Below are 72,089 nucleotides of genomic sequence, written 5' to 3' on the forward strand. Positions count from 1 at the left end.
ATATCACCAGCTCTGCATCTCCACTGGTTGCTTCTCTCACCCTCCCTAATTTCCTATCACCTACTTGTGAACACTGTTCTGGATTAACAGTTTCAATCTCTAACGCTCGAACTTCCCATTTTTTTTAGCTGAAACACCTGTTCTTGTCCTATATTTACTAAACTGTCACCCTTCAAAGGTGCTCTGGAAAGCATATCTGCTATCACCTGCTTGGCCCCTGGGCAATAGGTCACCTTGACATCATATCGCTGCAACATCAATCTCATCCTCTGTAGTCTCTTAGGTGTCTGTAGCAATGACTTTCGCATTATGGACTCTAAAGGTTGGTGATCTGAGTTAACTGTCACATCTGGGTGGCCATAAATGTATTGGTCAAACCGATGGCAACCATAGACCATGGCTAAGCACTCTAATTCAAGGGGTGCGTAGTTCTTTTCACATTTGGTCAATGAGCGAGAAGCATAAGCGATGGGTTTTTCGTCCTGTAATAGTACTGTCCTAAGCCCAACAGTGCTGACATCACACTGCAAAACAATAGGTTTGGTATGATCAAAATAACCAAGGGTTTCACCACTCAGCACCAACTGTTTCACTTCTTGGAATGCTTTCTCCTGTCTTTGCTCCCACTTGAAGTCGGCCCCTTTGCCTAACAGTGCTCTCAGCGGATCTGTAACCATGGCTAGATTAGGCATAAACCTGCTAAGATAATTTGCAAAGCCTAAAAACCTCCGAAGCTCCTCTACTGTTTTTGGAGTTTGCATATCAACTATATCCCTTTGTTTGTTGGGATTTGCTTTCACTCCGCTTTCACATAAGATATGTCTTATGTATGGTATTTCTCTCAATCTTAATCTCAGTTTTTCTTTATTCAGCTTTAGCCCTGTCTCACGGGCCCTCTGAAGTAAAGCTACAAAGGTTTTATTGTGATCTCTCATTGCCTCATCAGTGATGCGGAGAACCGGATGTCCGGTTCGCGACGAGAAAGGGGGATAGCGGCACCTTAACTGCGAGCACGAGAGAGGTAGGACGCAAAAACCAGGTACGTTAGATGGTGTCAAGAGTAGCGATTACAAGGAAAATCAGTAAGTCAACGATAATAGTAGCGATAATAATCAAGTTATTAGGCAATAGCGAATAATTGATGATTAGAGAGAGAATTTGCAAGGATAATAGTTGAAAAAAAAATTATAAGTTATACAATAGTGAAGGATTGAGGATAATAACTTGGAAAATGAGTGACAGACTCAATAATAGTATTTTCGGGAAGGGGGTTAAGACACCCGAGCTGAGACTAGAAACAGGAGCTGAATTGGAAGGATGGAGGAGATTTATTAAGAGATTTGAGATAGCGATTGTGTCGGCAGGATTAAAAAGAAAGGAACACACCAGGGTGACAAGAAAAGTAGAATCAGAAGAATACGATTTAGAACAAAAGAAGGCAGTGTTTCTGTTGGACTGTATGGGAGAGAAGGGGTATGATATTTTTGAAACATGGGAGATAGAGGTCGACGCCATGCAATATGACGACATTAAAGAAAAATTTGACGATTATTTTTCTGAGAAGGAAAATATAGTAGCAACGAGACACAGATTATTTACTATGAAACAGGATAATTGTGAAGATTTATGCAGGTTTATAGAAAGAATAGAAAGGGCAGCAAAACAATGCAGGCTGGAGGAGTTAGAAAAAGATCTAATACTGCAGGTTTTGATAACGGGTATGAATGATGATAAAACGAGAAAAGAGTTGTTACTTAAGAAGAATATCACCCTAGAGAAGGCAAGAGTTAGGTGCAGTCAGTACGAGTCGGCCACAATAGCAGCGGGGATAATAACAACAAGGGAAAAAGAAACGATAGATCAAGTAACAGGAGAAGAAGAGGACGATGAGTTAATACAAAGGATAGGAGGTAGAGCTGACGGAGGAGCAAGAAACAAAGGTAATATCGGTACAGGGAGATCCGGAGTACAATGCTATACATGCGATAGATTCGGACATATCTCAAAAGATTGCTTCAGGAATAAAGTAACTGGGTATAATAGAGGATACAGAGGACGAAACTTAACCAGGGGGGCAGGCAGCCTAAGAAAAAACGATGAAAGGTCACCTATCACATGCTATGCTTGCTCGGAACAGGACATATGGCAAGAAGCTGTCCTAACCGGCTAACAGATAAGAAAATAAGCATGGTTGAAAATAATGCATCGGAATATTCAGAAGATTCATTATGACTAAAAGAAAAATTAAAAAGATTTAAAGCGGCCAATGACTTCCTAATCAGCTTGAAAACTAAAAACAAATACATAAACTTCGAGATAGACACAGGAGCTGATGTAACAGTTATGAGTGAAGCAACAGCAAGGAGGATAAACTGCAAGATTGAACCAACTAAACGAGTACTGAAAGGGGCAGATGGCAAGAGGTTAGAGACAATAGGCGAGTCAAAAATTGAGTTGTTCTCAAAGAGAGGACAAAGAATAATAGCGAGGATCAGTGTTATGAAGGGAAACAATAGTAATCTGTTAGGGAAACCGGAAATAATAAAGTTAGGGCTAGTTAAGACAATTCAAAGAGTGACTAGGATAGAGGACGAGATGGCAAAGAAGTACCCAAATTTGTTCAAAGAGCTTGGAACACTACCAGACGTGTTCCGGATAAATTTAAGGGAAGATTCGACACCGGTGTGTCTCCAAGTGCCAAGGAGGTTGCCTATAGGTCTGAAGGAAGCAACGAAACAGGAAATAGCAAGGATGGAAAAATTAGGAGTAATAAAGAAAATAGAGAAACCAACAAAGTGGTGTTCAGGAATGGTAGTAGCGCCAAAGAGTAAGGGAAAAGTCCGAATTTGTGTTGATCTGACGCAACTAAACAAGAGTGTGCTCAGAGAAAATTTCCCACTGCCTACATTGGAAGAAACAATAGCCGAGCTAGAGGACAGCGTCATTTTTAGCAAAATGGATGCTAATTCAGGATTTTGGCAGACAGAATTAGCGGAAGAGTCACAAGAGCTTATTACATTCATTACACCATTTGGTAGGTATATGTTTCAGCGAATGCCGTTCGGTATTTCGGCAGCTCCAGAATTTTTCCAACGCCAAGTGAGTAAGATAATAGGGCAACAACAAGGAGTTGTTTGTATGATGGATGACATTCTGTTATTAGGAAAGAACAAAGAAGAACACGACATAAGGCTTCACGAAGTGCTAGACAAGCTTAATAGAGCAGGGTTGACACTTAATAGAGATAAATGTCAGTTTGGAGTTGATGAAGTCAAGTTTTTAGGTCATATCCTAAACAAAGAAGGAATTCGGATAGATCCAGAGAAAGAAAAAGCAATCAAAGAGATGCCAGCACCTATAGACAGGAAGAGTTTGAGAAGGTTCTTGGCGATGGTGAACTATTTAGGAAGGTTTAGCCCCTTGTTAGCAGAAGTGGAAAGACCATTGAGACTATTAGACAAAAACAATGCAGCATGGTGTTGGAATGAGGAACAGCAGAAGGGCTTCGAAAAGATTAAGGAGATCATCTCTACGGCACCAGTCTTGACTTTATTTGATAATAGTAGTAAACACCGGATAACAGCAGATGCCAGTAAACATACATTGGGAGCGGCTTTGCTGCAGATGAATAGAGAAGGGAGATGGCAACCAGTAGCCTATGCCTCAAGAAAAATGAGTGAAGCAGAGCAAAAGTATGGACAAATAGAGAAGGAGGCACTGGCCGTAGCATGGGCATGTGACAAATTCGATTTCTATTTGGTGGGGAGAGACTTTGAAGTTGAGACTGATCATAAGCCACTGGTTCCGTTGCTGGGAAATAAAGATCTGTCAGACTTGCCATTAAGGATTCAAAGATTTAAGATAAGGATGATGAGACACAGATATAATATTTTTCACACACCAGGAGACAAGATGTTTCTGGCTGACCTGTTATCAAGACCAGCATCAAAAAGAGACGAAATAAAATTACAAAGAGTGGAAGACCATGCTAGTAGGATAGTAGCAGCAATAGAGGATGTGCTAATAGAGAAAATTAAAGGGTACGCGGAAACGGATGAAACGTATCAGACAGTGATGAAAGGAATAGAAACAGGATGGGAATATGCAATATGCAGCGAGGCAAAAAAGTTGAAGGAAAAGAAGGATGAGCTCAGCGTGGTAAATGGAATGATTATGTGGAACGCCAGGGTTTACATACCTATTAATTTGAGAAATGAAATAATGGAAAAACTCCATAGTGGACATCAGGGCCAGGTCAAGACGTACCGAAGGTGTCAAGATTCAGTTTGGTGGCCAGGGATTAGAAAGGAGATAATAGAGATGGTGGAACGCTGTGAGGTATGTATAAAAAATAGAAGGATATCACATGAGCCGATGTGTAACACTCCATTACCAGAGAAACCTTGGCAAGAGATTGGAACAGATTTGTTCGAGTTCGAAGGAAGGCGCTACGTTATTTTCATGGACTACTACTCGAAATGGATAGAGGTAGTTCAGATGAATAACCAAACAGGAAGAGAATTGGCGTTGAAATTCGCAGGAATAATAGCAAGGTTGGGAGCCCCATTAAAAGTACGTAGCGATAACGGACCATGTTACAACTCACCCGAATGGAGGGAAATTTTGATAAGGTACAACATAATAGGAGAAACTAGTAGTCCTAGATATCCTGAAAGTAATGGCTTAGCGGAGAGAGCGGTAGGGATAATAAAAAGTTTGTGGAGGAAAGAGAAGGACAAGAACCTGGCCTTGCTAGCCTATAGAACTACCCCACTGGAAAGTGGAAATAGGCCAGATGAGTTAATGTATAATAGAAGAATTCGAAATGAGTTACCAGGACAGCACTTAGTCATACCTAATCTCGGACAGTTCAAAGAAAGAGATAGACACCTCAAAGAGAGACAGAAAAGCAATTTTGATAGGGTAAAGAGGCCAAAGAGATTGTCCGTATTAAAAGAAGGGGATAGAGTATGGGTGAAAATAAACCACGAAGATGAAGGGAGAGAGGCAACAGTTATTAAGGAGGCTTTAGAACCAAATAGCTTTTGGGTGGCTATGAACGGAAGAAGAGTAAGAAGGAATAGGAAACACCTGAGATTATTATTTGAAAAAGCTTCGCGCCACATGATAGAGTCTCAAGATAAGGAAGTAGTTAGTAATAGTAGGGAAGGGAATAGAAAGAAAACATGGGTAGGAGATAATAGTAATAGTAACCCAATAAGAAAGAGTACTAGAGATAGAATAAATAAACGTGACAATGATTTTGTTTACTCCAAATAACTTCTGTTGTAGACACTTAGAATACTACAACCAAAGTTGGATTCAATAGAAAGGGCTTAAAGTAAAAGAAAGGCTTGACAATAGAAAGTGAGGAGGTTAACAGCACGGATAATAGAAGGGGTTTAATAGAAAGAGAAAGAGCAATAATAATAGAGAAAGTAATAATAGAGATGGAGGACTACACAATAGTCGGGAACAGCGTAGCTCACTACATCACGCCACCAGTGGGGGTGAAAAAAATTGCCCTAGGAGGAGCCACCCTGGAGGAGCTGTTGTACAGGTGCAGAATCCCCGGGATAAAGATTATTATTTCCGGAGTTCCCGACATCATGAGCCGAAAAGATAACGCCGTGGATGGGGACAAGGTTTCCAAGTACGAGCAGACCCTGAGAAGGGCATCAAATAGACCGGAAGTGATCCTTTGCTCCTTTTACCCCTCTACCAGGGTGCCAGCTGCACAGTACGGCATTATAGGTCGCCTAAATAGGCTCATTTGTACCCTCAACTCCAACAAGAAGGAGGGCACGCCGAACTTGTGCACCCGCCTCTTCGGAAGAGGTCAGGATGGCCTGTTTTTCTTCAACAAAGAACATTTGAAGGACGAAGTCCACCCTAACGACCACTGGGCGAGGGTGTTATCTGAGACTATGTGTAGATACATAGCGACCAGGAGAAGGGGTGCGAGGGACTTGAGGGAACGTCTGTATCGGCCTCTAAGGAGAGAGAGACACTAGGGCAGAGACAGAAAGGGGAAACGAGAGAAAGGAGATTAATAGGGAGAGGTTAAATAGAGATGGAAGTTCAGAGGAAAGGAACGTCGAAGCTGCGAGGGAAACCCAAGAGAGAGAAGGTAGTCAACAGGAGGAAGAGAGCATATGGAGGAGAAGAGAAAGAGAGGTGATAGAAAGAGCAAGACAAGATAGAGAACAAAAGAAAGCGGAAATAAGAATAAGGTTCAAAAGCGAAATGGCAGCAGTGGAAAGAGAATACGAAAGAGATGTGGTAAGAGCTAGAGAAGATAGGCAAATAGCTGAAAGAGCTATTGAAAGAGAAAGAGCCAGGGGGCAAGATGCAGAAAGGGTTAACAGGGAGGAAAAGAAACAACAAGAAATCAGAAGGATAGATAGAGAGACAAGGGAGAGAAAGTCACCAGTCAGGCAGCGGAGAGTTCGTTTTGCTGAACAACCGGAGATTAGAAACAGAGACATCCGGCTAGATGTCCCTACTCTTCGGGAGTATGTGAGGTAGAAGGAATGAATAGGAACAATAGTCAGGGCTTAAGGAAAAGGTAATAGTTTCAGAGAACAATAGAGCGGATAATAGACAGGGCTAAAAACAAGAGATAAAGGGAAGGGAGAGAGAGGGAGATGTGATGCGGAGAACCGGATGTCCGGTTCGCGACGAGAAAGGGGGATAGCGGCACCTTAACTGCGAGCACGAGCGAGGTAGGACGCAAAAACCAGGTACGTTAGATCATCTATATTCTGTACTCGGCCCACTATCAACACATCATCTGCCACAACTGCTAATCCCTCAATGCCTTCTAGTGCTACATTTAAACATCTCTGAAACTCTTCTGGACTGCTACTCAAGCCTAAGGGCATTCTTTTCCATCGATATCTGCCTTTAGGTGTCCAAAATGTAGTAAGGAAACTACTCCTTTCACTCAGCTCAATCTGCAGGAAACCATCCTTAGCGTTCACTAACAAAAACACCTTGGCATTCTTCAATGTTGGTAACACATCTTCCAAAGTTGGTAATGGTTAATGATTTTTTTGTATTGCCTTGTTGAGATCAGTTGGATCTAAACAAACTCGAATAGACCCTGACGGTTTCCTCATGGCCAGAAGGTTTGAAATCCACGGAGTGGGTTTGTCCACTTTAGCTATAATCTCCTGTTTTTCTAAAGCATCCAACTTTTTGGCTAGATCTGCCCTAAGCGCAAAAGGTATTCTTCTTGGCCTATTCTGAACAGGTCTGACAGATTCATCAGCTTCAATATCGTACTCCCCTGCTAATTTACCCAGGCCGGTGAAAATATCTTTGTATTGTTCTAAAGCCCATGCTATAGTGTCCGATTCCTTTCCTGCTACCAAGTCAACACATTCATTCACTGTTAGCAACTGCAACAATAGACATGAGTCCAAGGATAACAATGTAAGATTGTTGCAATCTATCATCTCAAACCTCAAAATCACTGGCTTTTCACTGTTCATAACAGTTAAAGCACATCTACCCAATGATAGTTCAACTGTGCCATTGTACATGTTAAGCTTCGTCAAACTCTTTTGCAATGGCGGTTTGCCTAACTGCTCATAGGCTTGAAAGCTCAAAATATTACATGTAGCTGCTATGTCCAGCTGAGTCTTTAGCCATTTTGGAGCCCTAATTCCCTCAGCTTTGACTTGTAGGTTAGTTACCAGTTTACGGCCTTCGCGCTGAACCCTGATTAGCCATGCATCCTCTGACCCCAAAAACATGTCTCCTTCCTTCATCACCATGTTCACCTGATCTTCTCTTAGTTCATCGACTAGTTTCACACTTGCTTCATTTTTCTTTCGACAGACTTTTGAGAAATGATTCATTGTGCCACAAGCATTGCATGCTTTTCCAAATGCTGGACACTGCCAAGGAGGGTGTGATGTGCCACAGTACTTGCAATTACCTCTCGCTTTTGGTTCCTTCTTTATGACTACTGTGCTATCAACCGGTCGTGATGGACGCTTATACACCGCATGTGCTTCCTCGTTCAGCTTAAGCCCTGCCATTTCTTTTTGTATACCCTCTACTGTTCTGTAGATCTTTATAGCCTTTTCCAGATCAAGGTCTTCTTTTTCAAAGAGCCTTTTTCTCGTCCCCTCCTCCAATAAACCCAAAGTGAGCGCATGCAAGATCCAATCCTCGGCTGCTTCTTTAAAGTCACAATACTCTCTTGCTTGCTTACGCAATGCTGTCAAGAATTGATCAACAGTCTGCTCACCTTGCTTCATTGTCAGAAATTTGTGTCTCGCTGCAAACAAATTCACTCTAGGCTTGCAGTAATCATCAAATGCTTTAACAACTGTTGCATAATTTTTGCGCTCTTCATCTGTCAGATTGAAATTGTCGTATATGTCAATACCTCTTGGCCCCACTGTGCGCAAGAGTATAGCCAGCTTCATTTCATCTTTAGCTTTTGCCTTATCGTTAGCTGCTATAACCCAATCAAACTGTCTCTTGAATCTGGTCCACTGTGTCGCTAAAGTAGATGCCTCAGTTGTTTCTGACAACGTTTCAGGAAGCAATGATTCCATAATAATGAGCACTATGAATCACCGTAAATAGATGAAAGCAAACAACCACTATACTAAATAACCTACACAAAAAAATTCAGGTCAAGGACTAAAAAACTATATATATCTATCTATATAATCTTCTTAATTATAAGAATGATACATGCAGTAGATGCTGTTGCTTATAAAAACGACACACTCTACTATTTGTGCCTCGAGTAATACTGTGAGCGTCTGCGTGGGTATATCTAATAAGCTAGTAGTGATGTAGTCAATCAATAGCAACAATAACGAGTGCACGAACGAATGCTATGGGATGTATGTCTTTATGTATATATATCACCATAATCACTCTTCTACCCCTAATAGCGCTACTGTAATTGTATGTTGTTATAGTTCGTTGACTTCGTTATGCTCATAAGTAGGTTTGTTGACGAGATGATGAGTCGTGGTTGTTGCAGTAGCAGCAGATTAGTAGTCCATTCATTAGCTCCTTCAGCTCGTTGAACCCACACTATTATTTATCGTTATGTACTGTCTATTGGTTGTGAGTGTTAGTGAGACTGGTAATTATTGTTGCTAATCCTCTCCTGACACCATGTTTAGATGCGGCTAAATTGCAAGTATATTGTAAGTATATCGTAGGTATATAATAAGTATATTGTATCAGCCCGACCATGCCGCGTACAACAGGAAGTGCCCTATGTCCTTGACCCGACAGCCTACTAACAAGTGGTATTGTAACAAGCTACATGCAACAACATTGATTGATCTGAAAACTTAAATTCAAACAATGACGATTATTCTTGATGATGTTTCCTCATTTATGAAAAGTTCCACCTGCTTTTGATTCCTAGATATCAAAGCCAGCACAACTTGATCAATACTTATCATCTCTATTCTTTATGACATCAGCAATATTTTACATTGTCTCCTTTGATATGTCATATTCTTCTTTCTACGTTTGAAACATAGCAGACCTTTATCTATGGTAACATCAACTCAGAGGAAATTTGATAGTTTTAGATTGCATGATTCGGAGGCGAGTGATGCTGAGAAAACCTTTCGGTCACAGCTCTCTGATTCGCTATTATCACCATCCACCCCACTAGTGACCTCTACACGACATGGAACCACCCGCTCACGAGCTTCCCCCAGTGATGATGAACAGGGTGCATTTGAATGCAATTGATAATTGTTGTTGGTACAGAATGATTGTCAATCTTAGTGTGACAATAGGAATAGATATTGTCTGAATGTACTGATTTTAACCAATGCAAGTCACTGCACAAATAACTTTAATCGTACATCAATCACCTGATATCTGATGGTAAAAACATCATTGTATTACTGGCGAATATTCATGATGATGTTATTTTTTGTAGATGCAACTTGTATCGAGCCGGTTATTGCTTCAAATCCTGTTAGAAATTAAAACTCCCAAATTGTCTAAGGCTGAATTTATACACCAGCTGTTTAGAACACCTTATTGGGCCAACTCAGCAAACCATAAGAAACTGACAAAGGCTGTGGCATCATTCATATTCGAGGAGGGTCTGCTCATCTACACCATTGAAAAGACAGGTTTTAAAGGGATGCTGTCAACATTTGACCCACTGTAAGTCTGGTGTATGCTAGTTTCATTAAAGACATAGTATGGAGCTCTTTTTTCATTTTAGGCTCTCAGTAGGTTAAGGAGTTGGTGTTGCAATCATAGAATTCCAGTGCTACATGTATATGCTGATCATCTTGGAATGATCATCAATTTGTATCATTGATTTTTATTGTTTTCTGATCTAGGTACACACATCCTAGTAGAAGCTACTTTAGCCGAACCCTATTACCAGCTATGTATCAGAAAACTGTCGAAATTTTCGGGCAAGAGGTAAGTAGTGATTTGTACTTCAGCGCTACTACAGATCCATTGATCATCTATCACCAAGGATCCTTGCATGGCCTACACGGTTCACTGGCTGACAGACGACTTCCAGCTAAAGACGCAATCTTTGCAGGTGAGCTTTATAACCAACTAAAGTTATGTGTTTTTTTATTACAATGGTGTTGACTAAAAAACATACATAATCAAAACTCAGATAAAAAAAACCTAGAATCCTGATATCCTACTTCATTATATTATAATAACAACCAAGTACACTTTGGCTAACTTTTATTTTTATCTTGCTACTTTTTTCACCTGGTTTTTGACATCAGTAATTTCATTTTAGTCTAATTGTTGCTGTTTTCACATGATTAGTAAGTAAATGACATGGGATCATGAGATTGATTTATAGCGTTGTATAGGCTCCTCTAAAACAAATAGCAAAACAAACAAGCCACTTGCACAGCTTACTGATATGCTATCAGGTTAGTTTATAATTTGTTTGAAAGTATTTCTTTAATGTTAGAAGTATATTTAATTGGTAGTTTTTAGGGCATGGGCCACTAGGGCTTTATTATCCCCCTCTCATTTCCCCTTCCCTCTTTTCCTCCTTCACTCTGCTCGTATAGAATGGTTTGTAAAAACTTTTCACTTGCATGTAGCCTACGCCCTCAGTTTCAAAAGTGTGGAACAACTCCACACGTTTGAAGTCGGAGGTCTTAGGCTAATTTGCATGATGTGTTGCTTTGATGGCCAGCTTCATCAATTGCTGGATTGTGATTCTCAAGCAAACTCATGTGACTGACTTATGTGGTTCCATTGTTACTAGGTGAGAAAAATGTCACAGTAAGCAGTGTGTTACCGACTCTCATGCTCATCAAAACTAAGATGGTGGCAGAGCCAGATGAGGCTGCTCTATCGTCAAAGCTCAAGAAGGCAGTCTGGAAGTATACGAAGCACCACTTTAAGCCTATTCCAATCAACCAGCTATATCAGAAAGTATCATTCCTGGATCCTAGATACAAGGGATGGTTCTCCCAAAGAATTTAAAGCAGCTTGAAAGAAGAGGCCAAGTCTCTGGTGCCTGAACGTGAAGGTTGGTAGACTTTTCAATTTAATAAAAGATTGCACAACAATTTTTACGTCACTGGACCATACCATGCCATAACCATAACCTACATTTAAGCATTCCTTATCGATCTCTAAGCCATCAATATTACTACAGCTTTTTCGTGTGCTAAAGTTTTATGATTGACACATATATGGAAAGGTTGTAAAATTTTTACAAGGTTTTTTCTCAACTCTTATCGTCTAGCATTCTATAGGTTTGAATAAGTTTTTAATTTCTTTGTTTCAGATATATTAAGTGCACCTTCAGTGACTCCAACAGGCTCAAAGCTTGAGTTTATCTTGGCAGACTTGTTGGGAGAGCTCATGGAAGAAGACGATCACAGTGATGAAGACGACAATCACCTAACATCCAACACAGACAAGGAGATTTCTCTCTATGCCTCCCTGCCAAGACTATCGATGAAGTCGGACCCACTAGTATGATGACGAGAACACAGGGGAGGCCTTCCTTTACTTGGCTCAGCTAGCCCAAAAATATCTGAGCATCCAGGCTACGTCAGTGTCATCAGAGAGGGTATTTAGTGTGGCATGAAACATTGTAACTTACCTACGTAAGTGTTTAAAGCCAGCCAAAGTAAACATGCCGTGTTTTCTTGCTGCCAATCTCTAATTGATTGTTCACGTTATAAGTCAATCAGAATTTACAACTAACACTTTATTACTTACATTGTAAAGTCATGTTTCTTTTGTAGCTTTTGGTGCATTTGTAGATTGTTATGGTTTTTATCTTTAAGCTAGTTTCTGATCACTGAATATGTGCTGTGTGGGATATTCAGGGAGTCATATAGTCGTGTATTTTCATATTTTTGGGCTTACTATTCCCGTCTCAGTCAGCTATTCGAATGTTTATCCAGTTTTTACTACTTATAGACAGAGATTACAATTGTTAGAATTATGAGTTTGTGTGAAACGAGTAGAAGTTTATTTGTCAAGATACCATAACCAACTGAGATACAATAGACAGAGAAAGCATTACATATTGGGTTGTGAAGGTGTGCAGCACAAGCACAGCTTAAAGCACATAAAGCAATAAAGTTTAAAGCAATAGCGCACAGCTTAGATAAACCAATGAATAAGCAGGATGAGTTTATGTAAACATGTAACTGTGGGAACTAGACAATGATATATCCATCAACAATTCCACATTGTTCCACAAATCATACCACATTGTTGATAGTACAAGTTTTAGTGAACATTATTACAGGTGTTTTTATTATGTAAAGAAAATATAACTTCCTTTTTCAATCAACCTATACAATCTTCAATAAATTATAGCTGACTTTCAGGGTGTGACAAGAGTTGCTAGCTGCATGTTCTGCCATTGGTAATCTAAAATGAATAATAATTTTTTACATTAGCATTAGGCAATAACAAAGTCTGTGAAATAACATAATACAGCATTACTTGTATCAACCACCCCCTCTCCACCTACATAACAGGTGGAGATAACAGTTTATTGCATTTAACTTTATCTCGCGCTTACATGACACATGTCATATATGTCTAAGATTTAGTGGACACTGGTAACGAATGGTTGATAAATCTGTGATGATCTCATAATTATATGAGATCAACACAGACCTCATAAGGGATGGGGAGAAGACATTTGTTCAATGAGCGACCCTATCATGACATGACCCAATGTATCCATTTCACAGCAAAACCTATTGATTACTCAAACAAATAATACTAATTACGAATGAGTAATTGACCCTAACCTGGCCAGGCCCACTTCCCCAGCGGCCACGCCAAAGTAGGTCTGCCCAAGTTTTTTTTTCCATGATATCAATGACAGGCGCAGAAGCAAAGGTTTTTCTTTGGGACAGAAGAACCTTATACCGACCTTCAATACTGACAATACCGACCATCTCATACCGGAATAGGTTACCGAAACCCGCAAAAATACCGATAAAAACCAGATTGAAATCCTCTCTGACACTCAACTCCATACCAGCCCAGCCCCATTGTGTTTGTAGATATGTATAACTATTAGACATGTTTCTTTATCAAGATTACCGGAGGTCTCGCAGACACCATTCGGCATCTGTTCCAAGAACATGAAATTTATGTCAGCTTACCAAGGTCAATGCCAGTTTGCCATACGTTGACGCGGTACTTATCAGAATCAATAGTAACAAGTGCTAATGAACCAAGAGCAACTTTGAAGGTAGTTGCACCAGATCTTTACATGTAGTCGAGTTAGATAGTTAATTTTTATCAACATAATTGCCAGACAAGACTACACACTTTTTGCCATCTTCATATTAGTTTTTTGATTCCTTCAGCATAAAGTTCTGTAAATTGCCTTTGTATATGGTTTTTTTATCTTTAAGCTAAGCAATTTACAAAATCTTATGCTGAAGGAATCAAGAAATTAGTATGAAGATGACAAAAAGGGTGTTGTCTTGTCTGGCAATTATGTTGATAAAAATTAATTATTCAACTCGAGTACATGTAAAGATCTAATACAACTACTTTCAAAGTTGCTCCTGGTTCATTACCACCTGTTACTATTGATTCTGATAAGTACCGGGTTGACTTATGTCAAACTGGCAAAGACCTTGCTAAGCTGACATAAATTTCATGTTCTTAGAACGGATATCGAATGGTGTCGGCGAGACCTCCGGCAATCTTGATAAAGAAACATGTCTAATAGCTATACAAAGCTACAAACACAACTGTCCAATACACAATTTGTGCTGTTTATATATGCATTCATTTATGGGTAAAACCCCAGTAAAACCTGCATAGACACTTATAAAACCAACAAAAGGCCATGCTGACCTTGGTCTTGCCAACATCTTTTTATCCTGTTGTAGTTGTTCATGAAAGCTCCCATTCCGTGACCTTATATGAGGTAAAGTCTTTGTGACATAGAATAAGTGCTATCACAACATCCTGTCCGTAGCTGTTTCAGGATTCATGGTAGCAGTCAATTTTCCAGGAGTGAATTCCTGCTTCGGCTCTGAAATGCGCCAGCTGCCCAAGTGAGTAAATATGCCGGTTAGCAGCTGTTTCTTGTGCACCTTGTCCTCGGATTGTCCCACTTGTTTTTGGGTGATATGGTCATTCATGACCAACTGAGTTCAAGGAGCATCGTAGTGGAGCATCTTAGTTGAGCTGGCAGGCTCAACATGTGATACCATTCTCCTGGATGGCAGCCTCTATATTTTTAGTGTGTTTGGATGTAGCTATTTCAGATGGTTCACTCTGCCCAGGTCTGCCGTAGTTACTTTCTTTTAGACACAGATGCCGCTTTGGTTCTGCTTTTTGTGTCAGGACCCCTTTTTGACCGCTTTTTATGCTTCTGGCATGTTCTCTTCCAGAAAAATAGTTTGATTAACTTTGCAACCTGCAACAATGCTATGCCTAGGGGGTTCCAGATGCTCCCAATTTGAGCACTCCCAATCCGGATACTCCCTATCCAGGTACTCTCAATCTGGGTACTCTTAATCTGGGTGATCCGTCAAGTGAGGACAGGCTTTTTTCAGGTAACCTTTTCGTTCAAGGGTTTTCCTTTTGCCTTCAGAACAGGAAGCTCCTCTTTCCCTTTTGAGAACCCATCGTTCAGGTCTAGCCCTAAATCAAACACAACTGGGTCCTCCCTGGTCTTTTTGTGTGATCCAGGTCCTGTCCTTCTTTTGCAGTCACCCCTGTTGCCTCCAAAAAGGGTTGCTCCAAGATGAGCAATCCTGGTAAGGCAATCTCAACATCTTCATCACATCTTCATAAGAGGTCTGGATCTCTGGTGGTGGAAGATTGTACTGGATTGGATTAACTGTCTCAGACTAATAGTAGTTTTTTGTTTAACGCTGTTGTGATACTTCAAAGTACAGTATGCGCTCCTACACAGAAAATAATCAGTAGGAATTTTATTTTGCTAGCAATTTGGGGTTGTCTCTTCGCCTTCTTCTATTTAGAAGTTAAACTCAGTCTCCCGGCGCATATAAGGGAGGCTCCTTTCTGTCCTTTTGTCAGATGGCCTTCAGCTCTTCTTGGAGGGTCGTGTGTGCTTTATTCAGCCTTTTCAACATCTTCACCACATCTTCATGAGAGGGCTGGGTTTCTGGTGGTGGAGGATTGTACTGGATTGGATTCACTGTTTGAAACTAATAGTATTTGCTTGTTTAATGTGATCTTGATACTTCAAAACACATTACCTGCTTCTACAACGTAGATAATCTATTACAGGAACAATTATGTTATTAGGATTGTACGCTATAAGAACAGTAAAATACATATAAATGGGCTAATGCGTTCAAAGATATTTTTAAACTCATCCTTTAGCCTTACAAAATGGAAAAACTTGACTGAACTTTTTTTATTTGTGGGCTGCACCATAACTGCTGTATTATTGGTTGGTATTAATTTTTTTTCTCTTTTTCACTAATAAATATCACTGATTTTAAAGACCATCATTGCGGCAATCTATAAGAAGTTGATAAAAAATGCACAGCGTCGTCATTCATTTACAAAAACTTGCTTATTTTTTCTAAACAGCAAAGTCTATTCTTCAAAGCAAAAATAATAACAAATGTTTTATATGTATCCAGTGAAGCAAAACAACATAATATTTTTACTATAAAAAGAGGTACTACCTGTTTATCATCTATCTGTATCTAGGGACAAGGTTTGATAACCGAGAACTCTTGACAATATTTCAACTTGTGACATTCAGATTGTTTGACCGACGTCGTAACATTTGCACCATTCTATCGATATTCAGTATTTATAAATAATTGTGCAGTTACTTATTCCCATTTTTGTTGATACATCTGAAGATCTATCACGCCGAACTAGAATGTCATGGAAGTTGTAAATATATTAGATGTAACGCTTTACGCATGTCATTCTTTTTCTAGTGAATGCGACAAGATAAGTTAACATCAAGTTGAAATTGAAAACACACCTAACTTGACACCTTAAATTATAAAAAAAATTTATGTAGTACAATGCAGAAACTTCATCTGAATTCTTTAAGTTATCTGGAACTCACATTATAGGAGCAACTACTCTACCTTTGCTACCAAAGCCTTACTTGGCTCCTCCAGCTTTATTTCATATTTATTATTTTTTCTCGTTGGTCTATTTTGATGATAAACCCTTTTGTTATCATTATTTTCATATTAATTTATTTTTCCATAAAAGTTGTCTTCCCTTAGCAACAGTGTAACACTCGAAAGATCCCGTCATGAAGTGCTACCATAGTTAAATAATTTCTTCTTTGAGTCTTTGTTGATAAACATTGTACTTGGTAGTAGGCTATAATTGTCCCACAACCAAACATGAGTGAAGCGATTGTTTGAGAGCTTCATGATAAATGCATATGTGCACACAACTCACAAAAATTATTCATCAACACCGTCGCAAACCCTTGTACCAAAATCTCATCAACAAATTTAACCATTTTTCAATTGAGTCGTTTAAGTGTAATAATGATACGAAACACGTATAAACCTATTTAACTATGTTAATAAGTCTTTGAAATTTGTAGACAATATCCTAAACCTTACCCATCTGATCGGATAATACATAACTAGACAAATTAATTTGGCCTAAAATTGCTATTAAATCCTGATAAGCCTATTTTATTCAAAATTAAGACCGGCCAACAAAACGTTGATAAAGCCGTGCAACTGAGAGTAGAACCATTAAGTTGTGCGCTTTTCACAAAAAAAAACGTGCACATTTCACCAGTCTATGGCATTGTCCAATTGCCAAAGGTTTCTAATATCTTCCGTTTTTAATATCTTGCAAAAATATTAAATTCCCTTGTTCTAATATAATTTTAATTATTAATTTTAATCTAAATTATTATTTGATTTTATAAAAATATTATAAGATTTAGTTATAAGAACCAGAAATTCCCCTGTCATACAGCCCATGACCAAAGTGATATTGGAAAAAAGAAAGGGTAGGCTACTGATGGTTGAGAAATGCAATATTAGCAGTCAAATGGCACTGCAGTGCAATAGGATAACTGCAATGGTAGCTGTAATGTACTGGGTGTGGGTGTTATTATATATTATTATATTATTATATACGACAAACAACAATAATGAAAGGAAAAGATTATATGTTTATATTTCTCCCCCTGCAATAGGAGAAATGCAATATTGGCCAATATTAGAAGTAAAATGCACCGATATTATTAGAATAACCAATATTATTAATATAGTAATAATAGAAAACCAATGCACAATTTTGTTTACAATTCCAAACGTCATAGCTATCAATATCAAGAAGTTGTGATATTTATATAGATTGTTAGAAAATCTATTTAAAAAAGTGTTTGGTCATGACAAGCAGCAATAATGAAAGGAAATGATTATATGTTTATATCTCTCTCCCTGCAATAGGAGAAATTCAATATTAGAAGTAAAATGCACTGATATTATTAGAATAACCAATATTATTAATATAGTAATACAGTAATAATAGAAAACCAATGCACAATTTTGTTTACATTTCAAAACATTATAGCTAACAATATCAAGGAGTTGTGATATTTATATAGGTTTTTAGAAAATTCATTTAACAAAACTATCTAGAAAAAATAATAACAGTAACATACTGCCCATCATCGATGTTGTTAGTGTAACTATAAGACTTCAATAGTCGTCCAAGCTTATAATTAAATATTGTAATAATCTCATAAGAATCGTTACAAAAAATATCATCGTCATTTCCTTTACTTTCACTGCTTTGGACATCAGTTAGAATACCAAAGTAATCAAAAGTTTCCAAAATGTCCGTTACTTTGAAATCGGCAAAAAAGAAACGACTTCTGTACTTCTACGTTAATTACAGAAACCTTCGGCAATTCGACAATGCTATAGACTGGTGAAATGTGCACGTTATTTTTTTGTGAAATGCGCACGACTTAATGGTTCTATTCTCTGTCACTCGGAGTTTCGCTTGACGGTCTTAATTTTGATAAAAGTAAGGCTTGGCCGGTTTTAATAAAGATTTTTGGCCAAATTAATCTGTCTAGTTATGTATAATTTCATCAGATGGGTGAGTTTTAAGATATTGTGGTAACCTTTCAAAAACTTGGTAACATATTTAAATAGGTTTATATGTGTTTTGTATCGTTATTATACTTTAACAACTCTACAAAAAATGGTTAAATTTGTTGATGAGATTTCGATGCAAGGGTTTGCGACGTTGTTGATGAATAATTTTTGTAACTTGTGTGCACATGCATTTATCATAAAAACTCTCAAACTTCGATCCGCTCGTTTGGTCTTGGGATAATCATTCGAATTTATTTATCCTAATGTTTTGTAATAAACGTAGACTGTTTGAGGCGCAGACCAATTTACACAGGTTATCAGGCTATGTTTTATTTGTCCAATTACCGAAGGTTTTATTAAATTATTCAAAACGTTAGCCAAAACTTTTTACATCTCATGTACAAGCTAGAGCCAAACTACAGTGGCCCCTTTATGACGAGAACATTTTTTGATTTTGCTTCAGTTTGCAGAAAACTTCCAGACGGGTGAATTCTGATGCTCGCTTTCTGTTACAGATCGCTATCAAAACCATTCTACATTCAAAACAACCAACTTTCAAACTGTGTATATTACACAGAAGCTTGCCATTTTACTTCTAATATTGTATTTCAGAGATACATGTATAATAAACATATTTCATTATTGATGTTGTTAAATTACATACAGTACAGTAGGTTAGGCCTACAGCTTTAATTTTTTATACAACCTTTAGTTTTGCATAATTGACTTTTTGAATTTAATTTCAAAACAACTTGACATCTGCCACGGACATACAACTTCCCAGAACACCATGTCATCGCCGACGCAGTGGCCGTCCACGTGTTTCTCAATTATTACAGCTCAATAGAGGATAAATAGAAGGTCCTCACAGGAACCATCAACATCAAATGCTAATGTTCAACAACACAATACTCAAATTAATAACAACAACTCATCTGATTCAGAGAATTCTTTAGTAGATGTTGTAGGTGATGTAAATGACATGGACTTGGCAGTCCCTTTGTTTCCAGATGATGATGATGATGATGCTCCCTTAACTTTATTTTATATCATCTCAAACAACTCTTATTTACACTATACTCTGTCAATTCCCGCTGACAACTACTTTTTCAACAACCAGCAGTACCCTTTCTTTTTTCCATTATCACTTTGGTCGTGGGCTATATGACAGTGTAATTTCTAGTATTGTATATGTATAGGTTATTAACACTGTGATGTACCTCCTCACCTTTTTTCTTTCTTTACTTTCTATTGGCTTATAATAGTAAGTGGTTAACAAATAAACTAAGTTTTAAATTCTAACTTTTTCTTTTTCATTTACCTTTCACATGTGCAAAAGCATGTAAACAAATGTTAAACTACTACAGAGTACATTGTGGTAGATGTGATGTATTTTTACTTATTCTTTATATGCATTCATTGTATTTTTCTTTTCATTTAGCATTTGTATTTACCATAGGTCTTCTGTCACAATGCAACCACTTCACAATTTTACAATATTTAACACGAGATTGTAACTCCAAACCATTGTAAAACAAGCCTGTCAAGGGAGGACAACTTGTATCTACTTACTAGATATGTCAATCATCTATGCTAACCTCTGTGCTGTGTTATACAATGTTTACAATGCTTATTGACAGAATAAATGACACGATTTTAGCAAATATCTTTCTATGACTGAAGGTAATTCAGTCTATTAAGGTGCGTCATGCGTAAACATTGTGTTGAGTGAGTGCACTTTACCTGTTGCACAATATGGTTTGGAATTATATTCATAACAAACCAATTCCAGTTTGTGAATTCCTTCTTTTTGTACCAAACAGCATGAAGCAAATGCTTCAAAATGGCAGAATGTCTCCTCTCCCTTCTATGAATGAAGGTAATTTAATCTACATGTATGCTTTAATACCTTTGCTATAGGAATGTTTGCTCCTCATCTGGTATTATATATAGTAGCAGCCATAACAGGTGGCTGTAGTGTGTGAACCACTTAGGTAACTAGTCATGGCTGGCTTCAAAGCTCTGATAAAATGAAGCACATGTCAACTGCAACTACAACGCTGCCTGATATCTTATCATTTAATAAACAAAACTCTCGACATTTAGACCATTATGTATACAGTCTACCTCAATGACTGTCTTATCAGAGCGTTGCAACACCCATAATGCCGGCTGTTGCCAAGAGATCGTGAGAATAATATATTTTATCTGAACCTTTCTCGTCAAGAATTCCACCTTATCACGCCGACAGGAAGGAGCAGCTTCTAATCCATTTAAAGGATACGGGACAGCAGTCATGTCTATGTATTTCTCAGAACGTTCAATTTTAACCTGGAATTTTTCATGAAACAACCTTCAAGTTTTATTTAGTTTTAAAAAAACCAGACTTGTTTTTGTTGGGTATGAGACATACATGTATCTTGTAACTTATAACTAATGATGCACTGGTTGACATAGCCTCAAGTCATCAACAAACTCCTCATGGTTTATTGAACTAAAGGCTAATTTACTACCTCAAATTTTAACCTATTAAAGATGTGGTTGCGTCAAAAAATTTGATTTAATGAAATTAAGGCTACAATTTGATGCCATTTTTGTCTTTGTAGACCAACCCTGTCCAGAGATATATGCGTTTGAATGAAGCCCTCTTTTAAAAAGCTCACGTTCCAGCGGGTGCTTCTTTCGTAACGTCACAAGCAATATATCTGATAAGAAACCATGAGCGATAAATATGAGGTCGCTTCCTTAGCCAATCATCAACGCGAAATTTTTATATAGGCCATAATAAATGTTATCACGCGTAAAACGCGTTGTCTGTGATCTCAAATTTAGGGATTTTACTCTATTATTAAATCGCATAGACATCGATATTTACTAAATTAATTAACATCGGTACTTTAATGAATTACTCAATCGACACATTTTATTGGCGAACAACATCATGTAATTGTAAAAATTGCTGTAAAGTTACTGCGAAGGTGACGCCGAGTTTTTTTGGCATCAGGTAGTTAAAGTTCTACGGAGGAAGATCGGAGAATGGAGGTAAATTTATCGTTTACTTTGAGTCTCCTATAGAGTTTCCTGTTGAGTTTACATTCAGATTATATTTCCCTGTTTGAGGCTAAAATGTAATTTCCTGCGCGTGCGAGATACGTATGCACAGTGAGTTCTTGACGGCTTCTTTTTAATCTTTAGCATCTAGCAATACAATGGCTTAGATTGATGAATATACTAAAGGTAATACAGTCAAACATGGATAACTCGAACTTCAAGGGACCGAGCAAAAGTGTTCGAATTATCAGAGCGTTCAAGTTATCAGAGCACTGTCACAAGTCCATATATTTACTTATTTATTAGTAGATACATGTACATATACAAACTATAATATTGTGTTGGATTGAGCCACCAACACGTAGCGGCGTACAAAACGTCTTACACTACAACAAATCACTAACCTCGGGTAGCACTGCGTTAGGCCGAGTTACCAACACGCAGCGGCATATGGAATGTCTTATGCTACAGGTAACAAGTCACCAACTCGGGCAACCTTACGTTAGATCGCGTCACCAACACACAGCGGCGTACGAGACGTCTTACGCTATAGGCAACGCAATTGCTTGTCTCTAGACAGGGGTCGACCTCTGGTCGACAGGTCGACAGTCTACAGCAAGGTCGACAGGGTCGACAGCCAGTAGAGGTCGACAGGTCGACAGGTCGACTTGTCCTGATATACCGAGCAGCGCTTAGAGGCAAAATGCCGAGATACTTGCGATAAATCAAGTAATTCTCCTTATCAGAAAAACTGAAGAGAGAGATGGTTCATGGAACAACATGTATTTCAGAACGAAATAATAAGGCTGATGCCTTCCTTTATATACTATAACATATGCAAATTAGGAACATAAGGCCAGCCCACGAGGGCGTAGCTACTTCGGAAAAAGATAAAAATAAAATAGGGCACAACTCCCTATATAAAAAAGCATTATTTACGTGGTGGCAAATCCACCACAATATAAATCAAAAGCACAAATGGCTTGTTTCAAATTTAATGCTTCTAATGTAAAGTTTAAAACGTTTTCATGAAAAAGTATAGAGATTTTTCTATCACTTGAGATTGGTTTGTTGTTTGAGGTGATGTTATTGCCAGGACGTTTTTCAGATTGACATTGGCAAAACTTGATCGTTGTTGAAATGCTCAAAAGAAAAGACATTTTTTTCTTTTGGGGTTTTACCCACGACCAATTTTGCCATTTCTTCTTGAAGTTTATGCAGATTACCTTACTTTACCTGGGATTCGTTAAGAGCAACACTCCGAGGCAGTTCAATTAGAAGTTTTACGAGGTTTTACGGTACATTCTATATCACTCACGCTTTTTTAATAGATACTTATTGAATGTACACACGTATTCTGTGTTTAGGTCAAACGATGAATAGTTTTTTGTAGCTCAGACAACGTATACGTTTAATTACACCAATTTTAAGACGTTTTAAACATTCAACATTCCGACGTTGATTCAACACGGAATCAACGTCGGAAAACTATTCATCACGGGCTAGCCGGGTCACGCACTCAAGGATTTTCGCCACGCACATACAAAACACCATGCGATTTTTGTTTTGTATGTGCGTGGCGAAAATCCTTGCGCGCGTGACCCGGCTAGCCCGTGCTGTTCATTGTATCGCAGTATAAATCAATTTTCACCAAACTTTTAGAAAAGTCGTTGACAAAAATATTTTGCCGATGGTGGTAATAACGACGCTTATGAATTACGAAAAGATGAAGTTTACCTCTATGGCTTTGAATAAAGTGATTTTCTAAAGCGATAACAACCGTTTCGGTAGCCGTTGGGCAAAAAAACAGTTCGAATTAACAGTGTTGAGTTCGAGTTATCTATAGCAATTTATCATTACGTGGGAACGGACCAAAGGAAATGTTCGAATTAACCATGTGTTCGAGCTATCCGTGGACGAGTTATCCATGTTTGACTGTATTTTAATACTCATTAATACATGTAATAATTAATAAAACTATAACTTTTTGCTATCACTAATCATCGTTTTATGCTTTTTTATCGGTTCACCTAGCTACATTTGCTTCAAATTTTCTGTGGCAGTTTTATCTAGTAAATTAGATTTATGATTTGACTTTAGATGTTCACTTTTCACATGTAGAAAGTGAAGAAAATCGATTGATCAATGCAAATCTTTAACTTCCAGAATCAAAGCTTCGAATCATTGGCTTGGCGTACTTGTGCCTTTGTTAAACATTTATTCGTTTTTAAAATTACACTCGCAATCTATCAAACTCCCAATTTGAAAGCTTTCAGTAGATACGCTTTAGAATGACATATCTATGAATGACATATATTTATTGCATTTGTTTTACTGATTACAGGATGTTTATGTTGTCTCACCAGCCGAAGCAGCTTTGTCAGTGTGGAAACTGCCATAAAGGAGAAAGAGAGACTTGAATGTGTGCTGCATAAACCATGATGTTTTGTTTGAGTTTGTTGCTGTAGATGAATTTGTCTTATTGTATCAGCTAAAACTATGTGAGTGGCCACGACTTGATAAATATTTTTAATAAAAGCTTTATGCCGAGATGACAATCTTTTTGCTTGTAAAAATTATATAATGAAATTATATTGTTGAAGATAATGCAAAACATGATTTGCAGAATATTGTAGTGAATTGGATACGGTATATGGATGTCCGCAGAACTGGAGAATGTGAGTTCAAATCCAGTTTGCAGTCGACTTCTCATCCTTAAAACTCTATCTCTATGTATATTCTTTTCAAAGAAACAGCTTGCTTATTTTACTTACGGTAGTAAGAAGCTAGTTTTCAGTGTGGGCAATGATATACAGCCCCGCCCCAAGGATAGGCGACAGACATAATGTGGGCGGGGCTTTTGGGAGGCTGTATATCGTTAGTGTGGGTAGCGGCGGAACTGTGCTGATACAAAGACCTTATACTACATAGTTTGCTTGACAGAATTAACGTAGACCGTTAGAATTGGTAGTCGGTACTCAAATGTTTACACAGCATTTGGAGAAAGTGAGTAAGACAAATTTTCAATTTTCGTTATTTGAGGCCTTTGAAACATTCATAATAATGTATCTGTAGCGGGGTTTAAAATTTATTCTAACCAACATGAGCAAATACAAAATAAAATATATGCCAATGGAGCCGCGTAGGACTAGACTTTTATCGCAAATAGCCGATGTGAATACGAGATATATTGACAGATAAATCACGTGTGACATCATTTTGGGCAAGTCTGGGCATGTTTTTTTGGCCTGAGCGTTTTTACCGTGACCAGATTTTTTCGATTTCAATCTTCAAATACCTTGACAATGAGATCGCCTAACACAACAAACAACATATCAACTGATAGAGAAAAAAATGCTTTCTTTTAAGATCAACTCAAAATTGACGCAACCACATCTTTAAGAACTATTAGTCATGTTCATCAATTCGACATCATCGCTGCCTCATGTAGCGAAGTTATAAGTTTTGAAATAATTTACTTATATAGTGTGGTTGTTTAAGAAAGTCTAACAGTGCAATATTTACGGATGAAGAGACAAAGTTGAAAGAATAAGTATATTTAATCAAGAATAAGAAATTACTAGCAGGGTGTATTACAATATAGAGAACAAAATATGATCACTTTGATGATACGTTTCTATTGTATCCCAATACACTATAATAGGCGTGCTCTTCCGGCTCGAGGGCCGGCTGGTCATTTCTCTTTCAGCTGGAATTTGGCCGGTTCGGATAAAGTCGTCTTATCGGTTTGGTTTGTCCAAATCATAGTTCACCTGACACCTTTAGTGTCTGTCTGGGTAAATTTTTAGTTGCAGCTACCACACTATCAACTGTCTGGGTCGTGACATTGATTTTCTGTACAATTTGTATCACCTGGAGCCTGTAGGTATGCAGCAAATTGTTCCAGCCTCCTCTGAGTTGCAGACAATTCTGAATAAACAGATATTTCTCATTATAATTAATGTATAAACAAGGGTTACTTTTAGTGATGAGCCGAGAGAAATCAATGACAAATCTCTATCAACATGCTAAAGGCAGTCTAAAAGTCAAACTGCCGCCATTTTGATTGAACACCATGAGCTTATTCAGTAAATTCTCACTTACTATGTAACTCAAGCAACATCAACATATCCACATAAAGTTACCAGAAGTGAGCCATGATTGATCAACAACAACCTTATAGAATCAGACTTTCAGAGCAATACCACAGCTAGTATAATATATACTAGTTGGTATTTTATAGGTTACTAGCATTGGATGATACTAGAGACTCAAGATATGAGGTGGAAAGTAAATAGTCTTATAGGGCTTATAAGGAATAAAAGTACCTGCTCTCCGCTGTCTAGCCTCTTCCTGCACTAATGACAACATCCTCTTGCTGTCCTCCTGTAGCGTTGTTACTTGCTGTTTAGCCTTAAGCAATGCTATAAAAGGGAGGGTAAAAACCGTCTGTTACATGTGCGATACTGTTACTGCTTATATTTGTGCTTGGATGTAAATAGATCTGCCTACCCTGACTCTGACATGCATAGCCAATTACAGAAGTAACTGATTTCTCTTCCTCAGTACTATACTAACAATGAACTAGTGAAACAATAATATAGGAAGTTACCTTCTGCCTGCTGCTTATTATGTCTCTGTAGAGCTGAGACTTTCCGGTTGCTTTCTCTCTGTAGAGCTGAGACTTTCTGGTCGCTTTTTCTCTGTAGAGCTGAGAGTTTCTGGTCACTTTCTCTCTGTAGAGCTGATAGTTTCTGGTCGCTTTCTCTCTGTAGAGCAGAAAGTTTCTGGTCACTTTTTATTTGCAGTGTTGTAAATCGTTGTCTAGCGTCATCCAAAGCTGCAACAGAGTGAAAAAATAACTTGCTGATAGATATACAATACTTTTGCTGCTCACATTTCACAATGACAGCAGGTGCTGAATACAGTGGTGCTTGGATGTACCTTAGCACATTTAAATGCTAACAAAGCTTTGATATGCATTGTTAATTGCATAAGCAACAGACTTCTCCCCTTCAGTACTATACTAACAATGGACTAGTGAAACAATGACATAGACAGTTACCTTCTGCCTGCTGCTGAGTATGTCTCTGTAGAGCTGAGACTTTTTGGTCCCTTTCTATTTGCAGTGTTTTTATTTGTTTTCTAGCATCATCCAAAGCTGCAACAGAGTGAAAAAAGAACTTGCTGATACACATGCAACATTTGCATTGCTAACACTTGACAATTCCAGCAGGCAATGAACAAATCAGTGTGTATATGTACCTTTGCACATTTACCTGCTAACAAAGCATTGATATGCATTGTCAATTACAGAAGTAACTGACTTCTCTTCTTCAGTACTGTACTAACAATGGACTATTAAAACACTTACACAGAAAGTTACCTCCTGCCTGCTGCTCAGTTTTTTTTGCAGTGTTTTAATCTGTTGTTTAGCCTCACCCAATGTTACAAAATAGTGAAAAAAAATCTTCAGATAGTACGTAAAACCGAAGAAACACAGATGGATGTAAAAGCACAAAAAGAAGAGGGTGTAGAGACAGAAGTGTGTAAAGGCAGAGTTGTGTAGAGACAGATGGGTGTAGATGCAAAAGAGTGTAGTGACAAAGGGGTGTATAGGCAGAGGGGTGTAGAGACAGAGAAGTGTAGAGACAGGCACACGCAGAGGGCTTGGCCGATATGGGCGGCAGAGCTCAAACTTGAGCCTCGAGAGGCAAGCTTCAAAAATCGGCTTGATCAGGCGGGCTAACTTGGTGGATATTCTTGTAAGCTGGTTGAAAGGGACAAATAAGCTGATTGACAGATTAAATGTGAACGCAATCGACTCAAATACTTGGCCGCAATAATGCGCAATCGTAGATGAATTGGCAGCATAAGAGTGTGACTGTTTGTTGGCTCGGCAATAGTGGCCAGGCTCGCGAACAGGGCAATTGACTCTATAATTTGGCGACCAGAACGTATGACCATTGTGTGCCAAGCGACAGTAGCAAGTAATTGTAGCCAACTTGGTGGTGCAACGAATGATTGTCATCGACTCAGTGTTAGCTCAGGGCAAGCAAACTGGCGTGGCCAGGCGGACACAGCCATATGCAGGTAGACAAAGACACCAGCAGACACGGCTGGCAAGCTGGCGCGGGCAGGCTGCTAAGCATGCCAATTTTCTTGAAAGGCGAGGTGCTGTGCGATACTATTAGCAGTCGTCCTATTCAGCTAGCCAGAGGCTACCTATTTGCTTGAGCTTCTTGAGAACTGAAACTTGCTGCATACACGCACTTGTACCCTCCTCGAAGGGGTTTACCAGACAATCATTTGATCAACAAGAGTTTGGTACACAGTTTGGTGTACCGAAAAATAGCGGTAAAAGTGTTTAGTTATTCCTACCAAGCCAAACAAGAGACAATATCTGATGTGTTAACGATAAGTGTGGCTCGAATAAAAGCTAATAAGATAGTAAAGCTCATTTCACTATCCACCAGTCTTACTGGCATTAAGGTTGCAAGCATCTGGTAAAATTAAACTTGCCGTTTGGTAAGGAATTCTCTAAGCAGTCTCAGCATAGACAAACATAGGCAAACAGTGAGACACAAGCAGGTGCAGGCAGGTAGACTGAGGTGAGCATGACCAAGCCGAGTACTCGGTGTGCTATTGACCTAAGTCAAAATCAGGCCAACATTGTTTAAAATAGTTGTAAAATCTTGTAGTTATTGCCTGTCAAGCAAAACATGACATGACCTGAAGTTTGGTTTGAATAAAATAAAAGCTCATTTCACATCTACTAGTCTTATTGGAATTAAGGTTACATGCATCTGGTAAAATTAACCTTGCTGTTTGGTAAAGAATTCTCTAAGCCGCACTAGCAAATATGAAATTCTAACAGAACTCAGCACCATACTAGCTGTTCCTGCTAGCATCTGCCTTAGAAAATTGAACCACACATTGTCTTAGAGTTTGTAAAATAAGAAATAGGTAATCTAATTTTAATCTTAATGTCAAATAATGGTATTGTTATAGATTTAAAGCCTGAATATTGAAGCAAGAGGCTGCCACAGTATGTACTTTAGCCTGCCATCCGGTTTACTATTAAACATGACAAAGGATAAAGTCATGTTATGTTAAAAACTCAAACTGTTTAACAATGAAAATGCTGTGGATAATCTACAGCAGTGTAAAACAGTGTAAAAGTTGGTATATATAGTATTATTTTTTACTTTCCCTAAAAAACTACTGCATAGATGATTAGCTATTCATAAAAAAGTGTACTGTTTCACCTCCAACTTCAGCTTGAAGGAATGACTCACTAGTCTACCACTACATGCAATAATCATAGTATTATTACTATTGTGTTAAATTCTTCACATCTCAAGCATTTCAAAATACAGAAATATTAATAGACCCTTTAGTGTGGAACACGAGAGCCAAGCTACTGAGTCTGCCACAAGGAGTTAATATTTAAAGAGCTGATAACATCACTACAATTCTACCAGTTTTGAATATTAATATTAATTTAAATACTCGGACTATAAACTGTTCAGCAGGAGGCTGAAGACAAACAGCACTCTGTCTATGCAAGAATCAGTGATTTCAAAGAGAAATAGATATGCAATTCCCCAGGCTATGTCCAAGGGTTCAACAGTAAATGTATACAATGAATTAATTACTAATATTTAGTTTAAATTTTTTGGAGAAAGTTGCTGAGACTGAAGAGTTTAGCAGTAAAATAGTTCAAGTGAGTAGCTGGTATCACACTGTATAACAATCCTACCTTCTACTACTGGCTCCATTGGCCATCTTTTCAACAGCTCTGATGATTCCTTATTTCCCCTGAACAGAGCTTCCTCCAATGGAGTCTTCTGGTCACGATTCTTTATGTTGAGGAGGGAAGAGGCAGTCACTAGAGACACGGATCTTAACATGACTTTCAGAGCAGTTGTCTCTCCATTGCGTGCTGCATAGTGTAGTGGAGTGTAGAGAATGTTATTCTGTATGTTTAATAGGAATTCTATCTGTAGGGAGGAGAAGTTGTTGAGGAGGGACTCTATACACTTGTTACTTCCACACCATGCAGCCACTCCTATAGCTGTGGTACCGTATACATTCTTCTCAGCTACAAACTCGTACTTCCTCTCATAACTCACCGTGTCCATCAATAACTCTACATACTCACTGTATCCCCTACATGCAGCAATGTGTAGTACGGTCCATCCATCCTTCCTCTTCATCCAGAGCAACTCGTCTGCTGTTTTTCTAAGTGGTGAGAGAAGCAGACGACATGCTTCTGTGTGTCCTTCGTTTGCTGCTACCATAATTGCTGTGTATGAGTCATGCTTGATAGTAATCAGTAACCTCAGTAGATCAGCTGGTTGGACTGTTTCTAAAGCTGCCTTCAACGCACTAATATCCATATTTCCATCTCTAACATACTCCTTCAGGAATCCTTCCATGTTTAACTGTAATGTATGTACTGCACTCTATTAGCTGCTGCATACGGTAAATTATGATAGGAAAATGGGTACAAAATGTGACTCAAATGCTGACTTGGAAATCTGCCAACCATAACAGAGTGGCTGCGTGTGAACCCTAGATATTTACAGAGTATAAAAATAAGGCCAGGTATGTCATACTCTGGCAAAGCTGAGAAACATGAAATATCTGTAGTAGGGAGTGTTTGTTGGTCTGATTATGACTAAGGAATGAGACCAGAGCCTCCTGACCTTAACTTAACCTCACTACATGACAGACTCTATGAGTCTCCTCAGGGTAGAGAGTGATAGTCTCAGGAAATCAGAGTTATATTATAATCACACTGACTCAATGTCTCTCCTCATCTACTCTACTATTCCCAGTAAGTAGGCTACAATATCAACAGATGCTAATATAAATATATAAATTATACTTACCTGCTGCTATACTGTTTGTCACCTGCTCTGATTACTACAAGCTTCTTTATACAATGTAGCTTGTAGCTGGTTATAATAATTTTATCTGTCTCCTGATTGGCTGAGCTGAATAAGAGTTATTCAAACAGTGATACACGATGAATTTATCAAATATTGTATGAAGGAACAGGAGCTAGTTGTTACTGCAGCTTCATGATTGGCTGGTTCTACAGCCTTGTACTTGGCTGGATTCACTTGCTGTTTATCATTTAAAGTGAAGTTTACCTGCTTAAAATGGCTAAAAAGAGGCACTTAGAAAGTCAGCTATGAGATTTTGCTAAATATTCGTAATTTCATATAATAAGATAACTTGAGTAAGTATGTTAGATATCCCAGTATATCAGCAACTTACATACTTGCAATGCTGAGCTAACAACAAGAGTGCATAACTTATAGACACTTGCTAGCCAATTTCACTCGTAGTAAGTTAGCTAAAGGCAGGTAGGTGCTAGTCAAGATGTACTAATCAAGGCTACTGTTTCTAAGATAAATCCCACAAAACCAAAATCTCAGCTTAAGGGCAGATAAAAAACAGCATTGAGGTCAGGATCATTGAAAGCTTGTTACACTTTTCAAAGACACATGAAGTTTTGCTTGAAATAAGGATTTGTCTGCCCATTGCAAAAGGTAGTTATGGTTGTGATAAGGTATGCCTGCATAAATCAATAAAGTTAGGTATCTTTAGATTTACTAAAATTACAGCTAAATCAAATATTTGTTGAACAAAAGTTTAGGAGCCCTGTTTCTTGCTATACATTTAAAATGGACAATACCTTCATCTGCTATCAAATGAAAAATCTTTTTTTGAAGATTCCACAGCATTTATTTAGTGATAAAATTGCAATGCTAACATTCCTCTGCAAACTTATTAAGTATCTTCATAACGTTTAAGATGTCTTCTATGTTTTGTATCATGTAAAATAAAATTTAAAGACAAGATAATATTTTGAAAAGTTGCCAAACTGATAAACTACTAGTTCCGCAGCAACTGTCATGAAGAAAATAGAAGTCAAGCAACTCATGACAGCCAATCACTACTGCTCAAGTAGTGCTAATTGCACCGGCTTTGTGGATTGTGGTGCTCATCGATTAGGCTGTTGTGAATACTCGGCAAACTATCGAAAAAGTTTAAGCGTTTCAATTTTTCCCAATTTGTTCGGGTCACCTTGGTGATGTCATCATTTTACGATGCTAGTAGTAGACTAATAATTGCTGAGAGAACAATGCTGACATATGAATATATAGTGTAAACCAGCCTTTAGCTATTTGAATCATCTAGTCTTAAAGGTTGACTTTCAACAAAATTCACACTACCGTCATTTGATATGAAAAGATTCACCATGTCTTACTCTGTTGTGTTGTAGGTGCAAAATATGTGGAAAGGTGATTACAAGTTCTTCAAAGCTCAAAAACGAACAGAAAATCGCAGCCACATGAGACCGCCGTAGTTTGGATTCTCTTTCCAAAACGGCTCAAATGGGATGTAGTTGTGAGAGATGGTTTTTGTTTACACTTTCTTGCAACATTATTCATCGAAATATTTTCACAAAATAATATACTTCACGCATTCAATAATACTATGTCTATTGTTCTTACACGTCTATTTTATTGTCATTGTAATGCTGTAACTTTTAGCACTGATATCTGATAACTTACCGTAAAATCGTTAAAATTTTTAACCCTAGCTCCAAGGAGTACATATCATTGTCTGATAATCATGATGAGCCTGTTGGTCACCTGTGATAATCGAAAAGTGCTGCAAAAATTATTTGCGAAGTATTGGGTCACATGATCAGATTACGACTTGACGATTGAGTAATGCCGAAACAAAACTGTAAAGTAGCAAGCATCTATATTTGATACGGGGTCTTCGGTAAAACCCAAAGTGTTTGTCATAAACTAGTACTACGATAAGTTTTATATTGAGCTTTTTATTGGCCTTTCAATTTACGTGAGAACATACGTGACAAGGTGATAACCAAATTTCGTGGTTACGTCATCGAAATAAAGATATTCCAATCTACGGCGGCTTTTCATTTTTGAGCGTTTAAGAGCTTGTAATCACATTTCCACATATTTGGCACTTACAACACAACAGAGTAAGACATGGTGATTCTTTTGATACCAAATAACTGTAATGCGAATTTTGTTGCAAGTTAACCTTTAACTAAACTTTTTACATGGAGACAAGAAACAGATTGTTATTAAACTTCAGATAGAGTGAACATATTAGAACTTTTGGAGCCAAACTCTATGAATTTTGGTCAGCTAATCATGTGAAAAGGCAAGCTAGCGTTAAGTGAACACTATGTATTGGCATTCACACCAATACAAGTGTGACAAGTTGTGTGACCAACACAAGTTGTGTGAACACAGCTTGTCTAACGATCAAATTTGGCTATAGTAAGTGCAATCAGCAAGCGTTTAATAAATTTTTTGCAATCAATTTTAATTTCAAGTTAGATTTTAATTAATGAAATGAAGTATTTTTGTATTTCAGCTATTTTTATTATAGAAATCTTGGAAGTAACATAAATTTTTAACACGCTATTATAGGCTCAAGGATGCAAATTCTAATTTGCCTGCAGAGACAGATCGCATAGACTCAGCGGGAAAGGAAGTTACTAGCACAGCTTAACAATCTATTTTCTACAATAATGTAGTCTAATGTTATTTTAGTAGTGAACAATTCTAAATTGTAAACTGTATATCCTCTGACATACCATGGAAGTCAACTTACTCTGTCATTCAGAAAAAGTTCCTCCCGCAGACAACATAGTTTCATACGAGCAAAGTACAGAATAATCCCCATGTATAGTCAGCATACATTGTCAACCTTTGGTTGGGTGTATCTAATCCTCAAATAGTTATCGAAAATTAATAATATTCTTGATGATATCAAACGTTTTATCACCGGGAACCTAAAATTACAAAAAAGATGGATCTGTCCTAGAAGAATTAGCACGATTGTTGTTGTACAGGAAGTAATTCAATGGACATTAACTGACTCATAGATGAGGTCAATGTTTACATGAGTCACAAGTCATCAATGTGGTTTTTTGACCTTACTTGAACCCAGATTAATCTGTTATTGTCAAACTATTGTTTTTACATCTCATGTGTATATATCTTCTGGTAGAATTGCAAATAAATCAGTTAGTCAGCATACACCTGAGAAGATATTTCCAGCAGGTTATGGGCCCAGTCATAGCGGCTTATTAAATCGACTACTTTACTATTTATTACTGAACTGCATCAAGCATGGCGACTTGTGAAGAAAAGTTAAGTTTGGACAAGCTGATAAGGAACAACTACAGCACATGGAAGTTTAAACTACGACACCTGCTAATAGCTAAGAAGCTATGGGAATTAGTGGATGGGCCTGCTAAAGAACTGACAGAAGCAACAGCCAAAGCAACCTTTGTGAAAAAGACTAGTCAGGCTATGTAGCCGATGGTGCTCTCGGTAAGCGATGATCTGCTATACTTAATCACTACCTGTGATAAGCCAAAAGAAGTGTGGGACACCCTACAAAAACATTTTGTGCGGGATACTTTAGCAAACAAACTATTCATCAACAAACAATACTTTCGAGCGTTAATGAAAGAGCGCTCCTCTGTGGAGCAGCATTTAAAGTTTATGAAAAAATTAACTGATAAGCTAGCAGCAGTAAATGCTGTAATATCTAAAAAAGATCAGATTGTGACTCTACTGGGAAGTCTTCCAAAAAACCTATCCACACTAGTGACAGCACTGGAGGCTAGAGTGGATACAGGCCTTTCGACGGGGTATGTACAACAGACAATACTAAATAAAGCCCAATGCCAGGATGAAAACCATTTTAAAACTCAAGGTTATCATTACCAGACTTTGCTAATCTTGCCAACAAGGGAAGGCAACTCAAAAGCAAACGACAGAACCGCAACAGGAAGTGCTACGGATGTGGGAGTCTATATCATCTGAGATCAGACTGCCCAGAACTGAAATCGAACGTTGGTGGTTACGCTCATCGACAAAAACACGTTGCAAAGCACGCTGCAGATGATCAAGCTGAGAGCAGCTCTGACTCAGCGTTCACCATACAAAACACTAACGCTACTGACAGTAAGATATGCAAGTGGCTCATTGACTCTGGAGCCACGAGTCACATGACACTTAACCAGAGTATATTCTAAGAGTTTACAGAGTTTGGAAAGCCTTTGAAGGTAAGCCTTAGAGACGGCCATCAGCTGGATGTAGTCGGCATTGGTAAGGTAGAGGTCTACACCACTGTAAGTTGTAACAAGTCTAAACCAAATACTATGTATGATGTACTCCTCATCCCTGCAATGAAGGTGAGCCTGTTTTCCATGCATTCAGCAGCATTTCATGGTGTTATCGTGCAATTCAACCACTCTCGCTGTTGGCTGAAGAACAAGACTGGCCAGGTCAGAGCCACCAGAACTTTGATTGACAAACTCTATTATCTGGACACATGTTTCAACAAAGTACATGCTTCTGTAGCTTCAGAGTTATAGCATCAACGCTCAGGGCATGCAAGTGCATCTGTCACGGCAAATGCTAGAGACTTAGTGACAGGAGCTGATTTGTCTACTGTCAAAATAGCTGTGTGTGAACCTTGTATTTTGGGAAAAATCTCTAGAAAACCTTTTTCTAAAGATGGTATTGTTAAGTCTAGTAGGTGACTAGAAATAGTACATACTGATGTGTGTGGCCCAATGAAAACAAAATCCATCAGTGGTAGCCAGCATTTTGTTTCTTTTATTGACGACTATACTAGACATGCTTTCTTCTATTTCATGCGTGAAAAATCTAAGGTATTTTCTAAGTTCAAGGAATTTCAGGCTTTTGCTAGCAATCAGGCTGGCCAGGGTATTAAGATTTTACGTAGTGATAATGGTGGTGAATATATTGGGAAAGATTTTGTAAACTATCTATCATCTTGTGACATTCTACATCAGCTTACTGTGCGGTACTCGGCTGAGCAAAATGGGGTAGCGGAGCGCTATAACTGAACCATATGCGAATCTGCTAAGGCCATGGTAGCGCAAGCGAGGCTGCCAAAGCGTTTCTGAGCAGAAGCCATTGCTAATGCAGCTTATGTTAAACATAGATTACCCACCAAGGCTACTAGTAAAACTCCTTATGAGCTGCGGTACAAGCGCAGACCTGACATTAGTCACCTTAGGGTGTTTGGATGCGCAGCGTTTGCCCATATTCCAAATCAGCTAAGAGGCAAAATTGATGTCAAAGCTGAGCGCATGATCTATATTGGATATAGCATCAGAAGCAAGGGGTATAGGCTGTACAACCCCACAACTGACACAGTAGTGGTGCATTGCGATATTGTGTTTGATGATTCAAAGTTAGGGCTGCCCAGTCAAACAGATCTATCTGATCAACCACAGTCACGTGATGTAGATGCAAGCCTAGACCCAATTGAAAATGGCACTGAAAATCCAACAAGCAATCCGTCGTTCTACTCGTGTTCATAAGCCACCTGTAAGATTTGGTATTGATGAGTACACAAGTGCTTGTGCTGATTATATAGCTATGAAAGCATGTGACGCACTTGAGCCCCGCAGTTATTCCGAAACTATCTCAGGTTCTCAGTCTAAGGAATGACAGGCAGCTGCTGATGCTGAGTATAAGTCATTAATTCAAAATGAAACCTGGGATTTGGTGGAGCTACCAGAAGGGCGTAAAGCGCTAAACTGTAAATGGGTTTTTAAGTTAAAATATGATAGTGAAGGCAGGGTAGACAGGTTTAAGGGTAAAGTAGTGGCTAAGGGTTGTGAGCAAAAGTATGACATCGACTATGAGGAAACTTTTGCCCCGGGGGTCAACTTCCCTTCTCTATGAGCATTGAGCACTGATTTCACATGCTGCCTCCCACAACGTGCTCATACACCAAATAGATGTTGTTACCGCTTTCCTTAATGGCAGACTTGAAGAAGAAATATACATGAAGCAGCCGGAAGGGTTTAGTCAAATGGGCTCTGAAAAATCGGTATGTAAATTACAGAAAAGCACATACGGGTTGAAACAACCACCTAGATGCTGGAATGCAGTTTTAGATGATTTTTTAAAACAGCAGGGTTTTTGTCAGTCAGGTGGAGATTAGTGTGTATACATCAGAGTGCATGATGTTGAGAAAACTATAATTGCCATGTATGTCGATGACTTGGTTATTGCAAGCAGTTCTGAATCCGAAATGTGTGCAGCCAAAGAGTCCCTAGCTGCTAGATTTAAAATGAAAGACATGGGAAGTCTGCAGTATGTACTAGGTATCAATGTTGTGCAAAATAAAAATGCTGTATGCCTGAATCAAGTACATGTAACTTACATTGAGCAATTCTTGAAGAGATTTGGGATGGAAGCTTGTAAACCAGTAGCTACACCAGCAGCAGTAGATGTTAGGCTAGTTAAGGAGGATGGGAGCAAGCCAGTTGATCAAACTGTGTATCAATCTATGATAGGCAGTTTGCTGTACTTAGCTGTTGCAACCCGGCCTGACATATCATATTCAGTGGGAGCACTTTCAAAGTGCAATAGCTGCCCAACAGAGACACACCTCACAGCTACTAAACGTGTGTTTCACTATTTGAGGGGTACAAGCAACTTCACGCTTAGGTATTCCAGACTGAGGCCTGAGGTAGTAGGATATGGTGACGCTAGTTGGGGGGACAATGAAGATAGACATTCATCCAGTGGAGTTGTGTTTACTTGCACAGATAGCCCCATAGTTTGGCTAAGCAAGCGTCAGTCGACTGTTGCGCTATCGACTGCAGAATCAGAATATATTGCATTGTTTTCAGCAACAAAAGAAGCTGTTTGGCTTAGACAACTGTTTTCTGATTTTGGTGTGAAGCAGTCAAATCCCACTACAGTCAATATTGATAATGTTGCAGCAGCAGCAATCGCTAAAAATGGTAAAAGCAGTAAAAACATCAAGCAACATAGAAATTAAGTATCATTATGTTCGAGAGATGGTAGCAAAGAAAGCTGTCACAACAGCCTATTGCCCAACAGAGGTTATGTTGGCTGTCCTACAGGTTATGTTAGCTGACCTAACTAACAAAGCCATTGCCACGGCAACGATTTGAGGCTCTGCGCTCTGAGCTTGGTATTGTGTGCGGTACACGTACATCAGCTGTGTAGAATGCCATGAGTTTGGAATTAATAGAAAAGGAATTTTTTTTATTTATTTTATGCATAAACACTTAATACTTCGAAAACAGATTTAATGTAATAAAAGGTGTGAGGAGGAAAATCATGCTAGAAGTAGGGGAAGCATGTGCTTAGGTCAAACTTCTGTTTATGTATCATTATATACTTGTATTACTCATGGAATCTTTTGGTGATGGCTATGTACTGAACGTTGTATTAAATTTTGTGTTTGTTTTATCTTTATGACCATATGAATTAAGTGGGAGTGTTGTACAGGAAGTATTTCGATGGACATTAACTGCCTTATAGATGAGGACAATGTTTACATGAGCCACAAGTCATCAATGTGGTTTCTTGACCTTACTTGAACCCAGGTTAATCTGTTATTGTCAAACTATTGCTTTTACATCCAATTTGAATATATATTCTGGTAGAATTGCAAATAAATCAGTTAGTCAGCATACACCTGAGAAGATATTTCCAGCAATTGTTACTCACCATGATGCGCCGTAGATAAAAATTCTACATAAACACACAAAATCATTAATAGATAATACAAGTGTGTTACAGGACGGAATTAAAACATGTGATACTGCTTCTCTATATGTTTAGAAAACAGGAGAAACAGAGCTATAAACCAAGTATTATTATTAAATTACTAGTTAAAGCCGATAGTTATAATAGTTAAAATACTATAAACTTTACTATTATTACTATTATAATTACTATTATTGCTTGTTACTATTATGTCTTACTGAGAGTCTCACCATAGAGTTGAACTCCAGCCCTCTGTATCACACTCAAGGCCCACCTACTATCCTCTATTGTTGAACTCAAACTGACAGTTTTTAGCTATTGCCACACATGGAGCCCACCCCAGCTACAAGTCGAGCTATTTTAAAGCAGTGAATGAAAATGAAGAGAGCTCTCAACCAATGTGACCAGCTGGCATTCACCAGATTGTCTGTCACATAATATAGCTTGTAAGCAAAATTTCACCGGGCTATTATATGCTGACTCTCACCTCTTCCTTTTGTGACAATCACCACAGAAATTAAGTTATTTAACATTCCTTGATAAACTAAGTTGAAAAATTGCGGTGAAACCTGCCGGTGATGACAGTATTTTTGGTAGTCTATTTAGTAATATATTATAGTACAAAGATATTCTTAGATAACCATATCAATTTCATGTGAACACCCCCTCTTTCCTTTGTGAAATGAACAATAGAAATACTGTATGCCTCAACCGAAGAGCGTTCCAACTGTTAAAGGTTGACTTGCAATAAAATTCACATTACAGTTATTTGGTATCAAAAGATTCGCCATGTCTTACTCTGTTGTGTTATAGGTGCCAAATATGTGGGAATGTGATTAAAAGCTCTTAAAAGTTCAAAAACGAACAGAAAATCGCAGCGACACGAGACCGCCCTAGTTTGGATTCGTTTTCCAAAACGACTAAAATGTGACGTATGTGTGGGAGATGGTTTATGTTTACACTTTCATGCATCCTTATTCGTCGAACTATGTTCACAAATATACTTCACGCTTGCGATAAAAACCATGTCTATTGTTCTTACGCGTCTATTTTATCGGCATCGTAATGCTGCAACTTTGAGCACTGATATCTCAAAACATAGCATAAAAATATGTTTAATTTTTTAGACTTAGCTTGAACGATTGCATATCATCCTCTGATAAAAATGATGAGTTTTTTGGTCCGCTATGATGGTTGAAAAATGCTGTAGAAATTGTTCGTGCCTTATGGCGGGAATTGTAAGTCACATGATCAGATGTTAGTTTCAGTTCAAGTTTGATCTATCGCAAATAACAAATACGCTTTCTCGTATTAAATTTGTTAATTTCAATTCGTCATAATGTCTAACGCACCACATAGTGCTTGTGCAGCTGGCAAGCTGAGAAGCACCTTTCTTTTGGCCAAGAGCTGAGAAAAGACGAGACCTTCAACGGGCGTGGAGCAACTGGGTGAAGCTGGATGTGACAAACTTTATTTATTCGCCTGCTTACTCTTACCTTTGTTTTCGCCATTTCAGAGACGACATGTTTTCTAACCTGTTTGCATACTCCACATACCACCAAAGCACGTGAGTAATTTATTTTATGAACTACTTGTATTAGTAGTTGTAACTCGGGTTATTTTTCTAGTATTCTCCTAATACTACTGTATTAATCTATATTTAATATTACAATATTAATGTCATTTAATTGTAATATGGTATTATTAGTATTTTATTTTTTTAATTACGTGTATTATTCTTATTATAATAACAAAATTAATTCATACTGCATATCTATCTGTAAAACGTAATACATTAATCTATAATTGATAAAATAATGTTATAAGTTTCACGATTAATTCCGCCAAATTTCTTAACCCCATTCACTTATAGATATGTTATATAAAATAGTTATTGTCATTTTCTGGTATCATCGTTAATAGCATATTAGTATTATTAGATGATTATTATTAGTATTGGATGATGAAGAGTTTGTGCCAACCACTGAAGACTGGGAAGAGTTTGAGCGCTATGTTGGCCAGCGTCAAACACTCTCCAATTACATGTAAGATAGAGCTAAACTTAACCAAACTTGACAAAATTTAAAGAATATCCATAGAGTTATTACTCACATTTTTATGATTACAATATCATGGATTCTGATAAGGTTTTGTAAAATCTGTGTCACGATTGCATGGCTATATATTTATTCTTTTTCTGATCAAGCAAATATGATATAATAGCAAAAAATGATGTTGTACAAATCTTATTGCAAGTCAACTATTGTGTTGTGATTTCAGACCCGAATCCTCCTTCAAAGTGGAGAAAATAATAGTAAGTGTGACAGCACTCCAGCGAATATTTCACTGCCACATCTGCGCCCTCCCCTGCTCATTCACGATGGTGCGAGAAGGCGGATGAATAGAGTTCAAGGTTACATGTGCCTCCTGTCACCAATTGTACACTTGGGAAACAACTGCCAGGGTGAACAGAGCTCACGTCATCAACCCCCTGCTGGCAGCTGCATCACTCTTTTCTGGCGGATGCCTTACGCAGAACCTCCGTTTTCTGTCGCTCCTGAACATCGCGATACCAAGCCACAGCGTTTGCCTCTACCAACAAAGAGAATACTTACATGGTGTGAGTGTTAATATTTACTCATAAACTAGGAAAATGTGAGTAAAAGCTTGGCACACTAATTGAATAACGACATTTAGAAACAATTTTTTTCTTGAAATGAAAATATGTCATCCTTCAAGCGAAATATATTATAATTTAAAATTCTGATTCTTCATCATAATATAGCACAAAAAGGGGAAAGAGGATTCTACATTCTTAGACTAATGATAATGATACAAATTAATCTTGTATAATGAAGTTTTACAATATTTTACAGTGTATTGCTGAGCAGTACACCCTGCATAACGAGGGATTGATGGCAGCAATTGATTGGGAGCTTGATTTGGCAGGTGACGGTAAATGCGATAGTCCGGGACATTGCACACTATACAAGGCCTCCACTATGATGGATCAGAGCTGCGGTTTAATAGTCAGCAGCCATCTTGTCAAGGTAAAACTTTGACAGTTTTTACTTCACAGCCTGACAAAAACCCAAATTTTTTAGTAGTTATCAATACATAAACATGAAGTTGCTGATCTAGCTAAATAATTCATTCAAATAATGTGAAAGTGATTGTTGGTCGTAACTTTCTTTACTTTGCAGTCAACAGAGACTACCAGCTCTAACGCCATGGAGCTGGAAGGCTTCAAGCGATGCCAGTCCGATCTAATTTCCCACGGCCTGAGAGTGAGGTCCATTACAACGGATGTTGTTACATAGGTTGTGTGCATACCGCAAGCTTGTGTTTTGGCTTATGCCGCAAATTTGTCGCGGTGAGCGATGGCCTCTACCTGCCTGCTTGGTGTCTAAGATTCGGGCTCTTTTCCCACCAACGGATGATGAAGAAGAGTTTGCAGACTTGCTAACAAGATTTGCGGCATAAACCAAAACACAAGATTGTGGTATGCACACAACCATTTCCGAGCATTTGGCGATGGCTCTCCAAATGGGAATAGATTATCTACCAAAACAATTATTGAAAAACAATAATTGCTGATCATCAAAATAATCTCGATCTTTATATAATAAAATCATAAAACTAATACACTCTCTACTGTAGTAAGTGTACAAGCCAAATATAACAATTCTCCTTGTGTTCCACGAGTTCAGAATATGTGTGTTCAACCGATGCATTAAATGTGTAACACAAGAATTGTAGATAATGCTTGACGCATTCGCATAGTTTTGGTGTTGTTGGCATTAAATGAAAATCCAACTCACTATGATATCGCAGGTAATTATTCCACCCCAACTCAAGGGGTGCAGGCGCCACAAGTTCGTCTACACCAGGATGCATACACAGGCATTCATGCTCCCCGCGGTCATGGAGACGATGCACAAACTCAGCATCATGGCAGCAAAAACATTCAGGAAGAGATGGCATGTCTTGACAGCGCTTGCAGACACACCACTCTGTAGCCGGTGGTATTAGCTCCTAAAGAAATGAACAGATATGTCTATGCAACCATAGCTAATACATCAGGTCGATGTTATCCAATAGTATATCAGTGCAGCACTAGATTTAAATATTAAAATTGTTAATGTTGTCGTTCGAGAAAAATCTGTAATTATTTTTTCGCAATATGAAGCGATAATTATCATCATTAAAATCATATATATAATAATAATATTCGTTCTATCACTCTCTAGCTAAAACTATTACTACTAGCTAGCTTGGCACATAAGAGCTGGCTAGTGGCGGTGCTTACTTGCTGGGAGGTTTGATTCTGTTGAGGATCTTCTTCAGATAGAGCGTCAGGCTCGAAACGCTAGGGTCTTAACTGTTCAGAATTTGACATTTTTTATGATCGCAACTCGGACATGTCCAGGTATGTTGAATTGTCGGACAGAATAGCCAAGCTGAAACTGTAAAGTAGCGAGCATCTATATTTGATACGGGGTCTTAGGTAAAACCCGAAGTGTTTGCCATAAACTATTGCTACGATAAGTTTTATATTGAGCTTTTTATTGGCCTTTCAATTCACGCAAGAACATCATGTGACAAGACCATAACCAAACTCTGCAGATACATCATCGAAATCAAGAGATTCCAATCTACGGCGGCTTTTCGTTTTTGAGCTTTTAAGAGCTTGTAATCACATTTCCACATATTTGGCACCTACAACACAATAGAGTAAGACATGGCGAATCTTTTGATACCAAATAACTGTAATGTGAATTTTGTTGCAAGTCAACCTTTAACAAGTTAGTGCAAGGCCAAGATGACATGGATACTTATATACATAAACTATACCGCCAGACTGAATACTGCGAATACGGAATTTTGAGAGAGCAACTAATATGGGATAGACTAGTTGTGGGAGTAAACGACAATCGCTTGAGCGAAAAGTTGCAATCTGAAGCAGACTTGACATTGGCAAACGCCGTTGCAATGTGCAGACGCTTTGACGCAGCCAAGCAAGCGCAACCAGTAGTGAGGTCAGGCACAAACGGTACAGGAAGTACAGTAGACATGGTGAAGTCTAGTAGTAGAAGCCAATACACTAAAGACAAACACCATAGTGACACTGCGTACAAACCTAAAGCCACAGCGTATAAACCTCATACACACGCTTTATCCAAACAGTATCAGTCTAAACTCACCACCACCGTCTCTAAATGTCACAGGTGCGGTAGATTCCCTCATCACAGTAAGCAGTCTTGCCCAGCTATCAAATCTAAGTGTGACTTTTGCAAAAGTGTTGGCCACTGGAAAGTAGCATGCCGTAAAGCTAATCCTAACGTGACAGAGGTAACCTTAATTGACAATTCAACCGACTTCCTGGGAGAGGTGAAGAACCTTAGTCAATCAAGTAAACCATGGACTTCAACACTAGATATTACACTAGACAATGGTTAGGTATTAAAACGAACTTTTAAACTTGATACTTTCGCCGATGTTTCAGTTTGCAGTGAAACTGGGTGGCATGATAATCAGTTAACACAGTCAGACCGCCATCTCATAGGCCCTGGTAACGTTGCCTTACCCTTTGTTGAAAAGGTAGACGCAAAGTTGAGCGTTGGTAATAGACACGCTAACGAGGTCATTTATATAGTTGAGAATCAAACTTCTAATCTTTTAAGTAGATCTGCATGCATTTCCTTAGGTTTAGTGCATTATGATGCTGATTATGTAATGAATGTTTCATGTGATAAATCAATTTCTGATTCTAATTGCAGATTTTTTGATTAATATCCCAAAGTTTCTACAGGCCTAGGTAAGCTAATTGAGCCTTATACGATAGAGGTCAGAGGCGATGCCAAACCGGTCGCATTACATGTCCCATATGAGGTTTCACAACCGAGGTTACCCATAGTTAAGAGACAACTAGAAGATCTAGAGTTGAAAGGCGTAATTTCTAGGGTTACGACACCGACTGACTGGTGCGCAGAGATGGTCCTGGTGCCAAAGGATGACCCGAATCAAATCCGCATATGCGCAGATCTAACTAACCTGAACCGTGCTGTAAGACGGAATACACACCCGAGTAGCTCAGTTGACAGTACATTAGCCAAAGTATCCGGCGCAAAGTTTTTAACCAAACTAGGCGCAAACTCAGGTTACCATCAAATACCATTAGCTGAGAATTCACGACTACTCACAACATTTATCACCCCCTTTGGAAGATACTGCTATAACAGAGTGCCCTTCGGTCTAGTCAGCGCGGGTGACATATTTCAGCGTTGTATGAGAGACATATTCGAGGGAATGGATGGTGTCGTTTGCCATATGAATGATTTGTTAGTGTACAGCACCGTTAGCAGAACCGAGCACGATGCTCGTGTACGTCGCATATTAGAATGACTAAGATCTGTAGGTATGACTTCATACCGCAAAAAGTGCAAATTCGAGCAAACTTCAGTAAAGTTCTTAAGTCATTATGTTGGAGCCGAAAGCATTAGCGCCGATTCCGACCGTATACAGGACATACTCGCAATACCCAACCCTACTAACAAAACACAACTACAGTCATTTCTGGGATTTGTCAATCAACTCGGAAAGTTCTCACCCAGAATAACTGAATTGACTCTTCCCTTAAGAGCATTGCTTAGAAAGGATTCACCATGGACCTGGGACATTACACAAAAACAAGCTTTGATAGACATTAAAACAGAGCTCAATGCTACACCATGCTTAGCTTGGTACAGCCCACAAGGTGCACAGTCATCATGTGTGACGCGTTTAACGAAGGTTTAGGAGCTGTGCTGTTCCAAATGCAAGACGATGGCACTCGACGCTTGGTAGCAGCTAAATCTAGATCCTTGACCGACACAGAAAAGACATGGTCGCCTATCGAAAAACAAGCTCTCGGCATTGCATGGGCTTGCATGAAATTCAAGATGTACATCCTTGGTCATCCAAAGGTAACAATTGAGACCGACCACAAGCCGTTGGTACCGATATTTAATTCAAAAGCCGTCAATGATCTGACACTACGAATTCAGAGACAAAGACTCAGAACTATGAAGTATGCGTTTACAGTAGAGCATATTCCAGGCAAAACCAACTATATAGCTGATTTATTGTCACGACAACCTTCCGGAAGACTGAGCCAAGATGATGTTGAGCTAGCAAAATATGTTGACGTGAGCGCAATTACTGACATAGCGAATCTACCAGCAACTGAACAACGACTAGTTGAGCTTAGGAACAAGCAACAAGAGGACACAACTCTCCAATCTGTGATTGAGTACACCCAACGAGGTTGGCCAGCATATTTATCTGACGTTGACACACATCTCAAACCATACTGGCATGCTCAGTCTCAACTCACATTCATCGATGGTTTATTGCTGTATGCTAAACGTATCGTAATACCTCCGTCGGAACGCCTGAGTATTCTTCGACGTTTACATGGTGGACATTTAGGCATACAGAAGTGTAGGGAGCAGGCCCGCCAATCTGTTTGGTGGCCTGGTATATCCGCCGAAATGGCAGAGATGGTCAAATCATGTCGCACATGTCAAGTAAGCCAAGACGAACATCGAGAACCCTTGAAACCTAGCAGTCTGCCGGACAAACTGTGGCAACGAGTTGGAACCGACTTGTTCTATTGGAATCAATCGAATTACGTCATTGTAACAGACTATTTTTCAAGGTATGTTGAAATCAGCAAGCTGTCGAACCTGGACAGCAAATTGACTATAACATCACTCAAATCGATCTTCGCCCGTCATGGCATTCCAGAAATCGTTGTTTCCGATAATGGACCACAGTACGGAAGTCAAGAATTCCGTCAATTTGCCAGAGATTACTCGTTTCAGAGTGTCACAAGCTCACCACATTATCCTCAAGAAAATGGAGCTGCCGAACGCTCTGTTAGAACAGTCAAAAATCTTCTCAAAAAATCTACAGATCCATACAAAGCTTTACTTGCATACCGAAATACACCAATTCGAAATGGATACTCCCCGGCTGAACTACTCATGTGCAGACGACTCCATTGTGATTTACCCATAGATCCTTCTTCATTAAACTCGATGATACCAAACTATGACTTAGTTAAAGACCGTGAACACACTTACAAACAACAGATGAAATACAACTACGATCACCGACACAATACACGACCACTACCACCCATAGAACCTGACGACAATGTTTATATCCGAGACTTAGGTAGGACAGATACCGTAAGACAGAGACTTCCCGACAATTCGTTTGCAATTCAGACTAGTTCACACGAGGTACGACGTAACCGACATTCACTCACCCCGTTACCTGTCAACCACACTTTTGACAACCAACAAGCTAGACCTACAACTCCCACGCTTAGCAGTCCACAGCCGATCAATCAAACTGCTCCGAGACCCTAGATTGCTCCATCTCCACGCCGTAGCAACCGGGTGCGTAGACCTCTAAACCGCCTCAACCTCTAGGCTTGGTTAGTTTGCGTAGGTCTGCATTATATTGTATTTTATGCTTATACTTGCTTACAGTTATCCCTTTATTATACTCATACATATTGTCCGCTTACTCAGTTGGCCTTTTGGATAAAAAGGGAGATGTGTCATTCATATATATATATATATATATATATATATATATATATATATATATATATATATATATATATATATATATATATATATATATATATATTCGTACATATACAATGCGGATTTATCATTATATGCATGCATGGATATCAGCAATAAATCACTTATCTCTTTGCTTCCTACATGCGGCAGTTGTACAATATATCTTCTACATTCGCAATCTCAAACAATCAATCATGTGAAGCTAAGTAACACTACATTATCCGGAAATGCAAATGTTTTGTCGGCACTAAGCGACGAGGTTTTACGCAAGTGCCAATGTTTAGTTGGTTAGAAATTGAGTCTGTAATCTTTTTATTTTTTGTAACAAAATAAAGCGTAAAATCTTTTTAGGCAAATCTTTAATTAAAAATATGAGATCTTTCATCAAACTAGCATAACATATTCACATAGCTGTTTATCGCAGTTTTGTCGTGTTAAGACGAAATAGTAACATGCTCACGAAACGTAAAAAAATCTTCTCAAAAATACATCATTAATTATTCTGTATGCGTTTATACAGTGTATATGAAAAATATCTTACATACGTTGTAATATGATTGCACTTACATGTATGTAACTCTGTATTTTATAAGTTATTGAATATTTGTGGTTATGTTCTAACCAAATAAAATGCACATTGAAACAATTGTCTTCTTTGCTACCATTCTGAGAGCTAAAGAAGATTCTATTTCATTTTTGTGTAACTATTTATGACAAAGATTGTGAAAAGACAACTGAGGACATTAGTCTATCTTTACTGCAAACACCGACTTCTCCAACAACTAAATTTATGTAGATTTTGAACATCACCGCACTCTGTAGGTATTCATTTGTCAGCTTGCTTATATATTGATTATTTAAGTACAGCAATGTGTGACCAAAAAAATTTTCTTGATTTGTTGGGCAAAAAATATTTTCTTGCTGTTGGCATGATGATGTATTTTCTTGCTCCAATATAAATAATGCATGTGGCAATTGTTGTGCATCATTGTTAGCAGCTTTCCCATTACCTCCACAAGCACAATGTAGCCAATTCTGGAAAATCAGAGGGCAGCACACACAAAACCTTTAGCATGATGTATGTCTATTGGCATTGCTGACGTTGTACAACATACATTGTTTGAAAAGTCGATGCGCAATGACAAAATGTCTGGTGATGGACCATTGGAACAATGATAGGAAGTAGGTTGTTTCAGTTATCGGACGAATCTATCATGATAAATTGTTAAGTTTAATCATTTTACTTTATTTGATATAAAAAGAAAATGTTGCACATAACTTAATCACTACCACATCAGCACCAAAACCATAAAAGGCCTTTAACATGCACAAATGAGAACAGAATAACACAGTAGAAAAGGGCCACATACATGTATACTACATGTAGATATGTGAAAATAAGTGAATATAAGTCTGGGTTATTTTAAAAGAAAATCAGTGTTGAAAATCCTGAATGTTTTATGCATGCAGGTATGTTTTAATTTGATCAATATATTCACTCAATATTGGGCGCAGTACCAAACTGAAAAAGTTCGAGTTTTTGCATATAAAAGTATTCCTGTCTAGAACAAGTTTGTTCTCTATGGCTGCAGATGAACTGGCAATGAGGTGGAGGGCACGCCAGATGTCCTCTGGTGTGCCCTCCCTTCATTACCAGTTCACCCACAGCTATAGGAAACAAACTTGTTCTATGCCTATCTAGATATTGCATGTATTATAAAGCCTCAGGAAGCAATTTTGCTCGTCATTTTTTACTCCCTGCAAACTCCTCTTGGAGATCCTTGATCTAAAATAAAAACAATCATAGCATGTGTATTTACATCTCCTTGAACTTGTAAAGTACTGTGAATGCAGTATTCAAGTGGCATTATTTGCGACGATTTTTGACTTTGACAGGAATATTATTTGTTAATTTAATGAAGTAGATTGGAAAGTTACATTGGACATTGTGATTAGCTGGAAGTTAATTTGGCGATCTCAAAGAACCGGGCAAATCTGCTTTTGCTAGTTCCTGACTTTATTACTGTTTTTACAGTAGTTTTATTTCACAATTATTTCCTGACTTCATATATCTTCTCCGATCCTACATTGCTCAACCGACTTAGCCCATAGAGTTGACTTGTAGAAGGCAACAGCGACATTAGTCCAAGTACTCAGTCTACGAATCGGATGGTGTTGTGGCACCTTGTTAGCAACTTCTCAAAGAGTTGATAACAACTCCAGAGATGCTCCCAAATCCTGATTAGAGATTTGCAAATCACATCAAATCACTAATCATGAGATTGGCATCAAAGCACCATGAAAATAGATAACCCAGCTTGTAAATTAAATCAAATTAAAACTATCAATTACATACTGGATGATGGTTTTAATTTCATTTTATTTGAAAGCTGAGCAGTCACCCTTATAAGTGATTTGATTTGGAGCAAAACGCATGCCAGCTTTACAAATCTGGAATCAGAGATTTGGGAGCATTGCTGCACAACTCTCTCCAATTCAGACACTGAGTACTTACACTAAAGTGACACGAAAGCATCATGCATCAGGGTTCTAATTTTAAAACTGAGTTACTGAATATTACCACTCACCGGACTGTTAGGTATGAAAGTAACATCAGGTGTCTGAGTTACATCTATAATGCTGTCGTTTGTGGCGTTTCGTAGATGCTCCCCACATCTATGGAAGCTAGCATAGCCTCTGCTCTTACTCCTACCTGTCATGAGCAAGCACTGCGTTTCCTCCTTGAGGTATAAATCAGAATGCTCAAGGCATTGAACGTTTGGCTGGGTGTGAACAGGCAACTTAAAGGTTGACTTGCAACAAAATTCACATTACAGTTATTTGGTATCAAAAGATTCGCCATGTCTTACTCTGTTGTGTAGTAGGTGCCAAATATGTGGGAATGTGATTAAAAGCTCTTAAAAGTTCAAAAACGAACAGAAAATCGCAGCGACACGAGACCGCCCTAGTTTGGATTCGTTTTCCAAAACGACTAAAATGTGACGTATGTGTGGGAGATGGTTTATGTTTACACTTTCATGCATCCTTATTCGTCGAACTATGTTCACAAATATACTTCACGCTTGCGATAAAAACCATGTCTATTGTTCTTACGCGTCTATTTTATCGGCATCGTAATGCTGCAACTTTGAGCACTGATATCTCAAAACATAGCATAAAAATATGTTTAATTTTTTAAACTTAGCTTGAACGATTGCATATCATCCTCTGATAAAAATGATGAGTTTTTTGGTCCGCTATGATGGTTGAAAAATGCTGTAGAAATTGTTCGCGCCTTATGGCGGGAATTGTAAGTCACATGATCAGATGTTAGTTTCAGTTCAAGTTTGATCTATCGCAAATAACAAATACGCTTTCTCGTATTAAGTTTGTTAATTTCAATTCGTCATAATGTCTAACGCACCACATAGTGCTTGTGCAGCTGGCAAGCTGAGAAGCACCTTTCTTTTGGCCAAGAGCTGAGAAAAGACGAGACCTTCAACGGGCGTGGAGCAACTGGGTGAAGCTGGATGTGACAAACTTTATTTATTCGCCTGCTTACTCTTACCTTTGTTTTCGCCATTTCAGAGACGACATGTTTTCTAACCTGTTTGCATACTCCACATACCACCAAAGCACGTGAGTAATTTATTTTATGAACTACTTGTATTAGTAGTTGTAACTCGGGTTATTTTTCTAGTATTCTCCTAATAGTACTGTATTAATCTATATTTAATTTATTTAATATTTTCGTTTTTGAGCTTTTAAGAGCTTGTAATCACATTTCCACATATTTGGCACCTATTACACAACAGAGTAAGACATGGCGAATCTTTTGATACCAAATAACGGTAATGTGAATTTTGTTGCAAGTCAACCTTTAACAAATATCGCAGTTGGCAGCAAATAATTTGTTTCTCAAACCTAATACTGCCTACACAAGGGGTTCTTCTGCATTATCCTACTATAACTTCACGTTTTTCTAGCTACTAATCTAGGGTTATAAAGGGCTTGAAGATCCGCCTACCAATGAAATTCCACACTTAACCATAATTAATATAGCACGATTTGCCTAAAATTTTATTGCTGGTTATGTGGGTGAGTACCTCCGTGTTACTATCAGATGTATTGTCTTGAGGGTGCGGTCTCTTTGTTGGATTGTGTGACTAAAAATATAAACAATACATAAATTATGTATATCGACACCATGTGACAACATATATGAATTTATGCACATGTATAGAATATTTATATTTGTGGGCACAATCTAACTAAATTCGAATTGGCAAAAGAGTCCAAACAAAGGCCTTGTTGCCAGGGCTCCAAAATAAGCATTCATTTTATCTTGCTTTTAATGATTGTTTTTGCAAATTTTAGGTGTTAAATATTAAATGTAAAATAAAATATGACGTCCAAGTTTAACCAAAGGTGTGAACTGCGATATAATACTATCTGGCACATGTGTGAGGCCTCGGGATGAGAAATTCTCAAGAAAAATGAGACAGATTGCCGTAAACTTCACTGGCTATTGGGTCAAGGATATGGTATCTGAGCATTCCAATCAAGTCCTTGTTTCTTTGCAATTCTACCGAATTTCTATGAGAGTTTAGATGAATTAAAATAAGAGAAAATGTTTTTGAACTTTTATGTACCGTGAGACTGAAAGCAAAGTACCGAATACAGCTTAGACATGTCGCAACCCTCACAGTAGTGTAGACTTAGATTTATTGCATTCTATATAAATGTGCACGCGTGATTTTGTTACAAGATAGCTATTTCAGAAATAAGACAAATTAAAATCCATAAAAGTAATAAATATTATTTATCATCTCTATGTAAAATCCATACTATACTATCTGTGCATTTGCAAAGACATGAAAGGATAGCCCTGTCTAAATATATTGGACATACAATGACCGAGTTTTTCTGTCCAAAAATATCCCTTATAATAGGCTGAGTAAAATATTCTTGGTGTACCGGTAACTTACCCTCCGCTGTTCTTTGTACTTTTCCTTCTGGGTTTGCTGTCTTTCAGGGCCGTACATGCAGCCATACTCTTTTTCTTCGCCATACATACATGTACATAAATAGCCTTAACTGCCATGAATGACCTTCTTACTTCTCCAAATATCTTTACTTTGATAAATTAGAGCAGATAAAATTTTAAAATTAAGAAACATGGTACAGAATTTTTAGATTCATTGGCTGAAGACGTTGTAGGTTTTTAGCCTTACTTGATTGCTAACACTCAATTGAGAACTAACTGCTGCATGTATATGATGCTTTATACATTTATTGCTTGCTTGATTGTAGTTATTAATATACAATGATTTTTGATGTCATTTCAATTGCATGCCAATGCTTGTACATTGAAGCCCATGCATATCTTCGAATCAAGGCTGCACTATAAGCTTGATTGTAATCCACTGCATGTCTGTATATACATGAATATCCACTTCGTTGAATTAAGCTTAAGAGTTGAGTGTCTATAGAGAGTAATCCTTTATTGCTGAGAGGTAGATGGTGTGTATCCAGTGTGAGTTGCTAGTGAACTGATGAAAATTGTGTCAACTCTGCTTCAAGTAGGGCCTGTGACATCATAGATCACATGGTACAAAAACAAACCAAAAAGGGCGTCATAAAACTGCAGCATAACAACATATAAGCTACTATTGACATGTACTTCTATTGCACAACAACCAACCATAGGCCTACATTTTACAATCAAGGTTACACTAAAATATCCGAGGTATAAAATGTTCATTTTCAACACAAGATCCCAAAATAGGCAGTGGAGAAAAAGTGCTTTAAGGATATGAGATTACCTTCAAAAAGTATTTCATGCTTGTTGAATATGCCATCATCATGGTGTGTGTAAAACTTGTTGGCATTTTCGATTTAATGGGCTTTGATGGCTTGCTCAGCCTCGTCTAACGATGAGGCAAGAAGGAGTGGCATAATGCTTAAATGCACTGCAATTAAAAAATATATTTCGTAGGCCCTCAGTCTCCTCGTAGAAGCTGACTGTCGTCAGCGATCATGTCATTCAGCTAACGAGGTTTCGATAACCTACCGACACGATTGCCGACTACAAGCACCGGCGGCCTGTAGGTAGGCTTATACAAAAGATGAAATGACGAATACAAAAAGTCAGTTATGAATACATGATGACCCACTGAGGTCTTCTTTTAGGGTTGAAGCAATATGAATATGTAGTGCATTTCAATTAATTTTTTAAGACAAATTGCAAGCAGTAAGCGACTCTGACTACTGAGGACTACTGATCACAAGCAGGCTGTCTAGTCCGAAAATATAACTGCCTTGCATTGCAGGAGACTACAAAAATTTGCTTTACCTTGCCTCCTCTCCTACACTTTTTGTGAACCAAACAGATGAGATACAGCCTAGGCCTGGCGGTGCTACTGACAACGCACCATTGTAGTAACAAGTTCAAATAAAATTTGAGATACACAATTAAATGGTTGTTCTTTAGGTAGCTACATACTGTCGTTGTTTCAAAATGTGCTACAGTTGAGACTTAGTAATAATATAAAGTTGGTTGTTAAAAAAGTGTGTGCTTGCAGCAAATACAGTAAAGATAAGAAACTGATGTCTTCTGTTGCCTTCATTTTTACAATCAGTGGCTAAAGAGATGCTAATATTAATATTTACAGTGAAATAAAATAGAATCATTTTAGCCTCTCAGAATGGTAACAAAGTGGACAACTGTTTTAATGTGCATTTTATTTGTTCAGAACATAATCGTAACTTTTCAATATTTCATGTAATACCGCTTTACAAAAGTGTATTCATATTAAAAAATATAAAACTATTTTTCAAATATAAACGAATACAGAATAATTAATGGTGTATTTATGAGAAGATTTTTTCCGTTTTGTGAGCTTTTTACCATTTATTCTTAACAAGAAAAAGCTATGATAAACAACTATGTAAATACTTTATGTTATTTTGCTAAAAGAACTCATATTTGTAATTAAAAATTTGCTTGAAAAAGATGCTTACGTGATATTTTGTTAAACAAAAAGATAACTATCCAATTTCTCAACAACTAAACATTTGCAGTGGCTCAAAACCTTGCGGCTCGGTACGACTAACTTTAAAGCTTTTGTATTTCCGGATTAAGCTCCACCCCTACAAAACGACCCAGAAACTGACCAGGTTTTGAGCCACCACCATTATACCTGACCTTCTAACAAGGCAATAGCGGAAACGGACTAAGGACCTATTAGTTATCGGTGAAAGCGAACACGCGCCGTATTAAAAAGGCATAGATTTGTTTACGAAGCTGATTTGGCTAATAAAATTTGATATATGTATTTCTACACAGAGAGAAAAAAATGATTGTAATTTGATTTAGCCAGGGTTAAGATTTAATAATATGTTGATAATGATCTAAAAATCACTGTTACTCATAACACATACCCATACTGATTGAATAATGATTTGATAATGAGAATTAATGGCAAATTAGTCAAGAGCTGGAGTAAATAGTGAGTCTATCCCACATTCAACTGATAACTCAAACTTCAATCACAACTGATCATTCTTAAATCAGTGAAGCAAAATGAAAAAAATCAATCATATGACACTGAAGATTGATTTGATAATGATCACTAATTAATTGTTGACAGCCAGGACTATCAAAATTCAATCGCATACTTCCTCATAAATCTGTTTTAAATCATTGTTGAAATGAATCAAATTTGAGACAGTTGCCATTTAATATTGATTCTACAATCCACAGCAGTTTAGACCAAGAGTTGTTCCCACTTAAATTTGATTACGCATATCCCCACCACTACTTTTATTACTACTAGTACTACTGCAAGTACTACAATGGTGCTGCTACTACTAATACACAATGAAATTCTATACCCCAATAATAAATGAATCAACCTTTCTCTGGTCCACCTCTTGTCGGTACTAATTTTGTTATGTGTCAGAGTTAGCCAGGGTCTTTGGGTGGGTGAGCCAGACCCTGGCCATGTCACAGAGATCCCCCACCACAGCTATACTTCTGAATCGTTTGATTTTAATGTCAAATAGTGTGGTTGCTAAGTCCCAGCCAAGCTACAGTTAGGGTGAACCGGCGCACAAAACATCCGCTCAATGCCTAGAAATGAGCACGCCGGACACCCTGCAGTAAGTAAGTAAGCGCTTTTTGGCTCTGGGCTGCATCCTCCTGTTAGCAAATGGGATTTTTGAGATTGAATAGTATAAAAATGGTGCATAACGGCCCTTGAGTAGGGAGGGAGGGGTTGAATTTTTAACCTAATTAACCCTCATCTCCACTCCCTGCCTAGATTTGGTCGAGGCCTTGTTTTTGCGTTTTGAATTTCATACTCCTAGAGATTCATTTTTATATTAGATAATTCTTAGTGAGCATCCGGTGTGAATCATTCTAACTTGTCTTGCCTCAAACTACCGCTCTTTCGACCCGCTGACCCTGCAACACCTAGTTTTACCCAAAGCAAAAATGCTCATATCTGTGATTGTTGACGGAATGGCCTGTTTCATCAATATCTCAGTGTAAGCTTTTAGTATCTTGGTCTATCGTTAAGAAACGAGTTCAGCACAAATAACAAAGGTGACTCCTAATGAAATCAGGCAGACAAGGTTTATGAAACCTGCACTATTCATTCATGCAATGGTTGATATATTGTTTATATTGGGTTTATTTATGGTAGTCATACACAATTCAAAGTAGGAGCTGTGTTGCCTTTAGTGAAAAATAATCAGTGAGCAGATAAATCCTAATATCACCTATGATTAGACTGAACATCGCATATGTAATACTGAGCAGTAGTTGCTATTGTGTTACAAACTTGATATTACAGCAATTTATTTTCCACTCACCCAAGCACACCTCCACTTCATGCCTGAATAACAGATTTTTTTTGTGAGGACAACTTATTTTGGCCTATCTGATAGTATGGTGACAAACAAGAGTGGCAATCATTCTGCTTGGAGACCTGGAGTATCGCTAAGTACCCAAATTTAGCACTTCACTTGCAACAATGATTCAAGTTGATGTAGAGGGACAGGTCATGAAACTTTTTAGGTGCCACTGGACTGAATTCTCTTATGAGCAAATGAAAATAAAAAAAATTGTTGAACACAATGAGATTGAAATCTTACAATTAGTTTTGTTGTTGCAGGCTTTCTATGAAACAGAATATCATTTCCAAAAAATTAAATGATTATAGCAGGGCTGTAGGCATGGTACCCGCTGTTGGTGGAGTCAGGCCAATTTGTAGTAAGGCCAAACATTAAGAAACATATAAGAAATCATAATAGACGCAATGAAGTGGGTCGGGCCAGTCAACTTTAGTACTAATGATGCCTACGGCCTGGGTGATAACATGATTGCTGATTTATTATCCAATGAAATTTCTCTTTCATGTTTATTCACTGTTAACCCCTACTGGGTTTTATTGTTATAGCCGGGATGCTATAGATTATTATCTGTGAAATGTTATTATGCATGTACAGTAGTGACACGGCCATGTTATAACAGTTCAGTTGTAATCACTACCTCATTCATAATTCCGAGACCTTATTAATGCGGCTTTTCATCTTGCTTTAAAATTTGGCTAGAAAACAATCATAGCTTAATTATATTCACACATTGATATGAAGGCTGTGTATCATATCATTGCCCGTGAGCTTTCTACAAGTTATGCCTGTAGCACAGAGGGTCGGGCAACCATTATTACTTCATGAACATTTCAATGGAAATATCATGAACTATGATAAAGAAAGTTACAAAAGACAAACCTGATGAGAAAAGTAACAGTTTTAGATAGCTATTACTAATTGATTAGCGCCTATCAGGTATATACTATTGACATTGCTTGGTTATATCAATTCAAAGGAGTAGACTTGTGCTCTGACTTATGCAGTGATAACAATTTTATAATGCTTTTTGTAAAAACTTAGACACTGGCCAATATAGTTCATTGTATGCAGCGAGCTTGGCTAACAATGAACTCATGATATATAGCCTGGGCAAGCCCACACAAATAAGGGTGTTTGTTGTTGTGTTGTATGCAACAGCCACCTCCATTGAATAAAAAACTTGTAGTTGCTTGCCCAGGCTGGAAGATATCAAATTCAAACATGGTTATCTGCTAGTTTTCAGATTGTTTTAAATCATAAACTTTGGTGGTATAATAAATGGATTATGTAACCACGATGCTGCCCTATTACAAGAATAATCATGCTTAAATTTGCAGCAGCCTTTATCAATACTGCTCAAGCAAAGCAATCACCTACCCTAGTTCAGTGATTGAGCAAAACCAGACTATTTCCTCTTCCTCCCAAAAGGATTATGACGATTACATGGCCGCAAGGCTGTTTGAAAATGGTACTGTGGGGAGAGTCCGAGAGGGGTACTGAGTGCCCTCTCGGTGGGGGTATGGCTCCGTGGGTTCTCCCCCCCCAAAAACTTTTTAGTATAACTAGTTAAAATGGTGCAAATCTAGCACACTTGGCTCCTGATGGGGATCATGTTCTCGCTGCAAGTTTGGCATTATAAACCAGTTTTCTGAATATAAAACTGTTTATTGAGATTGTTTTAACAATGCTTATTTAAAATATTATGTGAATGAAAGCTGCTAAAAGGGTTGGCCACAGCTAGCATGAGGTAGAATTATCACCGGGTACCGTGCTAAACAGTGTATGAGACGAGTAGTCTCTTATGAAATAATTCAATTAAGTAATACTGTAAAGTTAAAAAGTGAAATTAGTAGAGCACCATGTTAAAAATAATGCTCTTATACTGTAGTCTACATACTGTAGTCTACATCACTGAGCAAGTAGTAGACTTAAGTTTGAGCTATGCATGTTACATGCAAAGCTCAAACATAATTTTATTTCTATGAACAAAATATTTTGTACATAAGCATTAATTTACATATATACTACTACAAAAAATACGACCATGTTCAATTGTCTCTGTATGAAATGCTTAGAAGCATTTATTTTGCTAGAGTTCAACGCTATGAAGTTGCCGTGTGAGCTACCATAATAATTTTTTTTGTATATCCCAACTATAATAAAAGTACAAAAAGTTTACATCATTTCTATCATCTGAATTATTTTTATTCTGATCAGACAAAAAATCAATAACGATCGCAGGATCAAATAACTTTTTATTTTACCATTTTAAAATTCGAGTAAAAGTTGATTGGGTTTTTCAATTTTTATTTTTTTTCCAAGGAGGCACGACTTTCTTAGCTTTTAGCACAAAGCAACGCCTCTCAGATAATTTTTTCATATTGTAATTCATCGACTAATATCTTGTTGATGATATTTAAAACTTACTAGCATTCACATCCTTTGTTTAACGTTACTAGACGACAGCTTTATAAACGTCTACCGAAAGCGACATAAAGTTTGTTTCTCCACGCAACCGATAAACGAAATTAAAATGATAAACGATAAACGACACCCTTTTCCCAGCCCAAGGGTTGAATGATGCAAAATCAAGCAAAAATGATGTGAATTCCGGGATATGAGCCTCAAAAAATGGTGCTTCCATGGCAGTATCCGCAGTATAGAAGGATATGGCCCTGCATGGCAGTTTAGTTGAATGAGCTAAGAACTGTAATGCATTGTATTTTGAACCGCATCATGCTGGGGTTAGTTCATGAAATTATCTGTTCCCTAATTGGAACTAGACAGAAGAGTTTGGATTTGAACTTGGTAATGGAAACTGACAGTCAATAAATAATAAGTACTGGACATCCTTCCTTGCTGAGATCTGGGCATTGCCCCCTTGATCGATTCATATGAACAATTTATACATTTGGAGAATTATAAATACATTCATTATTCAGTTTGTTCAAACCTAGCTAGATATTCTCTCAAGAAAGATTTTCAACATGGCATTGTTGAGTTCAATGAACTAAGGTTTCTTTGCAGAACTTTGCGGAAATCGTGTGTAGCCAAACACCGTTTTTTGGCCCAAGACTGCTCTGCTCTGATCGCTGGGGTAATGAAATACCGGAAAAATAATACACAACAGAGTAAATTCTTGAGAATTGGGTGATTGCATTAAGCTTTTGCCTAAAAAATTTAAAATGGTAAAATACGAAATTTCCTCTAGCAACTTATCTAAAAAAGCTTATAGGAAGCTTATTTGTTCTAGAATTCCAAAAGCCAAATTAAACTCACTAAAAAATGGTAGTATGTAAATATGTGAATCTGTATTCACACTGTTGTTTTGATTTCATTTTATGAAACAGGTTTGAGCTTGAGCTTTGCCAGATACTCAATCATAATATGTTTAGCTTGGATGTCAACAGTCTAGTAATATAAGGGCCAAGACTGGGATCTCATTAACAAATCCAGACCACCATATCATCAACTTAGCTGCACAGACTACGGCAAGTCATATCTCATGTTCTACCTGCAACACAAAATTGAGCTGTCATTTACAAAGCTGTCTATTAACGAGCTTATGCAGAAGCAATGAAAGCTCTTCAGGCATGCTCTCTATCTAATGAATCCAATGAAATAGCTGGCCAAGGACTGACATGATCAACTTGCAATAGTTGTTTTAAAATTTATATTAAACCTTGGACTGTTGTAGTAAGGAAATAGCTATGATCAGAATATTGTTGAGTTTCAAATCTGGAATAATTGAAAAATCGCCTCATTGCATGTTATTGATTTACTCTAGAATGTCAACAGCATAATTATTATAGACTTATTTAATATTGAAAAAATTCATTTGAAGCAATTGAAATTTCACAAGCATGACTAAGTTGTGTACATATTAATAATTAGAGCTTTGTATATATTCTCCTTGATAACCATAGAATTGTGTTGTGAAGCTCTTGGACTAAATAGCTGTACATGTAAAACTAGGTAAATTTATAGTATCACACCTTTTCACATTTGCAGAAAATTGGAATGAGCTACAATAAAGGAATGTTGAAAACGGGGCAAACAGCCAAACATCGCTTTTGTAGGTAGTTTTAGATATAATTGATAACAATGGTAAAAACCCTCTGTCTAATATTATTGGTTGTATTGTTTAGTTTATTATTTAGTTTTATTGTTAGCCTAAGCTCAGTCTCAGGATAGTTGCAGTTGATATATTTTTATATACATGCTAAATGGTAAACTCGTTGGCTGTTATGCTACATCCTTCCTAATTCAGCGAGCCCAATAATATCTACTAACCAATGCCCTAAAACCTCTGTTGGATTGTGCATAAACTGCTATCTTCCACAATCTAATACTACAATTATTTAATACTATACGATTGCTTATTTATAGCGTGGTTATACCTTGTCTCATTATTAACAGATGCTATGAGTTACATAACTTAACTCAATGATGGGATTTATGTTGTATATGAAACAATGATGCTGTGAGTTATTGGGAGTGCTTGCTTTCAGTATGGGCCAGCGCGACAACTAGAGTGACCTGGTAATATTACAACCACAGCTGAGAAGAACATTTCTATAGACAAGCATTTAGCTATTATTATCGGTTACTTTGTTCTTTTAGCTATCAGGATGTTTCTCTGAGCACTGTACACTATGATACCAAACAGTCTTAATACTAATATTCTGTAATGTGCTTTTGCAGTAGAAACAGGTAATTGAAACCACCCCTTGATCGACAGCGAAACTCATGATGCTTTGAAATGAGTATGATTTAAATGTAAATTTATATATGGCTTGGCACTTCAATCATGGTGGCCTTTTGAAGGGAGTGGTTTTTGGTAGAGCTTATTGTATGTCAGGTTTTGAGGCAACTGAAGCCATTCTCCCATTATCAATGAAAACAAAAATAAAGTTTCAGCTAATCCTGCAAAATTATTGGGCAATGCAGTCACAGTTGTTTAACCAATGCTTCATGGATATCAATAATGGCCAATTGATGTTTGTCACTAGTATGACTGTATTTCACCAGAGATACAATAGGTAAGAAAACTTACCATCTTGTTAAAATTCAAGAATAAACATGACTCTGAAATCCTCTAATTGTAGCATGTAGCTAATGTATCCAAACTGCTGCAATCTAAGCTTGAAGCTGTACTATTGACAAAATTTTATCGCCTTACTATTTGAATGATGGCTTCAAACAACCCATTCGATGGGCATTGTCTGACTCAAATCTCTTAATTCCACTTTCCTAATTCAACAAACAAAATGTAGTTTGTGGAGTCAAATATATGTGAATAGTATAGTATTAGTTGAGCCATCTGTAAGCTTTTGTAGTAGAGCTAAAAGGATGAAATACTACTTTAAATTACTACATTACACTTATTTAGGATTTTTTGCCTTGCCTGATATCGATAAAATGCACTTAATACCAGCAAATCCTTTGGTTGGGAGCAATGATCTGGCAATTGTTTTCACTTAATCTGATACATAAAACCTTTAGTGTATTTTATTTTACTGAGTGAAGATTGATTTTTCCTATTAAGTTGCAGCGTCATTTGTAGTACTCAGAAAATCTGTAATCTGTATGATTATTTGACTTTTGTAAGTGTTGCTTAAAGCATGGAGTTAAGGTTGTTATATGTGAGCCAAGGGGGTGGCCATGGTTTGCTATGAGCTGACATTTATACACAGTATCATATAGATGTCGGTTTCACTGCATATTGGTGCTATGCATACACTAAATTTGATTTACGTGGTAATAAGGAAAAGCCATGATAGTAATGCATTCCTGACACCGCACATCTTCGCTACTGTTGCAACATCTATCTGATACTCAACCCAACTGAAATGATTAATGTATCCATAATACAATATTCAGTATAAGATAAGCTATTTGTTTTCAAGTCAAACCAAATAGCTACACTACACATATTGCGTGGTGGGGTAGAGGCACAGCTCTTTCTCTCTCCAAAAGAGCCTACCTAGACTAACTCATATCCATTATGTCTTTTTTTTTACTTATGTTGCCATCTTTGGGTTTTTTAAATTCTCTGTATTCCTAGCTTAAAAATACAAACTAAAATAATTGCATTCCATGGTTGTTGAGTATCCTAATCGCTAATGATTTTAGCGATTGTTGTTATACAAAACATTTGGACTTGTTAGCGAGTCTGGTATAAACTCGCTTGTTATAACTTTATATATGAAATAAAAGGTGATCATGCGCGGCGGCTAGTTTCTGGTCCGTGAGCATGGAACATTTAACCTACAATATTTCACTACTGATTTATTAAATCTACCTACCTAAGTCACTCGCTGATACCGTCAGTCACACAACTTTACAATGGTTAACTATTATTCACAGTATTTTTGGTCAATACATGTTCAACAAATTGGCCATGTTTTGCTTTAAAGCTATAAATGCCCAATATCTATGATGATGATGATAAGCAGCTCAGGGGCTGGGCAGCCTATTCATCGCATTGACCAATGAAAACGAGGGAGGCATTTTCAAATAATCCTTGTAGAATTAAAGCTGGCAATGGTCATTTTGCACTTGATACTGTTAAAGCGATCACCTAGTAGGATACACAACACAATAGACAACTATTCAGATAATTAAAAAATATATCGTAGTGACGACATAGACAATATTGAAGCACGTAACCATGAAGAGCTTGTGTCATCTGTGCCATCACACTTTCTGCAGTCATTTGGATAATCAATTGTGAAAGCTTGCCATGGTGAGTTTGTATAACATACAACATGGCACTATTTAGCCAAAGATTTATCATAAATGTCATACTAATATTTCAGTCACTAAGCAATGTTAAATTCCTGAGAACTACATCATTGGATATCACAAAAAATTATAGAACACACGCATACCCCTTGGAGCAAGAGTAATGGTGGCTGTATTGAGATTTTTAAGACTATTCACAATCCCAAATCTTTTATAATTTAATATATATTAGCTGTTGTTTAAAACATATAATAGAATATTTAACCTCACAGAAACGACAGAACCACTATGAAGAAATTGCTCCCATATTCAACCATAATATATCATTTAATTTTTTATATCAATTTTAGACCAAGACGTTGATGAAGATATTTTTATAGAACTGATGGAACACCAGCTGGCCAACCTTCAGCCTAACATAATCTCAAGAACTCAAACTCTCCTTATAAGGAAACAGAAGGAGTTAAAACGAGTAAGTTGAAAAACATTAATTCAAATTGTAAGAGTATGTTGAGTAAATCAATATTCCCCATTGAGTTAGATAACTCTGAATCATTAACGGAGAGTTAGATAACTCCTAATCATCTACCCTACTTACCTACATAACTATATTACTAGTTGTAGCCAGAGCTATTAGTTATGACTTGTATTATTATCATCACCCAGACCTTAACACAGAGTTAGATAGCTCCTAATCATTAACGCAGAGCTAGATAACTCCTAATCATTTACCCTACCTACCCACATAACTATATTACTAGTTGTAGCCAGAGCTCTTAGTTATAAATTGTATTATAATTATCACTCCGAAAGAGCGGTAGTTTGAGACAAGACAAGTTAGAATGATTCACACCGGATGCTCACTAAGAATTATCTAATATGAAAATGAATCTCTAGGAGTATGAAATTCAAAACGCAAAAACAAGGCCTCGACCAAATCTAGGCAGGGAGTGGAGATGAGAGTTAATTAGGTTAAAAATTCAACCCCTCCCTTCCTACTCAAGGGCCGTTATGCACCATTTTTATACTATTCAATCTCAAAAATCCCATTTGCTAACAGGAGGATGCAGCCCAGAGCCAAAAAGCGCTTACTTACTTACTGCAGGGTGTCCGGCGTGCTCATTTCTGGGCATTGAGCGGATATTTTGTGCGCCGGTTCACCCTAACTGTAGCTTGGCTGGGACTTGGCAACCACACTATTTGACATTAAAATCAAAAGATTCAGAAGTATAGCTGTGGTGGGGGATCTCTGTGACATGGCCAAGGTCTGGCTCACCCACCCAAAGACCCTGGCTAACTCTGACACATAACAAAATTAGTACCGACAAGAGGTGGACCAGAGAAAGGTTGATTCATTTATTATTGGGGTATAGAATTTCATTGTGTATTAGTAGTAGCAGCACCATTGTAGTACTTGCAGTAGTACTAGTAGTAATAAAAGTAGTGGTGGGGATATGCGTAATCAAATTTAAGTGGGAACAACTCTTGGTCTAAACTGCTGTGGATTGTAGAATCAATATTAAATGGCAACTGTCTCAAATTTGATTCATTTCAACAATGATTTAAAACAGATTTATGAGGAAGTATGCGATTGAATTTTGATAGTCCTGGCTGTCAACAATTAATTAGTGATCATTATCAAATCAATCTTCAGTGTCATATGATTGATTTTTTCATTTTGCTTCACTGATTTAAGAATGATCAGTTGTGATTGAAGTTTGAGTTATCAGTTGAATGTGGGATAGACTCACTATTTACTCCAGCTCTTGACTAATTTGCCATTAATTCTCATTATCAAATCATTATTCAATCAGTATGGGTATGTGTTATGAGTAACAGTGATTTTTAGATCATTATTAACATATTATTAAATCTTAACCCTGGCTAAATCAAATTACAATCATTTTTTCTCTCTGTGTAGCCCGCAGTTCCTAACTCGGTTTGAAAACTGTGTAGTGGTGTTGGCGATTCTTTGTAATCAGTAGTACCATAGACGTAAGAAAATAGTTTTGTATAGCTTTTAAAAGAAACCTTTGACATCAGTAAAATGTCCTGCTTTAGCGGGCAATATTTGTTTCTTTTTTGCATTTCTAAAGCAAGCAAGCGGCATCGAGGGGCCAGCATCGTGCTGCATGCTTGCAGTCAAAACTCTTCTTCTTGAAAATTAAGAATTATTACTAGCATTAAAGAACGGTTACTGGGGTTTTGCTGGTGCTGGAAATACCTAGATTTATTCTAGATACTAGAAATATAAGATATATATGTAAAAGAGTGATAAAAACATAATACAGTACATTGAAAAAATACCAAAAAGGTTTACTGCTCTTAATAAGATGTTACACTGCTAAAATAGATCTTAGACAGGTGTTTTATAAGCAACTATGTTCTTGATGACAGTTTGTGTTGCAACAGTGTCTTCTAGTGCAGTTCTAATTATAATTTCCCTTCGAAATATCGGACTAAGTTTTAGATTTTCTTTTATTTATTTTAGGTGGTAGATGTTGGCATAAAACTGGCGATTTCCAAGTCGAAATCAAAAATGAAGGTATGTCTTTTTGAGGTTGTGATCTAAAGTTGATGTGACGTGATGCTGTCAAAATATCTCTATTTCATTTAATCAGCAGTAAAAGTTCATCATGGGATTAATTTTATCATAATTTTTGTTACATCAACAAAATATATATTTTGTTGATGTATTTTTTGTTGATGATTTCTTGTAACGAAGCAGAAAATATTTTGCCATTATGTATTATTCATTAACTTTTTTTATCTTTATCAAATGTTTATTTTCAGTTTCATGCTCTGCTAATTCATGATAGTCTCACTAACGCATTAGACCAGCCTGCTGACATTGTTATAGTACCAAGACATGATTCTGAGCGAAGTCACTACTCCCTAATGGTTAGTATTCTTATGCTGAACTTTTATATACTAAAAGACTGTCAAGATATTAATTTTGAGAACAATTAGTGTTGCATGGCCGTGCATAGTTATTATAATTGTTTTAAACATTTTAAATCAGCCCATATTTTATTTATAGCGTGTAACTTGAATAAGATAACTGTTTTGTAGGCATGGGAATACTTGCTCTGCGTGTATCTATAACATGCAACTTGGATTAGCTTGCATAGCTCTATATACAAGTTGTATATGGTACTCTGTTTGCAGCTGGTAGATAGGAAACTTAGGAAAATTCATTTAATGGACTCTCTTTCTTACAAAGGACAACAGACCATTGAAAAAAGGTGAGTATGAAATACTTCACTAGGTTTGTTAGTAAATCTTACAAAAAGCAACAGGTATTGCCTTTGCATTCTAGCATAAATAGTTTAATCCAAAAACTCACTGTTAGCAACAATATTTGCAGGAAGCTTGTTTTTGTTGATGAGAGGTTTGCTGATTATGCTGCGACAGATAGTGAGATGGCGGCTATGCAACAGAAAGATTGTGTAAGCTGTGGACTGTATGTTATCAAGGTGAGTGACACCAATGATATACAGCCCCCCAAGGATAGCCGACGCTGTCATATGGGCGGGGTTTAATGATGGAGCTCTGTTAGGATTATGCTAGCCTAGGTTTCGGAGCTAACACAACTCTCGCGGGGCGATCGTGTTGCCTTGTTAGGTTTTGAAAAACACGACTCGCTGTTAACGTTTCATTAGCTCATTCAGTCAGTAGACCCCGCGGTTCACAATAGCAAACCTTGAATTTCTACAAGGTAGGGGTGATACCTAATCAAAATAATGCATCCATACAAAATAAGACATTTCAAATTACGTACTCTTAGTAATTTTAAAATTTGTAAAGGTTGTAGTATATGCTTAAAGTTGAATATAATTTACCCGAACAACGACTTTTTTTCCTAGTTTTTGATTAATATTTGGCCACCCCTAATATAAAATGACAAAGTCTTTTATCGTTCTTACATTGTTTTACCTTACCAATAAGATGGGACAGCAGGCAAAGCTGTGCAGTGTAGTTTTCATACTCAAAATCTAAATACAAAACCTAATTCGAGCTATTTTACGATTGTGACTATTAATATCACGAATGCTTGCGTATGGCAACTGACTGATCATAATGGTGACAATATTGGGATATTATATTTATTTGACAACAAAGTGAATTAACAGATAAGTAAAATAACCACTATAGTTCATAATATTTGTAAATTTACAAGGGGCTTTACTCAGCATATTTGTTTGTTCGGGTGCCGTGTTCGGGTTCATCCCAACAGAGCTCCATCATTAAACCCCGCCCATATGAGAGCCGTCGGCTATCCTTGGGGGCTGTATATCATTGGTGACACTCTCATTCATAGAGGTCTCAAGACTTCAACAATTATCAGTAGGAAACGTCTGTTTGGATTATTTATCTACACATTAACTATTACTAAGGAACCTAGTCCTATTCTATCAATTTTCACTGTTAACCACAATGCTTTTTCAGCAAAATTAGTGTGATTCCTTTTTAATAGGGGATTATGCAACAATCTTGAACTTTCTAGATATTCGGCATATTTTTTGTTGTTGTAAACTTATTAAAGAATAATTCTAAGAATCTCTATTTTTATAATGTTATTAATATTTTCAGTGTGCGCAACGATATGTTGAATCGTTTGAGCTGGAAAATAGAAAATATGGTGATATGTATGTCTTTAAATCCTTCCACATACCGTAACGAATTATTGGCAAGTATAAAGGTATGTGAAACAATAACTATTCCCAGCAGATTTAGCACATCTGTATATTTTGTATGTAAATATATGTTAAGATACTTCCTCACTTATTTGGTTTAATTTTCTCAACCTGAACTAACAAATTTTTAACATTTTTGCATTGAATTTCGTTTTTAACCAGTTGTCTTTATTTATGTTAGGAAGATGGTCGAGCATTGGCAGATATCAAGCTCTCTATTGAAGCAGGTATGTTGAAGATGTAAGCCACGTACAGGCTAGCAAGTTTTATTTTTGTATATCATGTTAATACATAAAAATTATTTTGCTGTGTTCACCAATCTAGAGCATGAGAATACTATTCTGATATCTTTAAATAGTATAGTGTTGGTATCTACAGACATTACCTGCTTTATATATATCTAATGCATGTTCTTAACCCTTTGGCTACGGCGCGCTTACGGCCGGGAAAATACCAGCGTACGAAGGCAGTTACTAGGGCGATTTGAGCCTTCGACATGACTGCATAAAAACTGCAGTAACTTACATCACAATTCTGGTTTATACATAAATTAATATGCCTAGGAAAGCTGAGAAATTTCTCTACAAGCTGATATTTTTTCTATGCAGATAGCTTGCAAATGCTTTCCAGCAAAAGTTTCAATTTGTTGAAGCTATCAATTTTTTTTATACGCCATTTTCAATTGTATTTTCCTAATTGATAAAGGTAAGTGACAATGTTGTATAAATAATACTTGCACGGATTCATAGGTTTTCAACAATTTGCAAAAGAAATTGGTCGTCAAAGAGCATTGAAAGTGGAGTTATGAGCTCTGATGCATTGCGGGAGTGCCAATCGAAATTCTCAGTGTTGACCCAAAAGACCAGCGAAAAATGGAGGCCTGACAATGTCGCCTAAACTTCGCTATAACTTACATGCAAATTGGAATAGAGCTATAAATGAATATGCATTTGAAAGCTTAGAAATTTTTCAACAGGCAGCCATTTATTCCTTAAAAATCGTTCCTGCAAATTTATTCGTCTTTGAATATTTCTATCAAAATTGTGATGTGTCAAAGTTGCCACCTTTTTATCATAAAACATGGATAACAAATACATTTTTGGAAGCAATAACTCTGTGAAAATGGTTTATGATAAGCATCTGCACGGTGTCTTATTTTTGCAAGAGTTTGCAAAGAAACTGGTTGTCCAAGTCGTCCTTTCCAAGCCAGCAAGCTTTCATCTATAGATATGAATTTACCAGGCAGCAAAACCGAATATAACCGGTCGCATATCATGGCAAAAACATCTTCTAACTTGAAAAATTTATTGCTAGCAGGCTGTTCAAAATTGTCAGCAAAATGCACAGCAGAAAGTAAACTTGCTTCTATTTTTCTTTCTATTTTTAATTTTATTAAAAATCAGCGTAGATAATAAAGGATTGTGGACCAGTAAGACAACAGAGTAGGCTTTCTAAAAATACTTATATGCAAAACTAAATAAATAACTCGCCAAATATCTTTACCATCAACAGGCTCCGAAGCATCGCAATGTTTTTGGAGGCCATATTTATTCGTTTCGGTAAATATAACATTTATAATGGCCGATGTTATAAAAAGCTTTAAATATTAAAAATACTTACCTGTTTAAAAATTTGAACTTACTCCTGCCAAGCTGTCAGCAAAATGTAATTTTTTTGGTTTTAAGTCAGCTCCTCTTTAAAATCCGTAAATACTCCAGGTTTCATCACCGGCCATTTCACTTTTGCAATCCAATTCACCCTGTTGATCTTATTTTTCACTTTCATCGTTTTCCCCACATTCTTCCGACCCGATATCCTCTTCTTCACTTCCAAACCAGTCGATGTCTTCCTCTAAACAAACTTTTTTAACGAGGAACATTACAAAGGACTGTAATGTTCTCTTACATTTATGTACATGCATGTATGTACATGCATGTACATGAACGTAAAAGTGTGTACCTGCAATGACAAGCATGTACATGTAAGTAAATGCATGAACATATATCTACATGTATGTACATGTTTGTATATGTATAAAAATGAACATAAAAACATGTACCTGCTTTGACCAGCATGTACATGTATGTACATGCATGCACATGTATTCACCTGTAGGTATATGTATGTAAATGTATGTATATGTATGTAAATGTACATACATGTATGCAAGTAAATGAGAAAAACATGTATGTGCAGGTGCATGCACCTACGTGTATATACACCTATGTATACATGAGTGTACATGCATGTAAATGCATTTACATGTATGCACATGCATTTACATACAGGTAAATGCATTTACATGCATGTACACACATGTACATAGATGTACACACACGTAGGTGCATGCATCTGCAATTTTAACAAAGAATTTCAACAATGTTTCCGGCTCAGGCAAAGGTGATTCGGAGCTATCTGAGCATAAGGTGGTTAAAGATTGAAGCAGACGGCTTATGGTTAAAGCTGACAGGCCTCAGTAAGGTTAAGCCGTGGTCACACGATGACTGAACCGGTTTGGTTTGGTTCGGAAGTTGCTTTACTTCGATTCGGCTAAGCCACATGTCACACGGCATCCGAAGTCACTTTGCTTCCTAGTTACCATACGCATAGAGGCAGGACACTGTTTCATTGGTATTTTTTATGTATTTGAGCTAAATATGTCTACAATTTGTAAACAACAAACTTTGAGGAACAATTATTATTAATTATAATTACGCAGCAGATTTATCAGAAGATCGTTCAGCTGCTCAAAATAAATCATTCGATTCAAAGATTTTGCCAACCCTTCCCATCAACAAAATTATATTTTTTGTTAACATATGAATATTTATCTATGCTGAGTACATAACAAACGAAAACAGTCTTTATCATAGTACTGTGGTTTTACATAAGTAAATCAGTCAACGATTTTTCATCAGGATGAGTATGACACATTACATCTACTCTACACAAAAAAACCACAATCATTCTCTTACATTTATGCAAAACTTAAGTGCAACATCTTATATTTATGCAACACAATCACAAGTCTGGGGGAGCCTTGTCATAAATTGCTTCGTGTTGTTTATTTAAGGAAATAAAAAGATCGCCCGATTTCTTTTTTAACTTTGCTCACACCCATGTAAGGAGAAATGTTATGCGTGCTTGCCAGAATTATAAAGGTTGACTTGCAACAAAATTCACATTACCGTTATTTGATATGAAAAGATTCCCCATGTCTTACTCTGTTGTGTTGTGTTGTGTTGTGTTGTATAACTTGGTTATTCTATCGAGTCAAGGAATATGACTTCTAGAGAATACGAACTTCCGGTTGAGATTTGAAATAAAGTTGGCCGCACTATTCGCTCTTATTAATTATTGATCTAGATGCATCGCCCTTACTACCCATATTCACACATGGTGGCAGCGATGTATTTGTGAAATGGGAGATGCAGAAGACGCCCAACAACCACAAACCGTTATCGTACAACGAAATGCTCCTAGAATTGAGCCTCCTGGTAAAATCGTTCTTGATTGTGAACGTGAGTTTAACTTTAGACGTTTTAAGAGCAGGTGGCAATCATATGACATTTTGTCTAGGCTTTCAGAAGAGAAGGAAGATTACCAGCGTGCTCTGCTATTATATACAATTGGTGACAATGCTGCTAGAGTAGTTGAAAATAGTGATAAATACACAACAGACCAGTCACTCAACACTATATTAGATATTCTTGAACAGTATTGTATAGGCGACAGAAACATTGTGCATGAGCGTTACAAATTTAACGTGCGAAATCAACTACCTAATGAGCCATTTGATGCTTTTTATGCTGACTTACGTTCGTTGGCAGACAAATGTGCATACAACTACTGTTCGACAACTACAGGGGGAGTTACTCCACTAGCCGAGATGTTGAGAGATTGTATAGTGCTAGGTATTGTAGATGACAATGTAAGAAAGAAACTAATTTCTCAAGGCAACAATTTGACACTAGCTGAAGCAGTTAGGGTTTGCAAAAGCAATGAGGTTACGTCGGCTGTCATGCAATCGGTGGCAAAAAGCGCAGGTCCTGGGGCAATAGATGCTGTAGTAAAAAGGTCAAGTATTGCATCACAAGGACAGAGGCCTAGCCAACCAACAAGACAAAGAGACTATAACCAACATACTTCACAAACACAACAGCAACAGCCTCGAGTTGCTCTACTCAGCACCAACACATACCAAAGCCAATGCTATCGATGTGGGAAGCAATCTCATGCTAAAAGAGATTGTCCTGCTAAAGAGGCGAAATGCAGAAACTGTGGCAAGCTTGGTCACTGGCAGGCTATGTGTAGGAGTAGAACAATACATGAAGCTTCTGCAGAGATTGATCAGGAGTTTTTGTTTACTGGAGAACTCTGTAAAATTATCAAATTACTGAGAAGACCTGGATGGCTGAAGTAGATGTTAATGGAAATAAAACCAAATTCAAACTAGACACTGGTGCCGATGGTACCATTATTGGTGATCAAGAGGCATGACTAAAAGACCAACAACTGGAGAAATCACTTGTTACTTTACTAGGACCAGGTCGCAAACGACTTCCTGTTCTAGGTACCCTGAAGGCTCGGCTGACTTACAAGGAAGATCTATAACAGAAACAGCATACGTCATCAAAGACCAACCAGTTTCGCTTCTGAGTAGACATGCCTGTGAGAAGCTAGAGCTGGTCACTTGTCACATCAAAGACCAACTGGAAGTGACAAAGGAAATTCGAGCTGATTTTACAAATCTGTTTAGAGGGCTTGGACTTCTAAAAGGTTATTGTTACAAAATCTGTCTTCAACATGAGA

General features: G+C 37.5%; 3 protein-coding genes and 1 long non-coding RNA gene across 4 annotated transcripts; 1 reads left to right on the top strand and 3 right to left on the bottom strand.

Moving 5' to 3' along the window:
- Nucleotides 1-7,043: 7,043 nt before the first annotated feature.
- On the bottom strand, nt 7,044-8,573 carry LOC137385494 (uncharacterized). The gene has a single exon (XM_068071963.1). It carries the CDS (start codon nt 8,571-8,573, stop codon nt 7,044-7,046), a length of 1,530 nt encoding a protein of 509 aa, XP_067928064.1.
- Nucleotides 8,574-25,234: 16,661 nt separating this feature from the next.
- LOC137385614 (uncharacterized) lies at nt 25,235-26,319 on the bottom strand. Its single transcript, XR_010977785.1, has 3 exons — nt 26,242-26,319; nt 25,958-26,053; nt 25,235-25,559 (listed from the first exon to the last, which is right to left on the bottom strand). It is a non-coding gene; the product is annotated as an uncharacterized lncRNA (long non-coding RNA).
- Nucleotides 26,320-26,354: 35 nt separating this feature from the next.
- Nucleotides 26,355-30,070, bottom strand: LOC137385505 (serine/threonine-protein phosphatase 6 regulatory ankyrin repeat subunit B-like). Its single transcript, XM_068071978.1, has 3 exons — nt 29,392-30,070; nt 26,695-26,790; nt 26,355-26,398 (listed from the first exon to the last, which is right to left on the bottom strand). The coding sequence occupies exons 1-3, from the start codon at nt 30,068-30,070 to the stop codon at nt 26,355-26,357; spliced, it is 819 nt and encodes a 272-aa protein (XP_067928079.1).
- A 40,628-nt stretch (nt 30,071-70,698) lies between these two features.
- On the top strand, nt 70,699-71,700 carry LOC137385511 (uncharacterized). The gene has a single exon (XM_068071985.1). It carries the CDS (start codon nt 70,699-70,701, stop codon nt 71,698-71,700), a length of 1,002 nt encoding a protein of 333 aa, XP_067928086.1.
- The last annotated feature ends 389 nt before the right edge of the window (nt 71,701-72,089 follow it).

The sequence above is a fragment of the Watersipora subatra genome, chromosome 1, assembly GCF_963576615.1.
Source record: "Watersipora subatra chromosome 1, tzWatSuba1.1, whole genome shotgun sequence".
NCBI lineage: Eukaryota > Metazoa > Bryozoa > Gymnolaemata > Cheilostomatida > Watersiporidae > Watersipora > Watersipora subatra.

Coding starts and splice junctions, on each gene's coding strand:
- LOC137385511 (XM_068071985.1), top strand. CDS start 70,699: ATGGGAGATGCAGAAGACGCCCAACAACCACAAACCGTTATCGTACAA.
- LOC137385494 (XM_068071963.1), bottom strand. CDS start 8,573: ATGGAATCATTGCTTCCTGAAACGTTGTCAGAAACAACTGAGGCATCT.
- LOC137385505 (XM_068071978.1), bottom strand. CDS start 30,070: ATGGAAGGATTCCTGAAGGAGTATGTTAGAGATGGAAATATGGATATT. Junction 26,791..29,391: donor AATGGAGCCAGTAGTAGAAG/GTAGGATTGTTA, acceptor ACTCTGTTGCAG/CTTTGGATGATGCTAGAAAA. Junction 26,399..26,694: donor TACTCAGCAGCAGGCAGAAG/GTAACTGTCTAT, acceptor TCTGCTCTACAG/AGAGAAAGCGACCAGAAACT.